The following is a 72,089-nucleotide window of genomic DNA, read 5'->3' as shown; positions in this document are numbered from 1 at the left end:
TCTGCGAGAAGTAGTTCCTCCTCATCTCAGTTTTAAATCTACCACCTCTCAACCTATATCTGTGACCTCTTGTTCTAGATTTCCCCACAAGGGGGAGCATTTGGTCGACATTTATTTTATTAATCCCTTTTAGCAATTTATATACCTCAATCAGATCCCTCTCCTTCTTCTAAACTCCAGCGAGTATAAGACCAATCTGTTTAAGCTCTCCTCATACGTCAATCCCTTTATCCCTGGAATCAATCTGGTGAACCGCCTCTGAACTGCTTCCAAAGTCACCACATCCTTCCTCAAATAAGGAGACCAAAACTGGACACAATACTCCAGAATTGTTCTCACCAACACCCTATAAAATTGCAACACTTCCCTACTTTTATACTCCAGTCTTTTGCAATAAACACAATGTAGCGCACAAAGACTCCATGAGACGAATATAGTGAAGTCGATGAGGCTTTATTAAGCGTGTCTGTTCCCCAGCAGCTCGATAGTAAACTGCCTGCGGGGGAAGACACCGGCTTCTTATACTTCGCCTTCAGGGCGGAGCTTGGGGTCAACAGCCAACCAGGACCCGGGATCTGTCAGCCAATGACATTAGGGCTTCCAGTCCCACATGACCCCCAATACATACTACCACATTCACCCCTTGTCAAAAATGAACCCGGCGGGGTGATGCTTCGTATGGTGGTAAGGGTTTCCAGGGCTGGTCCTGGGAGGATAGAACATTCACATGGTAGTACAGTATTGGACAGTTCCGTCCTGTTGCAACTATTTACAGAGAGTATAGGAAAAAACAAAATGTTCTTTGAACAGTCCATCTTTGTTTTACATCGACGCCACGAGTCGGTTGGGCGGTCTGGTCGTCCGTGTCGATCACCTCGGCCCCGGCAGTGGTGGTGCTTGTACCAGTGTTGTCGCCTCCAGGAGCCGTACGGTTTCAGCTGTCGGTGCAAAGGGGAGGGGGACTGATCCTCCTGGGAAGGGGGCGGTCGCGGGGTGCGGCGGTGGCAGGAAGGGGGGAGGTTGGGTTGATGGTGTCGGGGGGGGGGTGTGTGGTGCCGGCGGGCGCCAGATCCCGCAGGGAGACCGTGTCCTGTCGGCCGTCGGGGTACTCCACGTAGGCGTACTGGGGGTTTGCGTGGAGGAGGTGAACCCTTTCGACCAACGGGTCCACCTTATGTGCCCGCACATGCTTTCGGAGCAGGATGGGTCCTGGGGCCGCCAGCCAGGTCGGCAGCGACGTTCCAGAGGAGGACCTCCTAGGGAAGACAAGGAGACGCTCGTGCGGCGTTTGATTAGTGCTTGTACATAATAACGACCGGATGGAATGGAGAGCGTCCGGGAGGACCTCCTGCCACCGTGAAACTGGGAGATCCCTGGACCGTAGGGCCAGTAGGACGGCCTTCCAGACCGTGCCATTCTCCCTTTCTACTTGCCCGTTCCCCCGGGGGTTGTAGCTGGTCGTCCTGCTTGAGGCTATGCCCTTGCTGAGCAGGAACTGGCGCAGCTCGTCACTCATGAAAGAGGACCCCCTGTCGCTGTGGACGTATGCGGGGTAACCGAACAGTGTGAAGATGCTGTTCAGGGCTTTAATGACTGTGGCCGCGGTCATGTCGGAGCAGGGAATGGCAAAAGGGAAGCGGGAGTATTCGTCCACTACATTAAGAAAATATGCGTTGCGGTCGGTGGAGGGGAGGGGCCCTTTGAAATCGAGACTGAGGCGTTCAAAAGGGCGGGAAGCCTTAATCAGGTGCGCTCCATCTGGCCTGAAAAAATGCGGCTTGCATCTGCATTCCGCGCAGATGTGGCAGTCCCTTGTGACTGTACGGACCTCTTCTAAAGAGTATGGGAGATTGCGGGACTTGATGAAGTGGTAAAACCGAGTGACCCCCGGGTGGCAGAGGTCCTCGTGGAGGGTTTGGAGGCTGTCAATTTGTGCGTTAGCACATGTGCCGCGGGATAGGGCATCGGACGGCTCGTTCAGCTTTCCGGGCCGGTACAAGATCTCATAGTTGAAGGTGGAGAGTTCGATCCTCCGCCTTAAGATCTTGTCATTTTTAATTTTGCCCCGCTGTGCATTATCGAACATGAAAGCTACCGACCGTTGGTCAGTGAGGAGAGTGAATCTCCTGCCGGCCAGGTAATGCCTCCAATGTCGCACAGCTTCCACTATGGCTTGGGCTTCCTTTTCCACTGAGGAGTGGCGGATTTCTGAGGCGTGGAGGGTTCGGGAGAAAAAGGCCACGGGTCTGCCCGCTTGGTTAAGGGTGGCCGCTAGAGCTACATCGGAGGCGTCGCTCTCGACCTGGAAGGGGAGGGACTCGTCGATGGCGCGCATCGTGGCCTTTGCGATATCCGCTTTGATGCGGCTGAAGGCCTGGCAAGCCTCTGTCGACAGAGGGAAGGTCGTGGTCTGTATTAGGGGGCGGGCCTTGTCTGCGTACTGGGGGACCCACTGGGCGTAGTACGAAAAGAACCCCAGGCAGCGTTTCAGGGCTTTTGGGCAGTGCGGGAGGGGAAATTCCATGAGTGCGCGCATACGTTCGGGGTCGGGGCCTATTATCCCATTGCGTACTATGTAGCCCAGAATGGCTAGCCGGTCGGTGCTAAAAACGCACTTGTCCTCGTTGTACGTGAGGTTCAAGGCTTTGGCGGTCTGGAGGAATTTTTGGAGGTTGGCGTCGTGGTCCTGCTGATCGTGGCCGCAGATGGTTACATTGTCGAGATACGGGAACGTGGCCCGTAACCCATGTTGATCAACCATCCGGTCCATCTCCCGTTGGAAGACCGAGACCCCGTTTGTGACGCCAAAAGGGACCCGTAGGAAATGGTATAACCGCCCGTCTGCCTCGAAGGCTGTGTACTTGCGGTCACTTGGGCGGATGGGGAGCTGATGGTAGGCGGACTTGAGGTCCACGGTGGAGAAGACTTTATACTGGGCAATCCGATTGACCATGTCGGATATGCGGGGGAGAGGGTACGTGTCTAGTTGTGTGTACCTGTTGATGGTCTGGCTATAGTCAATGACCATCCTTTGTTTCTCCCCTGTCTTCACTACTACCACCTGCGCTCTCCAGGGACTATTGCTGGCCTGGATTATGCCCTCCTTTAGTAGCCGCTGGACTTCGGACCGAATGAAGGTCCGGTCCTGGGCGCTGTACCGTCTGCTCCTAGTGGCGACGGGTTTGCAATCCGGGGTGAGGTTCGCAAACAAGGACGGGGGTTGCACCTTGAGGGTAGCGAGGCCGCAGATAGTGAGTGGGGGTATGGGGCCGCCGAATTTAAACGTAAGGCTCTGTAGATTACATTGGAAATCTAATCCCAGCAAGGTGGGGGCACAGAGTTGGGGAAGGACGTTAAGTTTGTAGTTTTTTAACTCCCTCCCCTGCACCGTTAGGGTAACTATGCAGAATCCCTGGATCTGTACGGAGTGGGATCCTGCAGCTAGGCAAATCTTTTGTGCGCTGGGATAGGTGGTCAAGGAACAGCGTCTTACCGTGTCGGGGTGTATAAAGCTTTCCGTGCTCCCGGAGTCGACTAGGCATGGCGTCTCGTGGCCGTTAATTAGGACCGTTGTCGTCGCCGTCTGGAGTGTCCGGGGCCGAGCCTGATCGAGCGTAACCGAAGCGAGCCGTGGTTGTAGTAGTGGGGTGGGGTCCGTTGTTGCCGTCCAAGATGGCGTCGGGGATGGACAAAATGGCCGCCCCCATACATCGCACGTGGCTGGGGGTCACAAGATGGCGGCGGGGGTGGACAAAATGGCCGCCCCCATGCGTCGTACAGGTCTGGGGTGGTCCAAGATGGCGGCGCCCTTCCTCCCCTCGTGGTGGCCAGGACCCAAAATGGCAGCGTCTGCGGGTCGCACATGGTGTGCTGGGGGGTCTGGGAGGGCTAGGAACGCGAGCGCTAGGACCGCGCGGAGCTCCCTCACTGCGAGCGCTAGGACCACGAGCGCTAGGACCGCGCGGAGCTCCCTCACCGGGGACAGCGGTGGTCGGGGCCCAAGTCGGCGGCGGGTCAGGCGTGGGGCCGTGAGCGCTGGGACCGTGCAGAGCTCCCCTGCCGGGGACAGCGGTGGTCGGGGTCCAAGTAGGTGGCGCCGGCGGGTCAGGCGTGGGGCCGCGAGCGCTGGGACCGTGCAGAGCTCCCTTGCCGGGGACAGCAGTGGTCGGGACCCAAGTCGGCGGCGCCGGCGGGTCAGGCGTGGGGCGCGGGACGGGGGTTAGGGTGGCGTTAGGGACGCGAAAAACCCCCTCCTCTCCGTGGGGAGTGTTGGCCGGGACCCAAAGCGGTAGCGCCGGCGGCAGGTCATACGTGGGCTGCGGGAAGGGGGGTTGGGGAGCGTAGGCGGCGTGCAGGGCTCCCAGTTTTCCCGGGACCGCGGTGGTCGGGACCCAGAGCGGCTGCGCCTGCGGGTCGCACATGGCGTGCTGGGGGGGTTGGGGCGCATAGACTGCTTGTAGGGCTCCCTGTGGCCCCGGGACGGCCGCGACCTCGCGGGATCGGCACACCACCGCATAATGGCCCTTTTTCCCGCAGCTTTTGCAGATGGCTGCGCGGGCCGGACAGCCGGGGGTGTTTCGCCTGGCCGCAGAAATAACAGCGGGCGCCCCCGGTGCGACTCGGCGTTTGGACTGCGCAAGCCTGTGGGGCGTCCGGGAAGGGGGGTAGGGGGTTTGCCGCGACGGGTACGTACGGGGCCCAATGGCCTGCCGCGCGGTCGGGGCCGTAGGTGCGGGTATTACGCGCGGCCACGTCTAGGGAGGCTGCTAGGGCCCGTGCCTCTGAGAGTCCTAGCGACTCTTTTTCTAGAAGTCTTTGGCGGATTTGGGAGGATTGCATACCTGCCACAAAAGCGTCGCGCATTAACATGTCCGTGTGTTCGTTTGCGTTCACCGACGGGCAGCTGCAGGCTCGTCCCAAAATCAGCAGCGCGGCGTAGAACTCGTCCATCGATTCTCCGGGAGCTTGCCGTCTCGTCGCGAGCTGGTAGCGAGCGTAGACTTGGTTAACTGGGCGAACGTAGAGACTTCTCAGTGCTGTGAACGCCGCCTGGAAATCGTCGGTGTCTTCAATGAGGGTGAAAATCTCCGTGCTCACCCTCGAGTGCAGGACCTGCAGTTTTTGTTCGTCTGAGACTCGGCCGGTGGTCGTCCTGGTGTAGGCCTCGAAGCAAGTCTGCCAGTGTTTGAAGGCTGCTGCCGCATTCACTGCGTGGGGGCTGATCCTCAGGCATTCTGGAATGATCCTGAGCTCCATAGTCCTTTTTAGGCACGCTTAATAAATTGTAGCGCACAAAGACTCCATGAGACGAATATAGTGAAGTCGATGAGGCTTTATTAAGCGTGTCTGTTCCCCAGCAGCTCGATAGTAAACTGCCTGCGGGGGAAGACACCGGCTTCTTATACTTCGCCTTCAGGGCGGAGCTTGGGGTCAACGGCCAACCAGGACCCGGGATCTGTCAGCCAATGACATTAGTGCTTCCAGTCCCACATGACCCCCAATACATACTACCACACACAAACATTACATTTGCTTTTCTTATTACATTTTGTACCTGCGTACCGACTTTCTGTGATTCATGAACAAAGACATCCAGATCCCTCTCTGCCCAGATTCATTTTGAATCTGCTTTACATTTAGATAATAATTTGCCTGACTATTTTTCAGCCAAAATGGATAACTTCACACTTATCCACATTAAACTCCATCTGCCAAATTTTGGCCCAATCTCAACAAAGAACAAAGAAATGTGCAGCACAGGAACAGGCCCTCCAAGCCCGTGCCGACCATGCTGCCCGACTAAACTACAATCTTCTACACTTCCTGGGTCCGTATCCCTCTAATCCCATCCTATTCATGTATTTGTCAAGATGCCCCTTCCCTGCTTCCACCACCTCCTCCGGTGGCGAGTTCCAGGCACCCACTACCCTCTGTGTAAAAATCCCCTCGCCTATTTATATCTGTCTGCAAAATCTGTATCTCCTCTTCACTGCCTGCTTTCCCACCTATTGTAGTACCATCAGCAAATTTTACTATGTTGCACTCTGTCCCTGCTTGCAGATCATTTGTATAGATTGTAAACAGTTGAGGTCCGAGGACTAAATCCTGCGGCACCCGCTAGTTACAGTTCGCCAGCCAGAGAAGGACGCATTTAACCCGGCCCTCTGCTTTCTGTCAGTCAGCCATTCCTCAATCCAATCTAGTATTCTACCCCCAACTCCCTGCGATTTAACCTCCTAGGCTTTATAAATAGGGGCATAGAGTACATGAGCAAGGGTATTCTGTCAAACTTGTATAAGACACTAGTTTAGCCTCAGCTGCAGTACTGCATTCAATTCTGAGCACCGTACTTCAGGAAAGATGGGCAATGGAGAGTGAGCAGAAATGATTCACGAGGTAGATTCCAGCGATAAAGAACTTCAATTACAAAGTTAGATTGGAGAAGTTGGGACTTGTTCTCCTTGGAGAAGAGAAGGTTGAGAGGAGATTTGATGGAGCTGTTCAAAATCACGAGGGACCTGGGCAGAGTAGAAAGAGAGAAACTGTTCCCACTCATGAAAGGGTCGAGAACCAGAAGGCATGGATGTAAAATAACTGGCAAACAAAGAAAGAGTAATATGAGGAAAGATTTTACTTTTCACACAGTGAACGTTTGGGGCCTGGAGTGCAGGGTGGCAGAGTAGTTAGCACAGCGTCAGGGACCCGGGTTCAATTCCGGCCTTGGGTGACTGTGTGGAGTTTGTACGTTCTCCCTTTGTTTGTGTGGGTTTCCTCCAGGTGCTCCGGGTTCCTCCCACAGTCCAAACATGGGCAGGCTAGGTGGGTTGGCCATGTTAAAAATGCCCCTTTGTGTCATAAACATTAGTTGGGCTTACTGGATTATGGGGACAATTTGGGGGTGTGATCTGGGTGAGGTGCTCATTCGGAGGGTCAGTGCAGATGTGATGAGCCAAATGAACTTCTTCTGCACTGTAGCTATTCTGTGCCTGAGAGCGTAGTGTGGGCAGGTTCAATCGAGTCATTCAGAAAGCTCATTTGCAGATCTGGTGTAGGCCTATGGGCATTGTAACAGCTCTGCGAAGACTTACCATCCTGTCTCTTCACACATTTATGAATAAAATGAGGCTAAACCATTGAAATAAAAAACCTTTTCTCTGCCACATTTTTGTTCACCGTTGACACAAAAAGCTTTTGTTGAAATTCATTCATTATTATTGCAAGCAATATATCCAAGTTTATTGTTAAAAGTGTCTTGTATAGACACATTTCTTGTTATATTGAGTAATGCTTTATTTTATTACAAGTTATAGTGGAAACTGCTTAGTTAATTATTTATAATGACAGTGCTCTTCTTAAATAGTTATATGTTCCTGTGAACTGTACATCTTTCAATCCCATGACTAGACTGCCAAGGTTCCCACTCGCTTGGCACATTAACGCTAGTTGTTGACACACCGACAACATATGGCGGTGTGCATTGTGCACCAAGCATAAACAGTCCCAGATTTGCCACCCAGCAGCTTCTTTGACTCGACTCTTTAAATGTTTTCTGCCTCCCTACCCGCCGATGCATCCCAGCCCCAACTGTGCTCGTCTTTTTACAAATGGTAGATGAGTCCAAATAATTCAAACCTTTAGCCTGCTAACAAACATCACTCACAGGTTACCAGCCTCAACCCTGATTTCAATTTTAACCTGAATCCCCTGGTGTCATTCTATGCAACAACACAGAAAGAAGCCATCATGCACGATGACCTCTTTGTCCTCATCCTTTTTTCAGGATTATTGGCCACTTGCCAGATTATCCCATCATGAAGTTTCCAGTCCCAACAAAGGCCCATTTTGTAAATATATGTTATCCATACGGTGCATTCCAAACCTATCCCAGCAGGATTCTTGCTCCACTCAGCTTCTTCTCCGCGACCCTCGTACAGTTTAAATAAATGCCTTCAGCCACAGGCTCAAAGGTGCATGGCTGTCTCAATTTACTCCCACTAATTTGCAGCTCCTAATCTTAAAAGCTTTTTTTTTTACTTTGCTCACCTGTTTTCCAACTCTGGCCACCAAGTGACTGCATCCTTCAACTGTGTGCAACACTGGAGGAGATCTACCATTTGTGACCACTACAAACTCCAGCTAAATCATTGCAAAGTTCATCACTTACTGTCATTAAGATGGGCGTAATTATAACGTTACCTTGGGATTTATTGTGTCAATCGCAATTTAAAGTAAACTCCTCTGGGCCCATCTTTTGTCTCAATACTTATCTCACAGCAACGGATTGTTATGATCTGCAATGCATACCCAGAAAGTATGTTGGGAGAAGATTCAGCAGTAATTTTCACTAGGAATTTGGGGTCTGCACCGTCGTATTATGGAGTATGTTACACCAACTCCCATCAAGGGTTAACTGCAATAGTCTGTGATGTCATTAGAAGGCAGTGATATCTCCTCATGTGACCTAAGAGTCTAGGAGAAAGGCATGGAAATAAGTTTGTGTAAGAGTGTGTTCTCATAACTGCAAATATATTACAATAAAGTTTGAGTGTTTGCAACCAGCAATCTTCTGAAGTAATTGAAATCATTCCAACCCAACAAAGTCAGCAACAGAAATTATATGTATGGTCAGATTCACCTCAAAATGTTAATTCTGTTTCCCTACAGATGTTGCCAGAGCTGTTAAGTTTTTCCAGGATTTTTTGACTTTATTTCAGATTTGAGCAGCTGCAGTATTTTGCTTTTACAATGCGATATATGCCTAAGGAAATAATGCAGGGACCAGTTGGACAATCTTTCGTAAAGCCAGCGCAGTCATGCTGGGACGATTGGCCTCCTGTGCTGTATGATGCAGATCCATTGTCACTTTTATGCCTTGCACCATCTCACTTTTGTCATTTATTTAATCACTCCTGTGCTATTATGGGCGGCAATGTTGCTTCACAGCTCCAGGGTCCCAGGTTCGATTCCCGGCTTGGGTCACTGTCTGTGTGGAGTCTGCACGTTCTCCCTGTGTTTGTGTGCGTTTCCTCCGGGTGTCCCTGTTTCCCCCCACAAGTCCCGAAAGATGTGCTGTTAGGTGAATTGGACATTCTGAATTCTCCCTCGGTGTACCCGAACAGGCACTGGAATGTGGTGACTAGGAGCTTCATTGCGGTGTTAATGTAAGCCGACTGGTGACAATAAAGATTGCTATTATTATTAACTACTTTAATTATCTTAAACATCTCAATTAGTTCATCCCTTAATCTTCTAAATTCAAGGGAATACACGTTGTCTTAATTTATCCTTTTAATCTCGCATCATTCTGCTGGAACTGCTCTGCACCCGAACATCCTTCCTGAGGTACGGTAGCTGGAGCTGAATGCAATAATCTATAAGGTGTCTAACCAGAGCTCTGTGCAGCTATAACCTCTTCCAATTTATATTCCAGCCAATATTACATCAGTCTTTCTAAATTATTTACCACTTCTGATCGATGAGAGGTCTTTGACCTGAAGTATTAAGCCCAAGTTACGTAAGTTGAGTAAAAGCAAAATACTGTGGGTGCTGGCGATCTGAAACAAATACAGAAAATGTTGGAGAAGCTCAGCAAGTCTGAGATGTCCACACATGCTGCCAGGCCTGCTGAGATTTTCCAGCACTCTCTGTTTTTATTTAAATTGGGCCCACCATTATAGCATAGAATAGAATCAGAGGGCACGATCTTCCGGCCTCGTTACACTCGCGCTTTCAAAGCCAGCGATTTAGCCTACTGTGCTAAACCAGCCCATATTTGACATGGACCCAACTCAACAAGATGCCCAGGCAGCAGGCTTCTCCGCCATCGACGGGATGCCCCACATCCAGGGAGTCATAGATGCCACGCATGTTGCCCTACTCTCACCAGGCCATCTGGGGCTGCCCTATGTTAACCGAAAAGGTTTCCACTCCCGCAACATTTAACTCATCTGTGACCACCAGATGAAGACAGTGCAAGTGTGTGCCTGCTTCCTGGGGTGCGTCCACAACAGCTGCATCCTGGGGCAGAAAATCATCCCTGCCCTCTTCGAGGAGCACCCCAGAATGGACTGTTGGCTCGTAGGGGATAAGGGGTACCTGCTGAGGGCCTGGCTAATGACGCCTGTACGGAGGCCGCAGACCGAAGCAAAGACCAGGTACAACAAGCCCCATGCAGCCACACGGGCTGTGATTCAGCGGTGCATTGGACTCCTCAAGATACTGTTCCAATGCCTCGACCGCTCTGGAGATGCACTCCACTACACCGCCCGGAGGTTCAGCCGCTTTGCTTTGGTCTGCTATGTCCTCCACAACTTCCCACAGCAGTGGGGCGACGGGCTGGAGGTTGGTGACGAGGAACATGTGGCCACCTCGGGGAAGAGGAGGAGGAGGAGGAGGAGGGAGAGGCACCAGACCAACAGGGGCTGGAGAACAAGGCCGGGGAGGAATCTGAGGCCCAGCCGAGGCTGCAGGACAGGCGCCAGCGGTGAGGATCCTGCAAGCCCGGAGGACCAGGGAGGTCCTCATCCTGGCCTGATTCACAGTGGACCTGGCCTGGTCACCACTACCCACCACTGGCCTGGTCACCACTACCCACCACTGGCCTGGTCACCACTACCCACCACTGGCCTGGTCACCACTACCCACCACTGGCCTGGTCACCACTACCCACCACTGGCCTGGTCCTTACCCACCCACCCTCCCAGGGTATGTGTCACATCACTCCAGTGTGCTGGGACTGTCGGCACTGTCAGCAGGTCACTACCGAGGACAAGGGTGGGGTGATGATAACCCGCAGAAAGCTGAGCACTGGTGCTCCTCAATCTATGCCATAGTCAACCCCTGCCTGTCACTGAGTGCTCGCTCACACCCATCACCTGCACGCGGTGATGCAGTGCAGAAGAAAGTGACAGAATCTTCCTACTGGGTGTGCACAAGGGTGTTTATTGTTCAATACAAGTCTCCGCTCCCCGATGGTGCAATCTCCCCTCAACCCTCTACCCCCAACTCTCCACACCCCCCCCCCCACACACACCCTCACCCCCTACCCTGCCCGTACCCCCACCCCCGATGCCCTCAGTGATTTTCAATGTGCTTTACCCTCCCAGCTCTACCACTACATCTAGGTGTCTCCCCAGGATGCACATCTGAGGTGGAGGCAGTCAGCTACTTACCTCGACCCATGGTCTTCGATGCCCCTGGCGGCCGTCCTCTGGGGGCTCTGGGGCCGGAGGGCCCCGGCTCACCTGTCAACGGCACATGCACAGCGGTGCCACCCTGTCCCATGTGCTGACCCCGAGACGCCTCATCAGAGGGGTGGAACTCAGGAGAGCTGTTGGCCACTGCCACCGCACCCCCCCCTCCCCCCCCCCCCCATTGGGCGGGTCCGGGTTGGCAATGGGAGCCGCCTTTGGACAGATGGGCAGCTGGTTCGAGCCCCGGCTGCCCCTGCATCATCTGGCTTTGCTAGCCCTGGCGACACCCCGATGCCTGCATCATCGTGTCGACGCCCTCGGCGATGCTTCTCAGTGACTGGGACACATCCCCCACGCTCTGCAGTGCCTCGGCAATGCCCACCTGCGACTGGACAAGCTTCGGCCACAGGCCAGGAGAGTGGGCAAAGAAGTGGCAGATGGAATACAATGTGGAAAAGTGTGAGGTTATGCACTTTGGAAGGAGGAATTCAGGCATAGGCTATGTTCTAAATGGGGAAAGGCTGAGGAAATCAGAAGCACAAAGGGACTTGGGAGTCCTTGTTCAAGATTCTCTTAAGGTTATGTACAGGTTCAGTCAGCAGTTAGGAAGGCAAATGCAATGTTAGCATTCATGTCGAGGGGGCTAGAATACAAGGCCAGGGATGTACTTCTAAGGCAGCATAAGACTCTGGTCAGAGCCCATTTGGAGTATTGTGAGCAGTTTTGGGCTGGAAGGATGTACTGGCCTTGGAAAGGGTCCCGAGGAGGTTCACAAGAATGATCCCTGGAATGAAGAGCTTGTCATATGAGGAATGGTTGAGGACTATGGGTCTCTATTCGTTGGAGTTTAGAAGGATGAAGGGAGACCTTATTGAAACTTACAGGATACTGCGAGGCCTCGATAGAGTGGACGTGGAGAGGAAAACCTGTAGGAAAAACTAGAAACAGAGGGCAAAATCTCAGACTAAAGGGACGATCCTTTAAAACAGGGTAGAGGAGGAATTTCTTCAGACAGAGGTGAATCTGTGGAACTCACTACTGCAGAAGGCTGTGGAGGCCAAATCACTGAGTGTCTTTAAGACAGAGATAGATAGGTTTTTGAGTAATAAGGGGATCAGGGGTTATGTGGAGAAGGCAGGAGAATGGGGATGAGAAACATATCAGCCATGAATGGCGGAGCAGACTTGATGGGCCGAGTGGCCTAATTCTGTTCCAGTGTCTTATGGTTTGTTGTCCCGCAGAGCCTAATCAAAATTGGCATGGTACTGAGTGATATCCCTCAGTGAGGTAGACATATTGCCGAGACCCTCAGCCATGGCCGTCACTGACTGCATTACATCTTGGACACCTTCACTCATGGTGCCCATGTCATGCACCAGATTCTCCACTGCGGTCGCCACCCTAGCAGTGTTGGCCTTGGCACCATCTCCTGCGCCCGTAGCCTCTGGGACTCCTCCAAGCTGCTATGGATCTGCTGGAGTGATGCTGACATCTCCCTCTGAACGTTCTGGCCGCACCCTAATGTCTCCATCAGCTCCGGGTAACCCTGTTCCAGAGGCTCAGCATCAGGCTGGGACCCAGCTGGGTCCAGGGATCCAGCAGACCTCCGACTGCTCTCTTGCCTGGGGGTTCCTGCCTCCACCAGATGTGCATCATCAGCAGTGTGGTGCTCACCAGATTGTGCCCCAGAAGCCGAAGCACTAACATGTCCCACCGAGGTGTGTGTATCTGCACTGGTAGAGGGTGGGGATGACAGCTATGCCACAACTATAACAGTTACATCCTCGAAGGTCTCCTCTGAGGTGTTCTCCTCGGAATCAGGAGGGCTACCTCAAGCACAGGAAACCTACCTCATAGGAAGCCACTCTGGATGAACCTGTGCCTCGACCACCTTGTCTGCCATCCTACCAGGGACCTACCAGGGACGTACGCCTGAAATGAAATTAAATGAAAATTGCTTATTGTCACAAGTAGGCTTCAAATTAAGTTACTGTGAAAAGCCCCTAGTCACCACATTCCGGCGCCTGTTCGGGGAGGCTGGTCCAAGAATTGAACCGTGCTGCTGGCCTGCCTTGATCTGCTTTAAAACCCAGCTCTTTAGCCCTGTGCTAAACCAGCCCCTGGACTAGTAGGACGTGGATGACTTGGCCTTGGATATGGACACAAAACCCTCAGCACTCTCAGAATCGGATGTCGCAATCGGACATGGGCCGCTACATTGCCCCTTCATCGTTCTACATGAAAAAGGCGATCTCTGGCACGATAACCCCCCCCCCATCAATCTGGCTCCACAGCTGGTACAAGCACAGCAATGTACGAAACAGCAAAGGAGGCCCCCTCAACAATGGGGGGGGGGGGGGCGAGGGGGCAGAGTTGGGCTGGGGGGGGATGGGTCCGGTTAGTGTCAGGATGGGGGTGGGGGTTTGTGTCAGGCCAGGGGATGTGACGTTTCAGTTGAGCTGAGGGTAGGGGATTCGGGCTGGGCTGAGGGGGTGAGTTCGGGTTGGGCGGGGGTTCGTGTTGGGCCGGGGGTGTAGGGAACAGGGTGGGGTGGCGTGGTGGGTGCCCTGGAGGCTGGAGTGGTGGTATCTTGGAAGTTGGTGCGGTAAGTACCCTGGAGACTGGTGTCATGGCTGCCCTGGAGGCTGGTGGGGTGAGTACCCTGGAGGCTGGTGCAGTGGGTGCCCTGGAGGCTGGTGTGTGTGTGGCGAGGGGTGTTGCGCTGGGGTGTACTGTGCCAGGCTGGATATGGGTGTTTAAATAGTTCCTCTCAAGTTGGAAATGACATTTGTTCCCTTCTAAAGTAACTGCCCCGCCGCCGCTAGAGTGCATTATGGCGCCCTCGGCTGAGCTGCTGCCAGTGTAGCAAAGTGCTGGGGATTGGGGGCGGAGCCGGGGCAGACGCGCGTGCGCGCTGCGGGGCTCCCCCTGGTGTCCTGGGCCGCGTGCTCCGGGCTGGCGTTCCAGAGACAATGCAGAAGCCGGCGCCGCAGAACGTTCAGAATGTTACACTCAGCCTCACCCTGCCCATCTCGTGCCAGATCTGCCTGGGCAAGGTACTGTGCAACAACAGGGAGGGCTGCTCACTGCAGGCCGGGGGGGGGCATCTGTACCACTGCAACCGGGAAGATGCATCTGTCTGTCTGTCTCTCTCTCTTTGTAACTTCTCCATCAACTGAGTTTTTGTTTCTCCTCCGCTGAAAATCTCCATTCCCTCCTTGTAAATGCAATTTAGGAAATGATGGTGGTGAAATTTGGGACATTTCGTTTTTCGTTTTAGTTCATTATTTTCTTTTTTGTTTGTTTTAAAATCAGCACGAACTTTTGCGGCGCAGAGTCGAAGTTGGGAAAGGAAGGGAAACTCGTGAACACTCTCTCTCGGGGTTAGACTCTCACTTCCGCATCAGTTTGGCTGCACTCTCGGAATGAAGAGCTATTTAATGGCAGCAGTAACTCTGGGTAACTCTGCTCACGTTAGCGAGTGGTGTCAGGAAGTTTCAGGTTGTGCATTTTTCCCAGAACTTTTTAATGTGCCTTTGTACATTATTTCATTCGACTTGGTGGTTAATGCCATCACTTTGCCTGGTACCATTTTCAAACATTGTGGAATGAGGAGGATAAACATCCGTCTGCTAGTTTCAGTATGCATTGTGCCTTATTGTTTGCAATTACTGGAAACTGACCATTGGCAAGTGTGGCATGAAACAATAAGGTTGTTGGGTGTACTTGTGGATTATTGCTTTTTATGTTTTCTGTGCTTGTACAAGGCAAGTTTGTATGAATGCAACAGTTAAAAGTAGACTTTTATTTATGTGCTTGTGTTCACAACAACAGCTCAAAGTATTTTTGCAGCCAGTGTGTCAGTATTTCTGGAGTGTCGTCATTGTAATAATCTTTATTAGTGTCACACTGCAATGAAGTTACTGTGAAAAGCCCCCAGTCCCCACTCCGGCACCTGTTCGGCCGAACACTCACATCTTTCAGGCCTTTTGGGAGGAAATCCACACAGACATGGGGAGAGCGTGCAGACTCCGCACAGACACTGACTCAAGCCGGGAATCGGACCAGAGTCCCTGGTGCAGTGAAGCAACAGTGCAAACCACTGCACTATCGTGCTGTTGTGCAACAAAGGAAACCGTGCAACCAGTTTACATAAATAAGCTTCCACAATCAACAATGAAGAAAATGGTCAGATTTGGGTATTGACTTCGGGATGAATATTAGCCTGGGCCGGGATAACATTTCTACTCTTTGAAGACATTTATATTCATCTCCAGAGGGCTAATAGGACCTTGGCTTCATATCTTATTTGAAGTTTGGCACCACAACAGAGCAAAGCTCCCCCTGTGCTGTTCTGAAGCACTGGCCTGGATTATAGGCTCAAGGCTCTGGAGTGGACTTGAAACCAAGACCTTTGACTGCAGCAACAGACAAGGCAGCTCATTATTTTTTCATGAAATCAACCTTAACATCTATAATTGTCATTGCTGCCTTGCGGCGCTGAGGACCCGGGTTCGATCCCAGGTCACTGTCCGTGTGGAGTTTACACATTGTCCTACACGTGTCTACGTGGGTCTCGCCCCCACAACCCAAAGATGTGCAGGGTAGGTGGATTGGCCACACTAAAATTCCCCCTTAGTTGGAGAAAAAAGTAATTGGGTACTTTAAATTTATATTTCAAAAATCTATAATTGTGATTAAACATAAATTGTCTATAAAGAATGAGAGGGCACAGATTTTAAAGTGATTTGGAAAAGAAGCAGATGTGATGTGAGAAAGAAACCTCGCACGGAAAGCGGTTCTGATCTGGAATTTCACTACCTGAAGGTGAGTTGGAGGCAGGTTCAATCGAGGCATTTCTGGAGGGCATTAGATGATTGTCTTTATTCAAATGATGGTGCAGGGCTTTGGGGAAAAGGCAGGGGAATAGCACTATGTCACAATGCTCGTTTGGAGAGCTGGTGCAGATAATGGGCTAAATGGCAGACTCCTGTGCCTTATTCATTCTGAGAAGATACACATGCTGGGTTAGGCATGCAAATCACTGAAATTAAGTTATTGACAGTAATATATTTTGCAGAATGTTCAATTTGTAATATAGTTGCAGTTCACTTTCGGAGTCATGTCTCTAACCAGTGCATCGAGACACTATTGCTGCTGTTAAATATCTGATGTGATAAGACTCATTTAAAAAGAGTCAGTTATGTGAATGTGTTAATCTCAACTAAAACCCATTTTGCAAATGTTTTAGGTACGTCAGCCAGTTATCTGTTCAAACAACCATGTCTTCTGCTTCATGTGCCTGCAGTCTTGGCTGAAAAACAGCGCCCAATGCCCAACTTGCAGAATTCCAATAACATCTGAAAATCCTTTCAAGGAAGTACTGGGTAAGGCTCCTTTAGGATGAGCTAATTGCTTTTCACTTTTTCCCAGTTCATTATAAAAAGGCTTAATTTAGTTTGTTTTAAAAGAGAAGAAACTGTGTTTCTTTGTGAGGATAGAAACTGATAATCCGGTGCATCTCAACCTCCTTATTTGTTTAAATTTGGTTGTATGTGGAAATATATCAAGTTAGCACACATGGAGGAAAAACTTTAGGGATCCAAGCATGTGGACTAGTTTCACTATTAATGCACTGAATTATTGAGTGTCACATCACATCCAAACACAAATACGCTGACATTGCTTCCCTGACAAATTACTGGAGTTTTGGCATCAGGCATTTGAAGCATATCGAGCCTGATGTTGTATTGTGAACATGCAGGAGGCCAATTTTTTTTTAAAAATTCATTCATGGATGTGAACATTACTGGCTAAACCAGCATTTATTCCCCCATCCCTAATTGCCCTTGGGAAGGTGGGTGTTGAGCTGCCTTCCTGAACCTCTGCAGTCCATGTGGTGTATGTACACTCGCGGTGCTATTGTGTTTAAATGAGCTACCTTCTCTTGCATGGTGTGACTTGCTATCCAAGCTTGGAAATTATCATTTGTGTGGTATGTAGCAAAGGTTTCAGACTGAAGATTAGCAGAGTGTTTACAAAGTAGTAAACTTTTTCGTGCATTTTTTAAAAGAATAAGTAATCTTGTTCAGGGTGTTTATTTGCAAAGTTTTTGTTTAAGCCATCACAAACACGGATACCGTCTGTCTTTTATTTTCAGGCAGAATACAGTGTTTAATGACATTATTGAGATCCCGATGATACTTCTGCATGACAGTGCCCTCGTATTGATAGAATAGGTCCTGACTTTACCTGGTGGCATCCAATTACCGAGCGAGTAACCCAAAATGGTTTTCCACAGCAATATTTGCTGACCTTATGAGTATACCAGGCGTATATTTGTAAATTAATTCATCACATAGAGTAGTGAATACTCTATTCACATCAGCAGTACTGCCCTTGTATAACAAAAAGTATGTAGTTGTATTCGGCATTATCCATTTATACCTGCTTACTACCTTTGGGATATATTTTAGATTTGAAATAAGCTTTCTGGATACAGTGCAGCAAAGAGGTCACTATCGGTGAACTTTACCAGAAAGGGTGCGGTTGTAGCCTGCATCTGATGTGTATGTGAGAATCCCACTAGATCAGACTGACGCACGTTGTTGGTGAGTGAGATAGGTATTTTGTGCTTTCTAGAGTTAAGTATAAGCAACTTTTTGACTCCGCAAAAGAGAGGAAGACCTCTTGGGTTGTGTATTCTTCTTTACTTGCACATAGTTGAATTTAGTTTCCCTCTCTTCCCACACCACAAAACACAGGTTTCTTCAGCATTGTCTTTGATCCTTAAGCCTGTCATTTTATAGCTGAAAGAAATTTTTGAAAACGCCAGAATTAATTGGGACAAACCTACATTTGGGGAAAAAACAATGCTATCGAATAGAAATTTCTGACTAACCACAGGTGTAGCTACAGGGGTGGTGTTTTAAAACCAGATGCTCTAATTTTAGCAGCAAACGCCTCGCAAAATAAAAGTAAATGCACTTTACCAATGTAATTGCTGAACGAAAATCGACCATTTAGTGCAGATACTTTTGCAATTTTCCTCCTGCACCGAAGGTTTGGAATCCTGGCATGGATTTATCTGACATCTCTTGGTGCAGTATCTAGGATTTCATCCAACAGTTGCGAGCAATACTCTGACTCTTATCAGTAGTTGATTGAATCAACATTCTCAGTCATGAGATGCGCCAGACTTTCCCTCGCCCTCCCTCCAGAAAGTGATGGGAGACTGTTTGCCCTTATTCTGTTGGGGCTGCTTGCGTACGGGCTCAACTTGCTGTCTTTTGCTGGCCTGGAGCAGTTATTCCGATTGGTCAGGCTCACCATGGTGGCAGTTCCCATCTCCGTACAATGTTGCTGGTATTTCTGTGATGTTGAAATCTGGCGTTTTCACCCATGTCACACACCATTATAGATGACCAATAAACACCAAGGGTATTAAGCATACATGACGATCAAAAGAACACTTGCACACTTGTCGTGCCAACAAACACATAAATGGTTAATATACACATGACGTGTGTTTATGAATTTGGGATCACCCGCCCGACAATGGCATCTAATCATTTTTTATTTGCGAATCAAAATTTAAAATCTAGTTTCACGATCAAGCAGAGGCTAACATTTAATACAGACCAGTTTACTACCCATATAGTTTCATCACAACTTGATTATTACGGGCCAGGGTTGAGAGAACCCCAAAGTGTATCATGGAGTTCACCTGACCCAACACTTCTAATAGATTTTGGTTATGGGGAGCACAAGGGCCTACTTTACAGGTGTGATGCAACAGAAATCTAAAGTACTTTTAAAACAAAACAATGTTTATTATATGGATCCCGTTCACATTTTATAAACACACTGTAAGCATCTTAGCAACTATCAACTCAAATACTTCCCCAAAGAATACAGTACTCTATAAGTAACCCTTAATCTTTCCTAGCAATGACTTCTGGTGGCGGCCATGGAGTAAACGGTCGCTCATTAAGCAGCTCGCGCCTGAAGTGTTTTTTTAATGGTGTTTAAGCCGGATTTTTCAGAAAATCTCTCAACATTAGTTGATCGAAGGGAGAGGAAAAGGAGGTGACCCTCAATTTATGGAATCGTGTCCAAATCCGAGTCGAAATAGGAGAAACGAAAAGATGAGTGAAAGCAAAAATCAGAGGTCATCGAGCTCAACGGTAACGAGACAAAGCGTGACCACGCCAGCTCACTGGTCGATGGAACAATGGATGAGAAGTTCACCCGGCATCACAAGGAGTGCACAGAAGCTGTAACTCAGATGATAGCCTCGATTAAGGAGATGGTTGATCGGGTGGAGGAGAAAATTACGACCCAGGGACAGGACATTCTAAAGTTGCAGGAGCTGGCGACTGAACGAGAGGAGGAGTCCACTGCAATGGCTTTGTAAATTAGCATACTACAGGACAGCCAGAAACGACTGCTGGATAAAGTGAAAGACTTGGAGAACCGGTCTCGCAAGCAAAATATCCGAATAGTCGGGCTGCCAGAGGGGAAGGAGGGATCAGGTGCGGGAGCGTATGTGGGGAAGATGTTGCAGGAGATATTCGGGGCCGATGTGTTTGACAAGCCGCTGGAGGTGGACAGGGTGCTCGTACATAAGCCCAGGATCGTGAGCCCCCGAGGGCCATGGGGTGAGGCTACATCGATTCCTCGACAAGGAGCATATCATGACGTGGGCCAGGCAGACGAAACGGCACATGTGGGAAGAATCAGCGTTCCGGGTGTCCCAAGACTGGGGACCAGAACTCCCAAAGGGGAGAGCAAGTTTCAACAAAGTTAAGGTGGCCCTGTTTGAGAAAGACATTAAATTTGGACTGTTGTACCCGGCATGTCTTTGGGTGACCTGTGAGAACGGAGAGCTGTACTTTAATTCTCCGGAAGAGGTGTTACTTTCATGAAAGACAATAATCTGGCTTAAGGACTTTTAAATTCTAACTGTGGAGGGCTGAGTTTGAGGGACGGGATGGAGTGGCGAGGAGGAGAGGAAAATGGTTTGGTGTTCTGCTTTGTCTTGTTTAGAATTTCGGTCTTTTAATTCTGTGAGTTAAGTTGCGATGTTCGGGAAGAAAAGGGTTTTGGTGTGTTAATTTTTTTTTCTTTCCCCTCTTTTTGTGTAATTTGATTTTGATTTATTGTTTTATGTACTGGATGGAGGGAAGAACTTTTAAGATGTGATGGGATGTTTTAGTTTCTGCAAGAAGGATGGTTGATTCTTGCATGCATAATTTCACTTAAGCTGCTTGAAGCTTCTTTTGTGTTGGATTCTGTTTGAAGGTGATGTGACTGCTAAGAATCGGTTAAAGGGGGAGGGGTTTACTTCGTTGCCTGCGCGTTGGGGGAGGGTATGTTTGCTTTTTGGGATTGTTGTTACTGTGTTGAGTGCTTGTGTTATTGCTAGCTGTGATAGAATCTGGCAGTCGGCAGGCTTTTTGACGCCAGAGGGTCGGAGATGCTGAGATAGCTGGTTCACGGGAGCAAAGTGGGGGGAGAGCTGAGGAAAGATGAAGTGGGGGGGGAAGGGGTGCGGGAAAATGTTGACGGGTGGGGAAGGGGTGCGGGATACTGCTGATGGGTAAGGGACAGTTAGGAGACTGGAGATGGAGATCAGATGGCGGTCGCCGCCGCAGGGCGGATCACGTGATGTGCAGAACACGGGCCAGGAGCTGGCCGAGGAAAGGTCATGGTTGACCATCAGGGGAGGGGTGGCAAAAGCCCCCCCCCCCCCCACCAGACTGGTTACATTGAATGTTCGTGGACTGAACGGGCCGGTTAAGAGAGCTTGTGTGTTTACACGCCTGAGACAGTTAAAAGCGGACGTGGCTATGTTACAGGAGACACATTTGAAGCTGGGAGACCAAATTAGATTGAAGAAGGGATGGGTCGGGCAAGTGTTTCATTCAGGACTGGACTTTAAAACAAGGGGGGTGACTATCCTGATTAATAAAAGGGCGACATTCGAGGTGGAGAGGATAGAGGTAGACCCGGGAGGCAGATTTATTATGGTTAGTGGGAAGCTAGAGGGAATGGCAGTGGTGCTAGTGAATATATATGCCCCAAACTTAGATGATGTCACGTTTATCAGGAAGGTGCTGGGGAAGATCCCAGACCTTGACTCGCACCGGCTGATCATGGGGGGTGACTTTAATACGGTCCTGGACCTGAGGTTAGACCGGTCGAGTGCTAGGTTGGGGAAGCTATCAGCAATGGCAAAGGAACTGCGGGGGTTGATGGAGCGCATGGGAGGGTGGATCCGTGGAGACTTGAGAGACCAAGGAGCAGGGAATATTCATTCTACTCTCACATACATAAGGCGTGCTCCAAGATAGCTTTCTTCGTGCTAGAGACACTTGTTAGCAGTGGTTGAGGACACTGAGTATTCAGCAATTGTGGTCTCAGATCATGCACCACACTGGATAGACCTACGGGCAGATACGGGAATGTCCCAGCGCCCACAGTGCAGACTAGATACAGGGCTGTTAGCGGATGAGGAGATCTGTGAGCGAGTGAGAGAGGCCATTCGGGGGTACATAAAGATCAATGACATGGGAGAGACTGCAGCTGGGGTGGTCTGGGAGGCATTGAAAGCGGTCATTAGAGGGGAATGTATTTCGATTCGAGCCCAGAGGGATAAAACTGAGCGGTCGGAGCTGGACAGGTTGGTAGGAGAAATCTTACAGGTGGACAGGAGATATTCAGAGTCTCCAAATGAGGAGCTCCTGAAGGAGCATCAGAGACTTCAAATGGAGTTTGGGCTCCTTTCCACAGGAAAGGTGGAGGGTCAGCTGAGGAGGGTAAAAGGAGCAATCTATGAACATGGGGAGAAAGCCAGCAGGATGCTGGCACATCAGCTGAGGAAACAGGAGGCAGTGAGAGAAATAGGGAAAATAAAGGATTTGAGGGGGAAGACGGTGACGGACCCGAGGGCGGTGAATGAAGTGTTCCGGGAATTTTATAGCCAGCTATAAGAGTCGGAACCCCCGGTTGGGGAGGAGGGCATGAATCAATTCCTGGGGAGGCTAGAGTTCCCGAAGGTAAATGAGGAGGTGGTGGAGGCCCTGGGGGGCCCGATTGGGCTTGGGGAGGTGATAGAGGGATTGGGGGCGATGCAATCGGGTAAAGCCCCGGGGCCTGATGGGTTCCCAGTGGAATTTTATAAGAGGTTCTCTGGGTTACTGGGGCTGCTCCTGGTTCAGGCTTTCAACGTGTCCAAGGAGCTGGGAGTACTTCCCCCACATTATCACAGACATCAATTTCTCTCATCCTGAAGCGTGGCAAGGATCCGGAGAGCTGTGGGTCGTACAGGCCAATCTCCCTCTTGAATGTAGATGCCAAATTGTTGGCAAAGATCCTGGCCACTCGAATAGAGGATTGTGTCCCGGAGATAACTGGGGAGGATCAGACAGGATTTGTAAAGGGCGGGCACCTAACATCCAACATTAGACAGCTTCTTAATGTGAGGCTGAGGTTGTAATTGCCATGGACACGGAGAAAGATTTTGACTGAGTGGAGTGGATATATCTATGGGATATTTTAGGCAGCTTTGGGCAGGGATTTGTGGAGTGGGTCCGGCTACTGTACCAGGCCCCGGTGGCAAATGTAAGAACTAACCGAGTCCAGTCAGAATACTTCAGTCTTTGTCGGCGTACAAGGATGCCCGCTCTCCCCATTACTGTTTGCCATGGCCATAGAACCGTTAGAAATGGCTCTGAGAGCAGAAAATACCTGGAGGGGTACAGTGAGAGGGGGTGTGGAGCACAGGGTCTCTCTCTATGCTGACGATTTGCTGCTTTATATCACGGACCCGGTGGGGGGGGGATGACCAAAATCGTGGAGGTATTTGGAGAATTTAGGCGATTTTCAGGCTATAAGTTAAATATGGGAAAAAGCGAGATGTTCGTGATTCAGGCACAGGGGCAGGGAAGGAGGCTGAAGGAGTTACCTTTTAACTCTTGGGAAGAGTTTTAGGTATCTGGGGATTCAAGTGGCCAAGGATTGGGGGCAGCTTCACAAGCTAAATTTGGGCAAAGCAGTGGATCAAATGAGAAGGGATTTTTGTAGATGGGACATGCTCCCACTGACGCTGGCGGGGAGGGTTCAGACGGTGAAGATGACTGTCCTTCCGAGACTGCTTTTCTTTTTTCAGTGTCTCCCGATTTTTGTCCCAAAGGCTTTTTTCAGAAGTATTAATGTGGCGATATTGAGGTTTATATGGTCGGGTAAAACCCCAAGAGTAAAGAGGGCACTCCTGGAACGGGCCCGCGGGGAAGGGGGATTGGCTCTCCCGAGCTTTATTAACTATTACTGGGCTGCCAACATATCGATGATCGGGAAGTGGGTAGTGGGGGAGGGGTCGGTCTGGGAGGGGATGGAGGCAACATCCTGCAAAGGTACGAGTCTGGAGGCTTTACTGACGGCGCCACTGTCGTTCTCGCCGGCTCGGTACTCTACAAGTCCTGTGGTGGTGGCAGCCCTGAGGGTGTGGGGGCAATGGAGGCAGCGTATGAGACTGGAGGGGGCGTCAGTGTGGTCACCGATCTGTGACAATCACCGGTTTGTCCCGGGGGGGCTGGATGGGGGCTTTAAGATACGGCAGCGGGCAGGGATTGAGAGGTTTGATGATCTATTCATCCAGGAGGGCCTCCTGACCTTGGAGACATTAGAGGAGGAGTTTGCTTTGCCGGGTGGGAACGGGTTTCGGTACATTCAAGTGCGGGACTTTGTACGGAGACAGGTCCCAAGCTTTCCTCGCCTCCCACTGAGGGGACTACAGGATAAAGTGCTGCCAAAAACAGGGGTTGGAGGTGGGAAGGTTCCGGACATGTACAGGGAATTGTTAGAGTGAGAAGGGGCCCCTATCAGAGAGATGAAGTGGGAAGAGATAGGAGGGGAGCTGGAAACTGAACTGTGGGGGAAAAAAGCCTTGAAAATGGTAAATGCATCCTCGTCCTGTGCTAGACTTAGCTTGATTCCGTTCAAGGTAGTCCACAGGGCCCACATGACGGTAGCTCGGATGAGTAGGTTCTTCGTGGAGGTGGAGGACAGATGTGGGCAGTGGGGGGGTAGCCCAGCAAACCGTTCATATGTTTTGGGCATATCCGGAACTGAGTGAATTCTGGCAGGGATTTGCGAATGTTATGTCGGAAGACCTGGAAGGTAGGGGAACTCCAAGTCCGGAATAAGCAATATTTGGGGTGTCGGAAGATCCAGGGGCAAAGGGGGGAGAGGGAGGCTGATATTCTGGCCTTCTCTTCCCTGGTGGCCCGGAGACGGATCTTGCTGAGATGGAGGGACTCGGAGCCCCCAAAATCAGGAGTGTGGGTCAGCGATATGGTAGAGAGTCTCAGTCTGGGGAAAATCAAGTTCTTTCAGGGAGGCTCAATACAGCGATTAGCCCAGAGTTGTCGGCCGTTCAGCGACTTCTTTAACAAAAACTGAACGTCAGCAGTAAGGGGGGAGAGGGGGCGGAGGAAAACAGGGGGCATGGTAACGTTAAATAAGGACAGGGAATTTAGTATACGGGTAATTGGGGATAGGGCGGGAGAAGTGGGGTACGTGGTCTATTGTTTGTTGTTATTTTAGGGGGTATTTTGTGCGCCGACCCACACGGTTGCTTTAGAAATGTCAATATGTTAAATTGTGAAAATTGCAAATGCTTCAACAAAATATTTTCTAAAAAAAAAAAAAAAAAATCTTTCCGGGCAACATCCATAAGACAAATACCTTCTTTAACAAAGACATCAGGTTTAAATTCCCTACTGAGAGCAGTTATCACTTTTAAATTAGCAAGTGATCTGAAGACATTCTTTTCATGCAGAGAGAGATCAAAATTACACCTTTTTTGGCTGGATGCAGCTCCAACTCTGAAAACAAAACTGAACACACACTGTAGCTGCCAGCTCAAAAACAGAAGTGAAAGCAGACAGACAGCCCAGCTCCACCCACACATTGACATCACTACAGCTATTTGATGAACACCCATTTCTTAAAGGTACTCTCACGTGACAAGATATACCTTCTGGCCTCCTCAGCACAGTCGTTGCCACTAGAACTTCATTTGGTGCAATGTTTCCAGTTTTATTAGTGTGCTAAACAGTGTGCTAAACAGCTGGCTTGTAACGCAGAACAAAGCCAACAGCATGGGTTCAATTCCCGTACCGGCCTCCTTGAACAGGCGCAGGAATGTGGCGACTAGGGGCTTTTCACAGTAACTTAATTGAAGCCTACTTGTGACAATAAGCGATTATTATTATTATTATTTTATTTAACCACTGCAGTCCGGTTTCTGAAATGTTGTCATGCCAGCCGATGTCATTCAAGTGGATATGATGTTGGGCCTGCTGCGTTACGCAGTTACAGATGAGGTAAATGCAGCGATGAATACATACAAACTCAGCACAAACTTAGTGGGAGCAGGTTGTTAAAAAACAGAATTTGAAGTTCCTAAGTCTCTTTGGCCACATTGAAAGCAAAGGAAGATTACAAACTCTATACCTAATTAACAGTATTGCAGAGGCGCCATTACTAATTTTAGACCATTTCCAATCAGGCGGAACAGATGGAACAGAGAATTGCGACAGTCCATCAGTCAAGCGACACCTTCGAAAAACCAGGCTGGAGCTGTTGCATAAAGAATATGAGGTAATGTGTGTTTATTATTGAAAAAATACTTTTTTCATGTGGCCTTGAGTAGGGGTGGAATAAAAAAAGCAGCAAATGATAAACGATTGTGGTGATATAAAATGCATAACCCCTTGAATTGGCAAAATATTGCAAGCAATCAAGAGTTCTCCAAAACTTGGATTTGTGTGCGACATGGATTATATATCTGATAACCTTTGGCGGGGGGGGTTGCACTGAGGAATAGTACTGACTTTTCGAAATGTAGGGGATGGCCAAATCAAGGTTTGGCAGGATCTGAGGTGTTCCAGAGTCTAGAAGGAAAGGGCAACATAGTCTGAAGCATCTTTGGCTCTCTCAGAACTACCCAGTGCCTTGGCCCTTTTCCTTGGCTGCTTTCCGCCCTGTGTTGTCTGGAAGTGGAAGGCCTACTCTGAAGACTTTCCTGATGATTATTTCCGTCTGCTTAAAAATATCTTTTCATATTTAGGAGGAAATTGAGTCCTTACAGAAAGAAATTGAGGATCTTCGAGGCAAAAACCTGAGCTTGGAATCGCAGCTGAAAACTGTCTTCGATCCAGTGACGGTGTCACCTACGAGCAACGCTGAAAACGAGAAGCAAAGGCCAACTGAGCAAGACGACACCCCTGACCTAGTCAGCCAGCAGGAATGGAGGACCAAATTAAAAGCAGCTACGGAAATCTACGCCAAAGCAAAAGCCGATTTGGATAAACTGAAAGAAGTAGGTAATTTCGACATGTTGTTCATGAAGAAAGTACAGGAGCGAGAGAGACCCGTGAGGCTTAAAGATTCATCTTTGATGGGGGAACAAAATGGGTGGCACTGGATTGGCTGCATTGAAGTGGCTGCCCACCACACGCGGGGCCTTGTGTTTAATTCCATTGAGTGCAAGGAAACTGAATAACCGGCAGTGGATACGATACTACCTAAGATGACTTTCTACCCCATAGTGCCCAATAGAACTGATTTGTTGGAAGGAAAGAGCGTGCATTTTTATAGCTCCTCTCACAACCTCAGCACATCCCAAAGTGCTTTGTAACCAATTAAGTTAATTTTGAACTGGAGCTGCCATTGTGATGGAGGGTGATGGCCAATTTATGCACGTCAAGGCCCCACAAATAACACTAATCAGATGGCAAAAAACAGGCCGATTGGCCTAAGCAAATCATTTCGGCATTTGTGCTCCATCCAAGCCTCCTCCCATCATTCTACATCTATACCTCTATTTCTTTCTCAATCGTTCGTTTATCTAACTCCCCCTTAAAGGCATCGGTACTATTTGCTTTTTTTTAAAACTCCCTTTGGGAGTGTTTCACATTCCTACCATTTAGCAATCCAGAGACCCAGGGTAATGCTCTGGGGACCTGGGTTCGAATCCCACCATGGCAGATGGTGAAATTTGATTCAATGAACAAAATCTGGAATTAAAAGTCTAATGATGACCATATAACCATTGTTGATTATTGCAAAGACCCATCTGGTTCGCTAATGTCCTTTTAGGGAAGGAACCCGGCCGTCCTTACCTGGTCTGGCCCACATGTAACCAGATCCACAACACTGTGGTTGGCTCTTAAAATACCTTCTGAAATGAACACTAGCAAATAGGGATGGACAATAAATACTGATCCAGCCAGCAACACGCACATCTGTAAATGAATAGGAAAAACATTCTCACCGGCAGCAAGCTAGGAAGGCTAAATTCCTCCCCTTTAAATAAAATATGGTTACAGTTGGCAAAAGGGCTGATTAGGGCATAAAACATGGGCTTAAATTGAAAATGTCAACTGAGAGAAATAATTTTTTGCAAAATTTGACATTTAATAAATATAAAATTACTCTCTTGTTTAAACATCCAATTACACTTGTGGCCAGATATAATTTCTTTTGGGGTTTTTGCAGCGAGATTAAGTGTAAACATGAAGATCACATTCTGAGGATTCAGGGTAAACCATTTCGGACAGAGATGAGGAGACAGTGCTTCACCCAAAGAGTGGTAAGCCTGTGGAATTCATTAACACAGGAAGTAGTTGATGCGAAAACATAGAATATATTCAAGAGGCTGCTAGATAGAGCACTTGGGGACAATGGGATCAAAGGCTATGGAAGAAAAGCAGGAATAGGCTATTGAATTGGATGATCAGCCATGATCGTGATGAATGACGGAGCAGGCTTGAAGGTCCTGCTCCTATCTTCTCTGTATATATGTATGTATCTCGCAAGTTTAATTTCCCATTGGTTGTGATGTGGCGGGGGGCGGGGGGGGGGGCAAGAAACCTAAACCGCGTACTCTCTGGAGAAGTGCAGAATCACAGCATTGGATTTCCACATTCAACTGCCCATGTTCAGGTTCCGGAATTAGCTATAAATTTTGGAGGAGTAATGAAACAAATGATCACAGTGTCACCGATATTACTGGCGCAAGATTTAGCCATTATCATGAAATCGCACGACACAGTGGGAGGCTGTTCGGCCCATCATCATCACCCCCCCAGCTGGCTCTATGAATGAACTACCGTGACAGTCTAACTAGACACTATATTGGTTAGTTCCTTGCTTAATGCCTGCACAGGCCCTTTCTTATCGCTTTCTATTCCTGGCTATGCCTCAGCGCGAACTTAAATCCCAGAAGAATTTGTTAAAAACTGGAAAACTACTCGTTGAACATTGCATGCGCCAGGTGGCACTGTCTCTCATAACTCCGTAAATCCTGTGAGTGAATAGTTTACTTGAGTCATTTCAATTGTCCCATCGTTTATTATTTCCCCTGATTATCTTTGGTTTGCAGAGATTTTCCACATCCACTCTATATCGATTTCTCTTCATGACTTTAAAATCTCTCCTCTGACATTTCTCCTAATGTGAATAGTCTTGACCTCTCTTAGTCTTTTTATAGCATCATGGTTTTAAGATGTACAAAATCCTTGATGCCAAGGTTTGGCTTCCAGGAAAGCCAGGATTAATAGCGTTTCTCAAATGCAATCTACTCGGGCACAATCCTGCAAGCTTCTATTATGAAGTAAGCACGAGAGCTCCCTTTGAAAATAACTTGTGCTGTCCTCTCCTTTTCATCTCGTTCTGTTGACAGAAACGGAGCACTCCCATCAACGTTTAGTGGAAAACCTAGAGTATGTTACTGGATCAGGAGCACTAACCTCTTTCTCGAGTGGTGACTGTCTGAGTTTGTGCACTCGAAACATTCTTGATTTTCGATTTCTGTTTGACTTATTGCGAGATTCGATCAGTGGTTCACCCGGCTGTATGCTTTGGATCATTATTGTTTTTTGACCTCTTATTTTTCATCCAGATTTGTGTAAATGCCTGTGTGTGGCCTTTTCTTGTCCTTGCTTGAGGTTATTTAGGATTACCGTCGGAAATAAGTCACTTGTGCCAAATATTGATGCATTAAAATGCAAACAATTGAAAATATCTGGGTGCTGAACGGGTCACAATTGTTTTAGTCGCGTTCACTTGACCACCTGATCGCACCATCGAAGGTCAAAAGATGTATGAACTATTTTAATCATAGTTCCTTTCTAATGAAAGGTGCACATGGTATGAATCCATCAAGGATGTTGGCAATGCTGACAATCTAATGGGGACCATGGTATAGTAATGCTTTGTAGCTGACCCAGAAAAGAATTGCTGCCATTTTTGAAGCGGCCTTCGGAATAAGACTGAGAATGCGTATTTTATTTTGACAAATCCTTCCTGTATCCTCTGCTCTTTATGAAGGAAAGTGGTTGTTTGCCGTGTAACTTGTGTGTACACTCCAGGGATTGCCTTTTGGGTAAAAAGTTCAGTCCAATATGAGATGAAACATAAATTAATGCTTTTACCCCTTAACAGCTGCCGAGGTGCAATTCTGTTGATGGCATGCGTATTGACATTGCATACTACACACAGATTAGGTCACTGTGCAAGAAACATGATTTTGCCATTAGAGCAATGCCTTAATGCCTGTCCAATGGCTCTCAGCCATCAGTAGAGCATTAAAAATATATTCTGCATCTTGTTGTAAAATATTCATTTGTAAAATCTAATTAGTTCAAATTAAAATGGTGTTTTTTTTTGAGTCTCTCTCACTCACTCTCGCTCTCTCAAAAGTGGCCCTGTCCCTTGGTTACTGGCATAGTGAGTGTTGAAAATATTTAGAAACGTGTGCTGACACTGGCATTGAAATGGTATTTTCTTTTTTGATGTTGACCTGTTAGGACAAAACTTCCTTGTTAGAGCCCCTTCAGCATTCATAATTTCTTTGAAGCCTTCAAGCGTTTTTTTCCCCTCTCCTTCCTCAGGCAAACCGAAAGCTTCGTGTTCAAAATGGCGACCTTGTGAGAGAGAATTTGCATCTGAAGGCCGAGGTTGATAGCAGATCACCACAAAAGTATGTGCAGTTACTATGTTAAAAGAGAGAGACGAGTTACAAGGCCTCTAATCTACTTTTCTCTGGTCCCATGGGAACTTGGCGAAATAGACCACTGACAACTTGGAAAATATTTTAAACGCGCTGTTTTTGACAAGTTTTAAGTCTTCAAACAAGAAAGTTAGAAATGAGGGGATTTAAATTGTTAATTCACTATTTGCAGACTAATGACTTTGAATTCTCTTGAGGCTTGATGGGCTCTCATAACTAGGAGTTATTGTTCACTGGCACCAGGCACTCCTAAATCCATCAGAATATCCCTACGATATTGGGTATTGGCGTAAAACCTACAAATTGTCAGTCCAATTGGGACTCCTAGGTGGGTGTCAGGAAATTGTAGTGTAGACCAGCCACTGATGCCAAGTGCCCTTGGGTCCCACCAAAGAACCTTTGTAAATGAAAGAACTGTCTGTCTTTCAAGAAAGAACAAAGAACAAAGAAATGTACAGCACAGGAACAGGCCCTTCGGCCCTCCAAGCCCGTGCCGACCATGCTGCCCGACTAAACTACAATCTTCTACACTTCCTGGGTCCGTATCCTTCTATTCCCATCCTATTCATATATTTGTCAAGATGCCCCTTAAATGTCCCTATCGTCCTTGCTTCCACTACCTCCTCCGGTAGAGAGTTCTAGGCACCCACTACCCTCTGCGTAAAAAACTTGCCTCGTACATCTACTCTAAACCTTGCCCCTCTCACCTTAAACCTATGCCCCCTAGTAATTGACCCCTCTACCCTGGGGAAAAGCCTCTGACTATCCACTCTGTCTATGCCCCTCATAATTTTGTATACCTCTATCAGGTCGCCCCTCAACCTCCTTCGTTCCAGTGAGAACAAACCGAGTTTATTCAACCGCCCCTCATAGCTAATGCCTTCCACACCAGGCAACATTCTGGTAAATCTCTTCTGCACCCTCTCTAAAGCATCCACATCCTTCTGGTAGTGTGGCGACCAGAATTGAACACTATACTCCAAGTGTGGCCTAACTAAGGTTCTATACAGCTGCAACATGACTTGCCAATTCTTATACTCAATGCCCCGGCCATTGATTTCCTTACTGTATCATAGAATTTACAGTGCTGAAGGAGGCCATTCGGCCCATCAAATCTGCACTGGCCCTTGGAAAGAGCATCCTACCCAAGCCCACACCTCCACCCTATCCCCGTAACCCAGTAACCCCACTTAACCTTTTTGGACACTTAAGGGTAATTTAGCATGGACAATCCACCTAACCAGTTCATCTTTGGACTGTTAAATAACTCTTTTAAGTGACCCTGGGAAGTATAGCTCCAGATCTTCATTCTGAAGGGTGGATAATGTTTCCACACACTGATATGATCACTGTTTACATGCTATATTTACTTGTGTAAAAATTTTGAGGCCATCCGATTCCATTTAGGAAGGTTTGAGGAAAATGCAGTGAATCTGGCACCCTTCCTGAATGTATCCTTCCAGGGAATTGCAGAATAGAGCACACGGCCAACGTTATTTCCTGAGCAAGACCGAACCATGACGTGGCAGGGGCAATGAACGCCATGTAACTGTCCACAGTGCGGCAGAATGCTGCTGCATAATCAATGGGAACCAATTGGCTTGCTCTAGAATCTGCCCCTATCCCTGGGCGGTTGAAAACCAGATTCCCTCGAGAGGCACTCAGAAGATAATGAAGAATTACCCAAGGGAAAATTCGAGTGTGAAGCTCCAAGTACATAGGTGTTCCTGCCAGTGTTGCCCTCAGCCCCTCAAGGTAGTTTTTCTGGAGGTCCATGACCAAGTGTGGGTTCCTTTCAATAATCGGCATGTGGACCGTAAGTGGTATGTTTTATGTAACTTTTGTGACCACATTCTGTAATACTGTAATCAGAAAGGTCTAAGATGATGAGAAATTATGTATTGATTCGTAGACTAACAAAGCTGCATTCAGAATGACTTGCCAACTGTTGTTCATGTGAGGTAGAAATTAAACATCAAGGCAGTCTAAATAATTGGCTGGGCTATTGACGTATGAAAGCTTTTTAGACCAGGGTTCACTGTGTCTAGTTTATATGGGGTGCTTTACTGATGGAGTTTAAAACACAAAATGAAAATGGTTTGCGCTGGTATTCACCGTTAGATCTACTTCAAATAATATCCTACACTCCCCTTTATCCACCGAATTCATTTTAAAACCATTTTGGGTTTATGGTGCAGCTATTGCCGTCTTTTCATCGCCAGTTTATGTTTTGATCATTTAAGAGAGCGCTCATTAATATCTCATTATGCAGCAAGCTGCCAGTTACAACCAGTTGGGTCATAATTGGTTTCAATTGGAATCTTGTGTTTTTCACAAGCTAATATATTCACTATTCAAACATCTTTGATCATATGAACTTACTTGGAAAAACAGCACTTGTCATGTTGTTTTGTGGCTGGAAACGAGTAGGGTGCAAACACTTAATGCGGATAGGCCTGTGTTTTTTTGCTTGGGATTTTCCAACAAGCTGGTTTATCTGAAGTTTTTACTTCAATTCACTGCCAAGTTTCATTTGGGATTCCATAATTGCAGGCATTGTCCACCACCAGACATAGCAAAACTGGAAAAAATGGGCTTGATTTTATCGCAGGCTTTGGTTACCCTGATGCCGGCACCTGATGGGAGTCCCACGCCTGCACTTGCTGGAAACTTTCCTCTATGATGCAGACTCCTGATAAGACGACCAGTTACTCTGAAGCCGCGGCTGCCCTGACTCCAAAGACCACACCCCCCCCCCCCACCTCCTCACCTGCCAGCGGATAGCCAGCACCATTGAGCTGGCGGCCTCTGCATACAATGGGGAGTCACTCTGCCTGCACCAAAATTCCCGAGTAGCTGCAAAATTACCCCTAAATGGGCCCTTGGTGATCTCCATTTGTTGCCACCCTTACTGGTGCGGGGCAGTCGATCCAATTCACCATCCGCTCTCGGACACTTCCAGATTTACCGCCCCTGTATCCGCAGGGCCGGGAAAATCCAGCCCAGTAAGTGGTTAGCACTTCTGTCTTGCGGCGCTGAGGACCCGGGTTCGATCCCACCCCTGGGTCACTGTCTGTGTGGGGTTTGCACATTCTCCCTGTCTCTGCATGGGTCTCACCCCCACAAACCCAAAATATGCTGGATGGGTGGATTGGCCATGCCAAATTGCCCCTTAATTGGGGGGAAAAAAGAAGAATCGGGCACTCGCTTGTCCAGTCCCAAGTAACACGAAGCAATTGAGACAGTCTTGACCATTTTGTTTCTGTATTGCAGGGGTCAAAGTCAAATTGGTGATGAAGGAGCAGATAGCCAAATGTGATGAGGTTGTGTAACCTGCACTGGTAACACCCAGTACCAGTTCTGCTGCTACGTCTTTGCACCTCTTCAATGGGGTTAAATTTATAACAAGTATTGTAAGGCTGCTAAATCAAACAATTCTCACATATATATTAGCAATCTCACACTAGATTTAGCTGATTGCTCCAGGGAACTAATACAATGGTTTCTACCTCACGCACACACACCTACAGCTTTCGTACTTTGCCATGCTGCTTTAATTTCTAAACAATGCGGAAAGAAAATGAAAGGTCATTACCCGATTTGTAGAGTTGTCTTCATCTCCTCCACAGACCCAGCCATCAATCCCTGCAGGATTTAATTTGGGTGATTTAGTTGAAATGTTTCAGTTTGGCTTGGCTCAAAATGAATTGGCTGAATGACACTTTGTCTAACCACGCATGTTAGAAGCCAGAGCTGTGCAAGGCATTTATATCTGTATCAAGCCAGGCTATACTCCTATGGTGTGTGAAAGATGCCAAACCTTTTATCGAAATGTTTAGAGTGACGAGTGATTTGTTTTCAATGGGGAATTCTGATGTACATCCTAAAATGATTGTCTAAATTTAATGGCCATTTTAGTTTTTGTTTTAAACTGACCTCCTAGCAATTCCTACATTGTCGGCACAGTTGATTGGAAAGAAGCATTAATGCATTGAATAAGAAACTCATTTTGTGGGTGGTGTTCCCAGCCCTTCACTTAGGAAAGTAGGCTGTTATCAATTTACTGTGAAACAATCTGCCAATCATTTGCAATGCTCTTAGTAAAGGTTTTTGTGCCCTGCCTGAGGAGACGGCTAATAAGCGTGTCTTATAAACCACATTTTAAAGCAGCGATTGTTTGCTGATGGAACATGCAATTAATGACCATTAAGCAAAGCAAAAAGAATACTGCAACTAAAATGTGACCACATAAAGTGGCAAATTGAGATGCTGATTTAACTTCAGAAAATAATGTAATGATCTGTCCAATGGTTTGAATTTATGCCACGTGACCTTTTATAAATTTAGAGTGTCCAATTCATTTTTTTCCAATTAAGGGGCAATTTAACGTGACCAATCCACCTACCCTGCACATCTTTGAGTTGTGGGGTCGAAACCCACGTAAACACGGGGAGAATGTGCAACCTCCACACGGACAATGGCCCAGAGCCGGGATCGAACCTGGGACCTCAGCTCAACCTGGGACCTCAGCGCAGTGAGGCAGCAGTGCTAACCCACTGTGCCACAGTGCTGCCCCTTGCCACGTGATTTTTAATGCTTTACTTCTAGATCACTCAATACTGTAATTGGGAAAAAAGTGCTTAGTCTCATGGCTTGAATTTTAACCCCAAAATACCTCTTCCACCCAATTTTAAAGCAAAAAGATGCTCCTATTGAACTCTCCTAACTCATGACATAACTCTCTGGTGGGCCCAGAAACATAATCTTGTTGGATTCGAATGCGGGTGCTAGATTTTGCTGTTAACCCAATCCTCTGTAATGTTATTTATTTTTAAATCAAATATATGCCCTCCTTCTCAGTTAAATGGCCTGACCTCACATAGTTGACCACCGGTCCTATGTGTAGAACTTGTAATCACTAAAATGTGTGGGTGCCCTGTTCTGATGTATGTCACAAAAGGGTCGCAGGCATGGCTTTGATTTTTAAATAGACTGTGGACAATAGTACCCGATTAGACACTTTGCATTTACAGTGGTGGTCCTGGTCATTGAGATCAGCTCAGAACTAGATACTCACTCACAAGGTGAATCATTCTTGTTGCCAGTTCATGTTTCTATGCGTTCTGTATGATTTCAGATTTGGAAGGTTCACAGTGGCTGCTCTGCAGTCGAAGGTGGAACAGTATGAACGGGAGATGAGCCGTCTAAAAAGGGCGTTGGAGCGGAGTGACAAGTACATAGAAGATATGGAGCTCCAGATTCAACAACTGAAGGAAAAGAGTGAGAAAAAAGAGAGCAAAGGGGGGAAATTCAGCCCCGAATTGCCGTCTGCTTCTCTACTTGTTGGAGAAAATGGAAGCAGCAACCAACCATGGAAACATTGTGATGACGCCAAGGAGAACCGAATCGTAACCATGAGGAGGAGCCTCAGTAATATCGAGCAGCCACTAGTCAACCAGTTGGATGATGCAGTATCAACTGCTTTTGGCTTCTCTCATCAGCAATGTTTAGGTGGAACAGTGTCTGATTCGGCACAAGTAAGCCGGGTCCCTGCTGATGACGGGCTTCTGACTACAGCTACCCTTGAGAATGATGCTTTGTGTTTGTTCCGGAAGACTAAAGAGAAGGGAGAAGCATGCACTGCACCTGCAGATGAGAGTGAGATACAGTTTGAACTTCCTAGTCCTTGTACTCCATCCACATCACTTGGTGCTCTCCACCTCCAGAGTACAGACGATGAAACGAGTCCCCTGATGACAAAGAGAACTGGAAGTAAAAAGAAGTTGACCCACTTCAGAAAACTTTGTTTCGATGATGCTGGTTGGAGAGATGTGTGTCCTGAGGAGCAAACTTTGTCAGAGCAAAATGCTGATTGCGGCACCAGGCAGAATGCAGAGTTCACCTCCAGTAGCCTGACGTTTTGGGGTACTTGTCAATCTATTCCGACCGAAAGTACCCTTAAAAGCACCCGAAGGAAAAACGTGCAGACATCTCGAGTTGAAGATCCCCTGGCCAAATCTGTGGTGAAAATGCCAAATGTAATCCGTAGCCCAGTTACTGATGCTCCGTGTTTTCATGGATTCAGCAATATACGTTCAAGAACATCCAGTGAGACCTCCATGGATGCAGCCTACCGAGAAAAGATATCTGAGCTGGACTTCATGATGGACGAGACCGAGAACCTTAGGAATCCTCAGTGCTCTCTGCTATCCGAGGACCTGTCTGACCTTGACATGTCTTTGACATCTGATCTGGTGCAGTGCACTGAACTTTTGAACGAAGCTGAGAAAAGATTAGAACAGAAAATGCGACAGAATCAGCTGTGCATCCGTGCTTCGGGTACCAGGGATACGATTACAAATACTGATGAGCGAATTATGCTTGCGAAGCCTATAGGGACGCCTGTTGCATTAGATGTAAAAGAAGAATCGCCTTCAGAAGACAAAGCTTCCTTCCAGAATAGTTTTACTTCCCCTTTCCTTTCAGTGTCTTCTGAACTGTCTGGCCTGCAGCATAAAAAAATATCTTTGTGGCACAGCTGTTTAATACCTGAGAATGAAAAAGTGCCGGAAGCAACCAACAGGTGCCAGACTAGCAAACGAAAGCCGCAGTATTATGGTGAAGAGTTATCCAGTCCCTCGAAATCATCAAAGAAAGATTTCTAAATTGAAACCCTTTTATTGCAGTTAGAATTATTTTTCCCTCTGTGGAACTTTGAAACCATCCAATCATCTTCATGATTCCCCTCCTTCGTCCTATGAGGTATTATTTCGGACAGCACATTTACATATGCAGCAGAATAGAACCCAGTGGATACAGGCATCTGCTTCTGCGTTCAACAGTCCGTGATTTTTCTCATTAAATGGGCATGAAATCATTTTCCTGGGGAGTGCGGAAGCAAAATGCCTGGTCTAGTGTGTTGAACGCTACTTAACTGTTAAGCAACACCCGTTGCTGAGACGTGACTTTGTTTCTGATACCCTATTTATTCCGCAGTAGATATACCACCTTTTCCATTATAAGGGTGCACTAATGAGCAAGGAGACCAGTGCTTTTTTTTGTTGTTGTTTAGTTTAAAATCGGAGTTCAATTTGCTTACTAAAATGGGTAATGATACTGGAAAGTCATTGCAGTAAAGACAAGTCATGAAAACAAATGCAGCAGCTAAACCTTTGGTGTATTTTGAATATAGCTGAGAAAATGTAGATCAATATCCAACTTATACGGGTGGGTTATTTGTGTTTTTGCATTCTACAGCTGAAAATGGTGAGAAAATACTAAAGAACTGGGGGAGAATTGGGCACAGTAATAAGATTCTTGAGCTCATTCATTTCGTGTTTGGGTCACTAGTGGAGTTGGAAAACTGCCCAGTCTTTTTTCCAAGTTGGTAACTAAAAGTTGCAGTTTTAAATCTGGTAAACTCTTATTATATTGAAGAAAAAAACCCTCCTCTTGTGGCCAACCAACTCTTTCAAACGTACCACCCAACCGAGTTTCTTCTGATAGTGTCGAGAGCTTGATGTTGGTTAATTGGCACATCACATCTTACCAATGTGCTTCGGAGAATAGAATTCTTCAAAAACAGTAATGGTTTGGAATGTTTCGCTGAATGGGGAGGGGCCCACTGTCACGATAATGCTGTAGGCATTCTTTCTTTCCATGGAGTTTTGAGCTTAATAGTGAATGAACTTTGAATCAACAGATGTTAGCATTTTATCAACTCCTCAAAGGGCTTATTGGAAAGGATGAACTGCGGAACAAAGGACGTTACTTTGAGTAATGTGACATTGAGGTTACTTCACCCATGAGTCAGCTGAGCATGACGTGATATTGGCATCTGTAACCCACCTGCTGATGGTACATGTATGAATTGTATAGCCTAAATAAAGGAAGGGGAAAATATGATTTATAAATAACAAAACTACCTGGACTTAATAGAGATTCTGGAATACAAGGAGACTATTTAAATTTACTTTTACAAAGTAGACTCTTCCAGCAGAGAAATGAATAACAAAGTGATCTTTTGCTAAATTATATTTTCCCCAAAGAAATTAGAATGAACATGTTGCTGTGCAGTCTGGGTTTTATTTTTCGACCGATCATTTCAAGCATCATGTGGAATTATTTAAGGAAAAAACTTGGTATTTTTATGCTTGAGAAATATATATTCGCTGACTTGGTGTTTGTCATTTCCTGGTCACGTCATTTCCTGTTTGTCATTTTTCTGCATATGTTTGCACCAATAGATGAAGAGCGAGGGAAGGATTCCAATTTCAACTGTGATATGGTGTTCATACAATAAAGGTCTTTTCAAAAATGTCACTGCATGTTATGTTCCAGGCGAGGTTTTCTCTGCTCAGACATTTGAGATTATGTAAAAGAGGCAGTTCCTTTAAGCACGTCAAGACTCCCTTTGCTAACTCTTTCATGGATCTTTGCCCTGAATGATAAAACATGCCCTATGCAAACAGTTGGCCCGTAATCAGAGGACATCACACTGGGTGTTACGAGTACTCACCATGTTCTTGTATTTAAAAATATCCCAATATGGTTCATGCTAGTGTTATGGGCCAGGGTTTAGAGAACCCCAAAGTGTCTCATGGAGTTCACCTGACCCACAACTTTTACTAGATTGTGGTATGGGGAGCACACGGCTCACTCTACAGGTGTGGTAGAGCAGAAATGAAAAAGTATTTTTTAAAGCAAAATAATGTTTATTCTATGAACTCAAGTTAACCTTTTTAAAACATACAGTGAACATCTTAGCAACCATTAATTCAAATACAACCCCCAAAGAATACAACACTAAATAATCCTTTAAGCTTTCCTTTTTACATCCATAAAGCTTAAAACATCTTTTACCAGAAGCACATCAGGTTGAAGTCACTACTGTTATTAGTTTTAAATCCCCAGGATCAATTTACAGTCTTTAGATTACAGAGCGAGAGACTCTAATGCACCTTCTGGCTGTGACTGCAGCTATCCAGCTCTGAAAACGAAACTAAAACACATCCTGCAGCAAACAGTCTAAAACGAAAGTAAAAAGCTGACAGACAGCCCAGCTTCACCCACTCTCTGACATCACTGCAGTAATATACACCCATTTCTTTAAGGTACTCTCACTACAGATATTTATATACACACCCATTTATAAACACCCATTTCTTAAAGGTACTCTCACATGACACTTCCCCCCCCCCCCCCCCCCCCCCAAAAAAAAAAAAATAAACCATCAACTTCAAGATGGTTTCATCTTTCACCTTTTCAATATCCTTCAAGAAATGCACACAATAAATATACTTTTTCGTTTCAAAAAACAACACCCGCAAACAGGTATAATAATATAGTCCATTTTTTTGTTTGTTTTTTCTTCCTCCAACTGAAATCCTTCTCAACAAACAAAGAACAAAGAAATGTGCAGCACAGGAACAGGCCCTTCGGCCCTCCAAGCCCGTGCCGACCATGCAGCCCGACTAAACTACAATCTTCTACACTTCCTGGGTCCGTATCCTTCTATTCCCATCCTATTCATATATTTGTCAAGATGCCCCTTAAATGTCCCTATCGTCCCTGCTTCCACTACCTCCTCCGGTAGCGAGTTCCAGGCACCCACTACCCTCTGCGTAAAAAAACTTGCCTCGTACATCTACTCTAAACCTTGCCCCTCTCACCTTAAACCTATGCCCCCTAGTAATTGACCCCTCTACCCTGGGGAAAAGCCTCTGACTATCCACTCTGTCTATGCCCCTCATAATTTTGTAGACCTCTATCAGGTCTCCCCTCAACCTCCTTCGTTCCAGTGAGAACAAACCGAGTTTATTCAATCGCTCCTCCTAGCTAATGCCCTCCATACCAGGCAACATTCTGGTAAATCTCTTCTGCACCCTCTCTAAAGCCTCCACATCCTTCTGGTAGTGTGGCGACCAGAATTGAACACTATACTCCAAGTGTGGCCTAACTAAGGTTCTATACAGCTGCAACATGACTTGCCAATTCTTATACTCAATGCCCGGCCAATGAAGGCAAGCATGCCGTATGCCTTCTTGACTACCTTCTTCACCTGTGTTGCCCCTTTCAATGACCTGTGGACCTGTACTCCTAGATCTCTTTGACTTTCAATACTCTTGAGGGTTCTACCATTCACTGTATATTCCCTACCTGCATTAGACCTTCCAAAATGCATTACCTCACATTTGTCCGGATTAAACTCCATCTGCCATCTCTCCGCCCAAGTCTCCAGACAATCTAAATCCTGCTGTATCCTCCGACAGTCCTCATCGCTATCCGCAATTCCACCAACCTTTGTGTCGTCTGCAAACTTACTAATCAGACCAGTTACGTTTTCCTCCAAATCATTTATATATACTACAAAGAGCAAAGGTCCCAGCACTGATCCCTGTGGAACACCACTGGTCACAGCCCTCCAATTAGAAAAGCATCCCTCCATTGCTACTCTCTGCCTTCTATGGCCTAGCCAGTTCTGTATCCACCTTGCCAGCTCACCCCTGATCCCGTGTGATTTCACCTTTTGTACTAGTCTACCATGAGAGACCTTGTCAAAGGCCTTACTGAAGTCCATACAGACAACATCTACTGCCCTACCTGCATCAATCATCTTAGTGACCTCCTCGAAAAACTCTATCAAGTTAGTGAGACACGACCTCCCCTTCACAAAACCGTGCTGCCTCTCACTAATACGTCCATTTGCTTCCAAATGGGAGTAGATCCTGTCTCGAAGAATTCTCTCCAGTAATTTCCCTACCACTGAAGTAAGGCTCACCGGCCTGTAGTTCCCGGGATTATCCTTGCTACCCTTCTTAAACAGAGGAACAACATTGGCTATTCTCCAGTCCTCCGGGACATCCCCTGAAGACAGCGAGGATCCAAAGATTTCTGTCAAGGCCTCAGCAATTTCCTCTCCAGCCTCCTTCAGTATTCTGGGGTAGATCCCATCAGGCCCTGGGGACTTATCTACCTTAATATTTTTTAAGACACCCAACACCTCGCCTTTTTGGATCACAATGTGACCAATTCTCGATTGACAGTCTCTTTGAACAAGAAGGTCTCTGCACGATCCATCCATTTCTCTACGCCTCGGCATTTCTCTTTAAAGTCAGATACTTTAGTTCAATCTGATCACAGAGTCCCTTGCAATTCTCCAACATAGGAGCATTGGTTATCACAGCTTTCAGGCAGTCAAATGCCTGTTGACACTCCGCTGTCCACTGGAATTTGTTACGCTTCTTCAGCAAGTCGATCAGTGGAACAATCACGCTACAAAACATTTGCATAAATGTTTGATCAAATCCACTCATGCCAAGAACTCGCATTATTTCCCTTCGTCTTGAGGGTATCGCAAACTCCTCAGTAACTGTTGGTTTCACAGGCCGTGTGACCATTCAACCCTGTCCAATTGTATGGCCAAGGAAAGTGACTTGGGCTTTTCCAAATTCACTTTTGGCTAGGTTTATTGCCAAACCCGCCTCCTAAAGTCGATCGAATAACTCCATCAGATGTTTAAATATTCTTCCTATGCCTGGCTGAAAATTACCAGATCGTCGATGTATACCGAACAATTGGGTAATCCTGAAACGACTTTGTTAGTTAACGGTTGAAATGTGGCTGGGGCGTTTTTCATGCCAAATGGCATAACGTTGAATTGGTATATACCATCTGGAGTCACAAAAGCTGAAATCTTCGCCCTTTCGGATAAATGTACCTGCCAGTAACCTTTAAGTAAATCCAGTTTGGAATCAAAAGCTGATTGTCCCACTTTCTAAATACAATCCTCCAAAAGTGGGATAGGATAAGAGTCCATTCTTGTAACTGCATTAACCTTTCTATAGTCCACACAACCATTGGGTACGGTCTGGTTTAGGTACCATCACTATGGGTGAGCTCCATTGTCTGCAACCCACATCAATTATGCCATTTTTAAGCATACTCTCAATCTCTGTTAACCTGTGCCAATTTTAAAGGGTTAAGTCTATATCGATGTTGTTTGATTGGAACAGCATTTCCCACATGTAAATCATGTATAGCCATTTTAGTACTTCCCAATTTATCTCTACAAACTTGCCCATGTGATATCAATAACACTTTCAGGTCAGTCCGTTTTTACTCTGGAATAAACTCAACAATTTACCTCAATTTTTAAGAACATCCTCGTTTTCCAATTTAATTTGAGGTATATCAAATTCACAGTCATCTGGATTTGGTTCGTCACTTTGAGTTAGAATCATTAAAACCTCCTTTTGCTCTCCTTCCCTTTCAAAGTACCTTTTAAGCATATTCACATGACACAGTGAGTCTTCCTTCTATCTGGTGTTTTCACCACATAATTCACCTCACTTAATTTCCTTTCAATCTGATAAGGTCCACAAAACCTTGCTTTTAAAGGTTCACCTACCACTGGTAACAACACTAAAACTTTATTTCCACTGGCAAAACTACAGATTTTGGATTTCTTGTCCGCTACCCGTTTCATCACATTTTGTGCAACCTTTAAATGTTGTCTAGCCAACTCACCTGCTCTATTTAATCATTCCCTAAAATTTGACACTTAATCCAATATGTAATTTCCGATTTCTCACCCACCAATTTTTCCTTAATCAATTTAAGTGGTCCTCTTACCTCATGACCAAAAATTTGTTCAAAACGACTAAATTTGGTTGACTCATTTGATGTATCCTCAATTGCAAACAGTACGAATGGAATTCCTTTATCCCAATTCTCTGTATAATCTTGACAATAAGCCCTCAACATTGTCTGATGTCACCTTTCTAACGCTCCCTGCAATTCTGGAAGGTACGCAGTTGATTTAAATTGTTTTATTCCTAACCTATCCAGAATTTCTTTGAATAACCTTGAGGTAAAATTTGATCCTTGATCCGATTGTATATCTATGGGTAGTCCATATCTAATAAAGAATTTAAGTAACTCCTCCACAATCTTTTTAGCTGTAATATTACGTATTGTGATGGCCTCTGGAAACCTAGTAGTCACATCCATTATAGTCAAAAGATATTGATTTCCACTTTTTGTTTTAGGAAGCGGCCCTATGCAATCAATTAGGACCCTTGTAAAAGGTTCCTCAAATGCTGGAATGGGTATTAAGGTTGTTGGTTTTATCACTGCTTGAGGTTTCCCTATCACTTGACATTTGTGACATGATTGACAAAATTTAGCTAAATCTTTACGAATAAAAATGTTTTTGGATTTAAGCTTCTCTTTTCCTTACTCCCAAATGACCTCCCACTGGTACCTCACGTGCAACTCTCAACACCTCCTTTCTATACCCTACCGGCAACACTACTTGATGAACTTCTGCCCACTTTTCGTCCGCCTGCATATGTAAAGGTCTCCATTTTCTCATCAAGACATCACTTTTACGGTAATAACACTCTGGTATACACTCAGATTCCTCTTCTGTGTATGATTTCTGATACATCCGTTTTATTTTATATCTTTTTGTTGTAACGCCGCCAATTTTCCTGAACTAAAAATATCTGCTTCATCCTCCACCTGTTCTTGTTCTTTTTCAACCATCTGATCAAAAATCATTTCTGATAATTGCACTTCAACTTCATCTTCACTCTTTGATTTCTCCTCTTGTCTTAACCTGTGACTTTGCGACCTTGTTACTACACAATCCGGAAAAATCCCAGGATATTCGTCTTTCAACACTTCAGTTGACTGATTTTCCACTGGCTTATAAACCACAGTGGGCATCACTCCCACCTGCAATCCAGCTATATCATTACCCAAGATAAACTGTATTCCTGGACAAGATAGCACGGTAGTCTTGTGGCAGCACGGTAGCCTTGTGGATAGCAAAATTGCTTCAAGCTCCAGGGTCCCAGGTTCGATTCCAGCTTGGGTCACTGTCTGTGCGGAGTCTGCACATCCTCCCCGTGTGTGCGTGGGTTTCCTCCGGGTGCTCCGGTTTCCTCCCACAGTCCAAAGATGTGCAGGTTAGGTGAATTGGCCATGATAGATTGCCCTTAGTGTTCCAAATTGCCCTTAATGTTGGGTGGGGTTACTGGGTTATGGGGATAGGGTGGCGGTGTTGACCTTGGGTAGGGTGCTCTTTCCAAGAGCCGGTGCAGACTCGATGGGCCGAATGGCCTCCTTCTGCACTGTAAATTCTGTAAATTCTATGATAGTTTCTCTATTACTCCTACTACCACTTCACTCTTCACTGGACTTTCCAACCTTACCTTATATAATGGAACACTACTCTCACCCTGAATTGCACATATTATCACCTTTTCTGGCAACATTCTTCCCAAACTACATAACTCCTCATCTCTTACCATTAAAGATTGACTAGCTCCCGTATCTCTTAAAATTGTGATTTCTTTACCTGCTCCTCCTGATACACATGAGTAAACTTTACCCACACAAGTAAATTCTTTAAAGAGATCTGGCACCTTCTTATCAATCATCTCTTGATCAGGCTGTGCAATCTTTTGCACGTCCTTCACTTCACTTGGGCTTTCCTTTACCACTTTAACAAACCCCACTCCCATCCTGTTTTACCACATCAGCCTTCCCAGTGCTTTTCTTCAACCACCAACACTGTCACTTGACATGGCCTAGTTTATTACAGTGAAAACATTTGAAACTTTTCATTTCTCTTCCACCCTCCTGGATTTCTTATTTAACCTGAGGTACACTCTCTCCTAGTTATCTCCCATCAGATCACCTTTACCTTTACCACTTGAGTATTTCTCACCTTCCCAGTTTCTATCCCTCACCAGCTGAAACTGATGTCGGAAACCAATCTTTGATTTATGAACTAATTCATATTCATCTGCCATTTCTGCTGCTAATCTCGCAGTTTTAACCCTCTGCTCTTCCACATGAGCTCTCACTGCATCAGGAATTGAATTTTTAAACTCCTCGAAAAGTATAATTTCTCTGAGAGCTTCATACATTTGGTCTATTTTCAAAGCCCTTATCCACCTATCAAAATTACTCTGTTTGATCCTTTCAAACTCCATGTATGTTTGACCAAATTCTTGCCTTAAATTTCTAAACTTCTGTCTGTAGGCTTCAGGCACTAGCTCATATGCACCTAAGATGGATTTTTTCACCTCCTCATACGCCCCAGATACCTCCTCCGGTAGTGATGCAAACACTTTACTAGCCCTACCGACCAGCTTTGTTTGAATCAGTAACACCCACATGTCCTGTGGCCATTTAATTTGTTTAGCTACCTTTTCAAATGAAATGAAAAAGGCTTCTACCTCCTTCTCATCAAACCTTGGCAATGCTTGGACATATTTAAATAGATTCCCACCAAGCCTTCGACTATGACACTCATTCTCACTATCATCCAACTGTACGTTTCCCTTTACATCTGCCAAATTTAACTGTCATGTTTCATGGCCATTTTCTGAAGTTTAAACTCTCTTTATCTTTTTCCCTGATCTGTATCTCCCTTTCTCATTTCTTTTGTTCTGTTCCTATTCTTTCTGTTTTCCTTCTCTTTTTCCTCTCTCTCTCTCTTTTGTATTCAAGCTGCTTTAATTCTTTCTCATGTTCCATTTGTTTAATTTGTAACTGAATTTTGCAAGTTCCAATGAGTCAAACTGTATCTCAGGCAACTTTAAATGCAATGTTAACAGCAATGTTTTTGCCAAATCTAACAGTCTGCTTTTAGTCTCTGTCCGTAAGGTACTGCGTGCGACCGTCTCCACCACCAAAAACATCAGAACCTCTGAAAGAGCCATTGTCCACAACACACTCCCTACTGAAACTGAAATACCACACCTGAAAAGCAACCACAATATGCTCACCCCTCACTGTCTTTAAGTTCACTAAGCCAATACAATTGATAGATTTTTATCCCGGACAAGCCCCCAATTTGTTATGGGCCAGGATTTACAGAAGCCCAAAGTGTATCATAGAGTTCACCTGACCCACAACTTTTACTAGATTGTGGTATGGGGAGCACACGGCCCACTCTACAGGTATGGTAGAGCAGAAATGGAAAAGTGTTTTGCTTTAAAAAATAATGTATTCTATGAACTCAAGTTAACCTTTTTAAAACATGCAGTGAACATTTTAGCAACAATTAATTCAAATACAACCCCCAAAGAATACAACACTAAGTAATCCTTTAAGCTTTCCTTTTAACAGCCATAAGACTGAAAACACCTTTTACCAGAAGCACATCAGGTTAAAGTCACGACTGTTATTAGTTTTAAATGACCAGGATCGATTTACTGTCTTTAGATTACAGAGAGAGACTCTAATGCACCTTCTGGCTGTGACTGCATCTACCCAGCTCTGAAAACGAAACTAAACACACCCTGCAGCAAACCGCCTAAAACGAAAGTAAAAAGCTGACAGACAGCCCAGCTCCACCCACTCTCTGACACTCTCTGTTAAAACAAGTCTTGCAAGTCACACGTGTGCAATGCACCTCTTCTTAAAGCATTTCACTTGATGATTAATAAACCTTTCACTATTTTGCACCGATTTGCAATGTTTCACAAGAAAGACTCTGTGAAGCAAACTTTGTTTGAAGTTAGCTGTTTGTGTATGGGGTGGTACCAAATGCAAGATCTAGTTGCTGCTCATTAAAACTGTACATGTGCACAGTTTTGTATGTATTCATGTTACCTGACGTGTTTACCTTGTGTAAGCTCCTGTACAAAAAAAATACATTTTCCCCGTTTGGCACAGAACAAAATAAGTGTTTTAATCATGGTGATTAACTTTTTTTTTGTTCCATCGAACGCCATTTTGGTCCCGAGATATGCAGATTAGGCTGTTTGTTGGGAAAATATAGAACTTTGAAATGGCCACCTTCTAGATATGGAAGTACAATTATTTTTAGATTGATTTGAAATGTGTGCTGTACCACAGAGCCATTATCCCAAAGCATAAAGACTTTTGTCTGGTATATACTGTTAGTCTGCTGACAACGTGTTTTATCAAAACTTAGCATGTTTCCGATTTTTATCAGATCATTTGAAACATACTTGAATTCATTTCAAAATTTCACATTGCAGTTTGTCAATAACCCTTTGGAAGCTCTAGAAACTGCCACTTAAATAAATTCCCATGTATCAGGCAATGGGCATGATTTGCCCACCTTGTTGCACCCGACTTGGTGATGTGGCGAGATTGTTGAAACTCGTGAGAGGCTTGTCGTGAGATTCGCGACGCTTGAGACGTCTTGTGAGGTTAAACCACACCTCGCCAGACGCCGTGATCTACATCCTGCCCACACGGGGCGAGATCAAGAGCAGCATATTAAATATGCATGTGTCTGATTCTCCCGGCACTCGCGAGTTAACTGCTTCCCCAATAAAGCCTCGACCAGGTGCCGTTTAGTGTTGGTCCGTGGACCACGCATAATGGCACCTGTGGGGTTTCCTAGGCCAATGGGGACACCTGGGTGGTCGGGGACAGGGAAGGGTGGCACCCTGGCACTGCCAGGGTACCCGAATGGCACTGCCAAGGGTCTGGGCCATGCCTATGAATGGTGGGGTGGGGATGAAGGGCAGCTATAGAGGGGTCTCATAAACTTTGGGGGTCAAGGTGGGAATCCTGAAAAGGGGGTGTGGAGAGGCCTGAAAAGGGGGACCCCCATAGAAGGGCCAAGCGGCCGCACCAATAAGACAGAGTCGCGCCGGCGCTGTTCAGCACTGGTCACTGCCGGCGGGAACTCTGTGGGAACGGTCGGGGGGCAGCCTGTGGGGGGGGGGCAAGGGGGCTTCCTTCACCGGGGGGTGGCCTCCGGTGGGGTCTGGCCCACGATCGGGGCCCACCGATCGGCAGGCCAGCCTCTCTTCCTCCTCTTTCCCCCACCCCCCCCGGGCCTACTTTCTGACGCGGCCGGCCCCTGAACACCGACCCCATGTTGGGTCGGGGCCGGCACGCGTAAGATGTCCCCCGCGCATGCGCGGGTTGGCGCTGTTGCTGACTTTTGGTTGGCTCTTAAATGTTGCCTGTTGTACCTTTACTTAATTTGCTCTATTTCTATGACCTTTGCTCTAGAGTGGCCAGGTATCTTTATGATACCGCCACAAGGTTCAAGTTGAAGTACTGATCAATAACTCAACACACCAATTAGTAAGATTCAAATAAAATACATTTATTATACACAGTAAATCACTACTCATGCATAAACTCTACTTGCTAGACTATTCTCTATCAATAAAAGGCCTATACTTAGCTTCGGAAATGGCCCACCAGGTCAGGGGAACAAATGGCCTTTTGTTCGATTGGAGTCTGCAGGATTCAAAAGCTGGTATGGACTGGTAGCTAGGAGCGCCTATCTCGTAGCGTGCGGTGACTGGAGACTTACTTGGTTGATGCGGCAGCTTAGGCAGTTCACTCTCTAGGGTTGATTTGAGTTGCTGAGTGACCCTGCCAAGAAGGACGAATTGAACTTGGGGACTTCTAGTCCCTAGGGGCTTCCCGCCCTTCGGGACAGACCCCGTACCTGGTTCCAAGTTGATTGGACTACGTTCCGATCACTTGGATCGATTTCTCCAATACTGGAGTTGTTCCCTGATCGCTGGGCGGTCTCGGAGTGTCCATTGGCCTTCCTTTGTCTTGGCTCCTGCTGGCGCCGAGGAGTCTGGCTTGGCCTTATTCACGTTAAATGTTTCGATTGTTCCCGGGGATTGCTCATTAGTATGCAGATGGCTGTGAGTTTCAGTGCTGTCTGGGCTTTTGCAAGTTCTAATACACAGGATTTCTGCACTTGCTAGTTTTTGCCTGTGTTGGCTGAATTTCCCTGTAGTCTTTGCGGACCTCCATTTTAAGTCGGGAAGTGGCCAACCCAGGTGGCTACAGCGCGATGCCCATCTGGCGTCGCGTAAGGAGGCTGGAGTGGCGTGAACAGCTCCAGCGCCGTGCTGGCCCCCTATGGGGGCCAGAATCTGTTGTGCCCGGGACCGGTTCGCGCCGTCGTGCAAGGCGACGGCGTTTATGACGGAGCGAACACTTGGGCTCAATATTGGAGAATCACCCCCGCTGTCTTCACTAGCAAAGTAATGCAGTTCAGAGAAATGTTTTAGGGGTTCGAGCTAAATTGGTATAAAAACATTCAATGAACTTATAGCGATGGATGAAGCTTAGGAAGGTTCTCTGGCTTCAATTTATTTACACTCACCTGATGAAAGAGCTGTGCTCCGAAAGCTAGTGATTGCAAGTAAACCTGTTGGACTTTAATCTGGTGTTGTAAGACTTTTACTGTGTCCAATTTATTAGTGTTCTGCAACAAGGGAAGGGATCTCTCCTGAAAAGGTGTTGCTGTTAAGCTTCAGGCAGTTAGGACTCCTAGACCTTAGGGGCCATTTATAGCTTAGTGCAGCCAGGAGACTGGAATTTTGAGAAACCCAGGAGCAGTGCTCGCTTTGTGAAGCTAGTGCCCTGCAAAATAGTTGGAGGTGTGCCAGTATTTGAAGGCAGGAGTGCAGCTTTGCTAATCCTAGGGAATGCAATTTTTGGAGGCGTGTTCAAACCATCGGGGGCAGCGAATGAGGCAGTCTGAGTTGGAGCAGCCTTTGAGGGAATTTGGAGGCTAGATCTTTAAAGTGAAGAGTTGAAATGGCTCATGAGGGCAACAAGAGTTTTGATTAAATTTGGTGGCTCTCAGTGGTCACTGACGTCTGGGGAGGTTGCTGAGAAATCTTGAGAGTTCTGTCTTCGTCGCATTGCCATTGACAATGCAGTGTGTTTTCAACCACAGTTTACCTGTTCAGACTTACACTCTAACGTCCACAATTAACAAGGTACGGTAAATATTGTAAACTGTTTTACTTTTTGACTTTGTGTAGTAAAGTTTATTTTGCTTAAACCTGTGGAATCTAGTGCCTATATTCTCAAGGTAGGTGACTGGGATTTCACACTTTGCCTACTTTAAAGAAAACGTTCCTGCTCACTAACCAGATTATAATACCGCATATTTTATAATATTTACATTTGTTTATTTTGTTGAACTTAAGCTCTGACAAAAATACATCTGTATATTGGTGTAACATTTTTGGGTTTCCCAGCAATACTTGAGCAGAATTGTTAATTTATAATATTTCTTCACTAATATGTCCATCATTTTTATTGTAGCACACTGGAAACTGGAGAGATTTGAAGCACTAATCTAAATAGGTGGATTAGCGATTTAAAATGCTTATCTGCAAGTTTCTGAGGTAACATTGAAACATTGGGTATAATTTTATGCATCTCTTGGCATAGAGATGAAAGTTGTCCAAACTAGACTGGGGAAAATGGGTTATATGTAAGATGGCAGATAGGCAGATAACATTTAAACAAATATTTCAAAACACTCAACTAAATATATACTCCATTGAGAAATAAAGCTTCTGTAAGAAGAATGAACCAGTTAAGGAGGGCATCAAATTGAATAAAAAACACACAATGCTGCAAAGATTAGTGGTGAAGGTCAGAAGATTGGACACATTTTCGAAAACCAGCAAAGGATGGCCGAAAAGAAAAGAGGGATAAATTAGCCTATAAATCAACTAGCAAGAAATATAACAGACAGTAAGAGCTTATGGTAAGATAAGTAGCACAGTCTACGAGAGATGATAGCCACTTCTTGGGGAGAAAGAGAGAGCATGAGGGGCACCTCTCCATCTCAAGTATGTGGGAAGGAGGCAAACCTCCATGAGCTACCACAGTTCGTACAGGAATTGAACACATCATATGTCACCTTTTAGCCAACTGAACTAACCAACGCCCTAGAGCTTCTACTCGTATATAAAAAGAAAGCGAGTAGCTAAAATAAACATTGGTTCCTTAGAGGATTAGACTGCGGGATTAATAATGGGAAACTGGGAAATGTGACTTTGAACAAGTTTTTTTTTTTAATCTGTCTTCACATGGACGACAAAACAAACATCCCAAGAGCAATAGAAAATCAACGGAAGGAGGAACTTGAAATGCTTTGGAGGTAATCTACCAAAATTCCCTGGATTCTGGAAAGGCCCCAGCAGATTGGAAAACTGGAAGTATAACCCTTTTATATTGAAGGTGGGAGACAAAAAGCAGGAATCTATAGGCCAGTTAGCCTAATATCTTTCATTGGGAAAATGCTAGATTCCATTGTAAAGGACGTAATAGGACATTTGGAAAACCCCAATACAGCAGGCAGAGTCAGCATAGTTTTATTAAAGGGAAATCATATTTCACAAATTTATTAAGCTCTTTGAGAATGTGACCAGAAGCTCAGATAAAGGGGAACCGGTAGATGTAGTGTATTTAGATTTCCAAATAAGGTGAGTTGCCACATAAAATACCTCATAGTATTGTGGTGGTGGGGGGGGGGGGATATTTAGCATGAACAGAGGATTGGCTAACTAACAGGAGACAGAGTTGGGATAAATGGGTTATTTATCATGTTGGCAAACTGCAACGTGTGGAGTGCCGCAGGGATTGGTGTTCGGGCATCAATTATTTACAATCTGCATTAAGGACATTAGATCCGAGTTTATTGGAGCAGGTTTTCTGACAATGCGCAGGTAGGAATGCAAGTTGTGAAGTGGACATGGAGTCTGCAAAGGAATTTAGATAGCTAAAGTGAGTCAACTAAGATTTGGCAGATGTAATATAATGTGGGAAAATGTGAGATTGTCAACTTTGATAGGAAGAATGGAAAAGCAGAGTTGTAAATTAGAGACAACAGAATGTGATGGTACAGAGGGATCTGGGGTCCTCATAAATGAATCACAAGTTAGCATGCAGGCACAGCATGAAGTAGGAAGGCAAATGGAATTTTGGCCTATGTTGCGAGAGATGGAGTATGAATGTAGGGACATCTAACGATAGTCATGGACAGGGTATTGGTGAGCCCACATCTAGAGTACGGCATACAGTTCTAGTCTCCTTATATAAGGACGGATATACTTTGAATGTTGCATTTATTTGCAGTTCAGAGAAGATTTGCTAAGGTGATTCCAGGGATGGAGGAGGTGTCTTTATTCATTGGAGTTTCAAAGAATGATCTTATTGAAATATATAAGATACTTGAAGGGTTTGACAGGGTGGTGGCTGCCAAGATGAATGTTCCCCTAACTCTAATCTAGAACTGGGGGCACAGTTTCAGAATGAGTCTCCTATTTCAGATAGATGAGGAGGAGTTTCTTCCCTGAGTGTCGTTAATCTTTGGAATTCTCCCCTGCTGCTGGGTCATTGAATATATTCAAGGCTGGGTTGGGCAGATTTTTCATTTGCAAGGGAGTCGAAGGTTATGAGAGGCAGGCCAGGAAGTGATGTTGAGGCTGCTATCAGATCAGTCATTACCTCATTGAATGGCAGAGCAGGCTTGATGGACTGAATGGCCCACGTCCACTCATATTACTTATGTTCTAAGTTCTCTCATCAATAAGTTGATATTGGACAGTCAGCTTTTCACAGCAGGGTTGGGATATCAAGTGTGTTGATGAAGAGGTAAAGTATTAGCAGAGCACATATGGAAGTTGAGGAATTTTTACCCAGGAGCAATATGTAAACAAGGAGGGAACCAAGGCTGGAATCTTGGAAGTATTCCATCAAAAACTGGAGAATTAGGTATGGAAGCTATTCGTAAAAATGTGAGATAATAGCTTACTGGTTAAGAGCTGGGCAGGACTTTAATCAATGGAGCTGGAAGTGCATCTAAAAGGAGAGAAGAGTAACACTTGAGGGAAGAAATAAGAGAAGCTAAAGGGCAATTATGGTATTCAGTCTCCTGAAGGAGTTTTTGTGGATCAGCAAGTAGGGTAAGGATGTGGCACCTGAAATAGCTGCATGAAAAGTCTCAAGATTGTTATGGACAGGGGAGGAACAATACACTGAAACCACTGATTCACCTCCTTATTTTCCACAATCAGTGTGGTTGCTTCGGAGAGGCAGATATGTCTGCTTCCAAAACCCGTGCGCTTGAGGTCTATTTATAGAACCAGCAGCAGGCTTTCACGAGTTTAAAAATAAAGAGGATTATTGGTTCACACATTCACCCAACTCTAGACGTTACGTTAGTCACACAGCACACACTCGAGAGAGCCATTTAAAGAAGATAGTGCACACTTCTGCAGCCTTTATACCAAAAAGAATAGTTACCAGTTCACACATTTAACTTGTAGGAAATCAATCATTGCTGGCTCAGTAGAGAAATTATTCCTACTCTTGGGTCGTAGTTCAGATGGATTCACATAAATGTCAGATACTCAGGTTGCTGCAGACGAATGTTCAGCAGATAGCAAAGCCAGGGACTTGAGTTTTTTTAACAAGAGGTGAAATTGCTTTACGTTTGGAAAGAAGTTCAGAGGCTTCTTTAAAAATACATTTAGGGTATTCTATTTTTTTTTTCCAATTAAGGGGCAATTTAGCGTAGCCAATCCAGCTAACCTGCACATCTTTGGGTTGTGGGGGTGAAACCCACACAGAAATGGGGAGAATGTGCGAATTCCACACAGACAGTGACCCGGTGCTGAGATCGAACCACCGTGCCGCCCGCTTTAAAGGCAAAGATTACACAGCTTGTGGTGTTATTCTGCAGACTGCCCTGATCTTGTCCAGGTCTTTCGATTAATAGCTCATTTTCCCCAGCCGGTTTCGGTCCAATGAGCAATACTAATATTGTTTAATTTCCAAGTTTGGAAGTCCAAAGTCATTATATAAAAGGAGATAGATAGTGGTATTTCACTCTTATTTTGTGGTTAACTGGTCTGTTCAGCTCTCTTATGAATCACTGATCTTGGCGATGAGAAATCTTTGAGGTCTGTTGGTTCAGTGTTTGGACTGAGCGTCAAACAATGGATTTGATTGGATTTGTTTTGTTCATTGTCACGTGTACCGAGGTACAGTGAAAGGTATTTTTCTGCGTGCAGCTCAACAGATCATTAAATACATGAAAAGGAAATAAAAAGAAAATACATAATAGGGCAACACAACATATACAATGTAACTACATAGGCACTGGCATCGGATGAAGCATACAGGGTGTAATGTTAATGAGGTCAGTCCATAAGAGGGTCATTTAGGAGTCTGGTGTCAGTGGGGAAGAAGCTGTTTTTGAGTATGCTCGTGCGTGTTCTCAGACTTCTGTATCTCCTGCCCGATGGATGAAGTTGGAAGAGTGAGTAAGCCGGGTGGGAGGGATCTTTGATTATGCTGGCCGCTTTCCCCAGGCAGCGGGAGGTGTAGATGGAGTCAATGGATGGGCTGCAGGTTTGTGTGATGGACTGGGCAGTGTTCACGACTCTCTGAAGTTTCTCGCGGTCCTGGGCCGAGCAGTTGCCATACCAGGCTGTGATGCAGCCCGATAGGATGCTTTCTATGGTGCATCTGTAAAAGTTGGCAAGGGTTAATGTGGACATGCCGAATTTCCTTAGTTTCCTGAGGAAGTATAGGCGCTGTTGTGCTTTCTTGGTGGTAGCGTCGACGTGGGTGGACCAGGACAGATTTTTGGAGATGTGCACCCCTAGGAATTTGAAACTGCTAACCATCTCCACCTTGGGCCCGTTGATGCTGACAGGGGTGTGTACAGTACTTTGCTTCCTGAAGTCAATGACCAGCTCTTTAGTTTTGCTGGCATTTAGGGAGAGATTGTTGTCGCTCCACCACTCCACTAGGTTCTCTATCTCCCGCAGGTGTGAATTCCTCAAAGGGGGTACTGGGCAGTACAATATTCTAGACCAAGAAATCAATAAATTCCTCTGTTTTGTCATTAGTGGTAAGGGTGGCGGTGTGAAAGGAAGAGGGTTGTACAAAGACTGTTACTCACTGATAAGATAGAAGAGGCGATTTTAACTTTCATTAATGGTGTGGTGGCGTAGTGGTTAGCAGTGCTGCCTCACGGCGCCAAGTCCCAGGTTCGATCCCGGCTCTAGGTCACTGTCCAGGTGGAGTTTGCACATTCTCCCCGTGTCTGCGTGGGTTTCGCCCCCACAACCCAAAGATGTGCAGGGTAGGTGGATTGGCCAGGCTAAATTGCCCCTTAATTGGAAAAAATGAATTGGGTACTCTAAATTTAAAAAAAAAAAAATTAATGGTGGAAAGGATGTGGAAGCTTTGGAAAAGGTGCAAAGAAGATTTACCAGGATGTTGCCTGGAATGGAGAGTAGGCCTTACGAGGAAAGGTTGAGGGTGCTAGGCCTTTTCTCATTAGAACGGAGAAGGATAAGGGGCGACTTGATAGAGGTTTATAAGATGATCAGGGGAATAGATAGAGTAGACAGTCAGAGACTTTTTCCCCGGGTGGAACAAACCACTACAAGGGGACATAAATTTAAGGTGAAAGGTGGAAGATATAGGAGGGATATCAGAGGTAGGTTCTTTACCCAGAGAGTAGTGGGGGCATGGAATGCACTGCCTGTGGAAGTAGTTGAGTCGGAAACATTAGGGACCTTCAAGCAGCTATTGGATAGGTACATGGATTACGGTAACATGATATAGTGTAGATTTATTTGTTCTTAAGGGCAGCACGGTAGCATTGTGGATAGCACAATTGCTTCACAGCTCCAGGGTCCCAGGTTCGATTCCGGCTTGGGTCGCTGTCTGTGCGGAGTCTGCACGTCCTCCCTGTGTCTGCGTGGGTTTCCTCCGGGTGCTCCGGTTCCCTCCCACAGTCCAAAGATGTGCGGGTTAGGTGAATTGGCCAATGATAAATTGCCCTGAATGTCCAAATTGCCCTTGGTGTTGGGTGGAGGTGTTGAGTTTGGATAGGGTGCTCTTTCCAAGAGCCGGTGCAGACTCAAAGGGCCGAATGGCCTCCTTCTGCACTGTAAATTCAATAATAATCTATGATTAATCTAGGACAAAGGTTCGGCACATCGTGGGCTGAAGGGCCTGTTCTGTGCTGTATTTTCTATGTTCTATGTTCTATGAAAACAAGTGGTAACAAATTGGTCGTGCATTATGCAGTCGACTTGATTTTTTTGGTGGGCTATTGTCCATCCTGTACCCCTCATACCCACACCAATTCTAATTAGAATATCAGTACTACACCTCCAAGATGATATGGAAGTAGTGATATGATTTTCTTTTTGTCGAGGGAGTGAAGTTGCATGAGTTTGTTAAGTTGCATTTGGTAATGGATGACCAACTCAGTCACGTACAATGCCCTCAAGTCTCTGGCTCTCGATCTCAAGGGTGTGTGGAAAGGAACTGTGCACGAGGTGTGAGATCGTAAGTGCCTTGCTGGGTGCGAATCATCAAATAAAAATTAAGGGAACATGCCAGGAGAGATAATGGCTTAATGGTAAAATATTGATGGTAAGTGGATGTACTTGTGACTGGGTTGGTGATATTTCTCTTCTCGGGTGTCGGTTAAGTGTGATGGGCAGAGACGCTTGGGTGTTGACAGAGACAGGGAGGTTATTCAAGATGGCATTATTGATGAAACCTCAGATGGAAAAACTTGCTTTTATGGCAATGTTACTACTGGTTCTGTCGGGAATGAGGTTGAGCGATGAGAGGGGGAAAAGGAGTGCTCACGTAGTGTAATGGGAGAATAGTGAAGGGGTATCTTGGAAAAAATCATGCTGCAGCTTGGAAACGCCGTACACAATTAATGAACAACTATTTGGATCCAGAAGAAGAACCATGGCACCAGTAAGGGCAGAACAGATTTGTGTGATTCCCTAATAATTGGTCATTCTTAACTTAACGTGGTGTTATTTCTAGTATTGTATCCTTTTTTCACAAAAACCACAATGGTATGTGTTACTGATGTCTTTTGGAAGGTAACCCTGGCAGGGATAGATTATTCACCATTTAATCCCACTCTGTAATAATAATAATAATTTAATAATCTTTATTGTCACAAGTAGGCTTACATTAACACCACAATGGAATTACTGTGAAAATCCCCGAGTCGCCACACAAGGAGAATTCAGAATGTCCAATTCACCAAACAGCACGTCTTTTCGGGACTTGAGGGACGAGCACCCAGAGGAAGCCCACGCAGACACAGCGAGAATGTGCAGACTCCGCACAGACAATGACCCAAGCGGGAATCAAACCCAGAACCTTGGCGTTGTCAAGCAACAGTGCTAACCACAGTGCTACCGTGCCGCCTTTTCCCTCTGAAATAGTAGAAGGATTCCCGAGCTGATTATCAGCCCATCGAACCACGTTATGAACATTCCTTCGATGGCCAACAAGTCCTTCAGTTGGACTTGATCCCGCAGCTTCTGGTCCAGAGGCTACCAGAAGCTGCGGGATCACTACCACTGCACCACAAGACTTCTTTTCTTCACCCTTCAGGCGACCTGTTATCAATCTTCAAATAATCTTTATTAGTGTCACAAGTAGGCTTACATTAACACTGCAATGAAGTTACTGTGAAAATCCTCTAGCCACTACACTCCAGCGCCTGTTCGGGGACACAGAAAGAGAATTCATAATGTCCAATTCACCGAACAAGCACGTCTTTTGGGACTTGTGGGAGGAAACCGGAGCACCCGGAGGAAACCCACGCAGACACGGGGAGAACGTGCAGACTCTGCCCGCACACCTGATGAAGGAGCTGTGCTCTAAAAGCTAGTGATTCCAAATAAACTTTAACCTTGTGTTGTAAGACTTCTTACTGTCTCAAGACCAATTATGGACGGGTAATAAATGCTAGTCTTTCCATCACTGCTCACATTCCATGCAAGAAAAAAGGTACTTCTTTTTAAATTTAGAGTACCCAATTAATTTTTTCCAATTAAGGGGCCATTTAGCATGGTGAATTTAGCATGGTGAATCTACCTGGGACCTCAGCACGGTGAGGCAGCAGTGCTAACCACTGCGCCATCGTGCTGCCCATCAAGAAAAAAGGTACTTGAGGCACTGACAGACCTGTCAAAGACTCACCAAAGTGGCAGAGGACATCATGCAGAGCTTGGGCCCCATCCCTTTCAGTGTTGAAGGGTTGACCACCTCCATGGCAGCAGTAGCGGACCAACCCAGAATGAAGCATATGGTGGCCACTGTCTCAGCTTCCAATGTAACACAGACCGGATCCTCATTACATCTCAGTGCTGCAGTGAAAACGCAGACAGAGGTCAAGAAATTCATGTCTGCTGCCATGCTGGCTCAGCCTACTGCTATTGTATGGGTGTCTCAACTCAAAGGCGAATGCAGTCTCTCTCGGCAAGTCTGGCAACTTTCCCTTCAACCGATCACCAGATTTGCTGTGGTATTGCCCTTTGAGAGTAACAGTGGACCCATGAAGGATGGATCTGCTGACCCCTCCCTACCAGATGACAGCACTCACCCTCCCACCATTTCAGCTCCACTACAAACCTGCTGGTGCCTCGCGAGGCTTCGGAGGTGCCGCGCTCTTGAGGCACAGAGCTGATCAAGACCATCTGCAGTCATTCCCAGTGAAAGTCAGCAGCCTTCCACCAGCCATTGGGTGGTACTGTGCAGGTGTACTCAACCAGGCATTGGGCATCCACAAGACAGATACTACTGGAATGCAAATAGGTTTTTTGGAAATTTAGCTGAGTTGCACCATAATTTTTTGTGAATATTTTTGTTGGTGTTTTTTTATTGTTGGTTTCTGGATGTTGTAATGGGGAGTGTGAATTGGATGCGGCAATGGATGAATGGTAGCTCCATGTTGGGGTGGGGAAGTTATTGAAGTCAAAGCAGAACCCCTCTATTTTCTCTCTCTCGTTCTCTTTCTCGCTCGCGCACTCTCTCACTCTCTATCCATTCACTTAACAGAATCCAGAATGTCACTCTCCATCTCTTGCTGCACCTCTTCATCCCTTCTTCCCTCCTCACAGTGCTTCCCCTTCCAGCCTCCTCAGTTTCAGTTCCTGATCATGCTGTAGGCCAAAAGGGCACTGCAAGAATTGCCCCCATAGCTGGCTCTCGTCCCTGACAGAGACTAGCAAAAGAAAACCTCCAGCACAGTGATTCTACCCAATCTTGCCCATGCAAACCTAACTGAAAAAGATCTCTTCTGTAACGTTGTGGAGTGGCGCTTTATTTAGCATAGGTTCAAGACCTAGCTTGCAGCTACGCTGTGATGTTTGCTGGGTGATCCACAAAGCCAAGTGCTGGAGTGGGAGATGGTGGTGTCATGTTAAAATCACAGGGTTAGCAACCAGAAGCCAAGGCTATAATGCTCTGAGGACACAGGTTTGAATCCCACCATGGTGGCTGGTGGAATTTTAATCAATGTGTTCATTAATCTGGAATTGAAAACTAGTTTCTGTAATGGTGACTATGAGCCTATCGTACATTATTCTAACAATCCAGCTGGTTCATTAATGCCCTTCGGGGAATTAAGGTTCTTACCTGATCCGACCTACATGAGATGAAGGAATAAAGGTGTGGTGGCAGGACACCAACTTCTGGACCAGAAACAAGCATGTTGGCCATGGAAGGAATGTTTATGGTGCTGTTCAACAGGCTGATAATCAACCTCTCACTGTTCCCAAAGGAGTAAAAGAGTGTGTCTGAAGATTTGTACCAGTGGCGGGCAACCTGCGGCCTGAGTTCTACATGGGCCCATCCGTGTTCTGAGTGCGGCCCACAAGTCGTTTTGTTGACTTTTATCCACACTTAGGGTTGCCACATTCTGCTGATTTCCATCCGTATAGTTTATTTCCTACCGGTATAACTGAAGAGATATGCACATGAAGCAAGAGCAAATGAATTAAGGTGCGTGCTGATTGCTCACAACATTGACTGTGCGAACCGTGCGCTCCCTCTGTGTCCAAAGTGAAAATATTTGTTTTGTTTTTACCCCGTGAAGTTGATGACAGTTCTCTTAATATATAAACAATTAAGCATTTCTAGAACTCGTTATGAAATATTCAGCATTTATTAAATGTATTTAATCTTATTCATGGGGTCATGGTTAATGAACTAGCCTGATTTCAAGATGAAGGAGGGACACTCATACAGCCCACTCACTAGCCCAGGCTGCCCATCACTGGTTTATATTAAAAGAACTCGAGGGCTGGATTTGTGTGCTCCAGGTTTCCAGTTCCAGCATCGCATCAGTCGGTTCGGGTGTGTGACCTCAGGATATTGTTGGATCGAGGTCTTCTGTGAATGCAGGGGATTAACCTTCCTGCACCCATCGCATTCAGCAACCCTGGGTTGGCTATTTAGGAAGGGCCCAGTGGCATAAAATGAAATGCGGGTAGGAAATGGCACCAAGGCAACAAATTTCTTGCCCAAATTCTTTTTGGAATATTCCCTGCTGTTATCCTTAATCGTTTGTGATTTTAGCAAAACAATAATACACACTTTAAACTTATCATTTGAACTCAAATTTGCCTCTTTTTTAAAAAGCCATATGATGGTAGTTTTAAAAGGATACGTAATGAACAGTCAACCTATTTTTAACATTTGATTGGAATAACTTGATTCTCTAGATTTTAAATTGGGGATTCTGCTGAATTGCCAGATTATTGAATTATTTTTCCCAACTCTTTTTTTTTTACCTGACTGAAGGTGTGAGGGATTGGGGAGGTGAATAACATTTGTAAATAAGAACAATAAGTATGTATGCAATAGAAATGTCTACATTTGGATTCCAAGGTGTGTACAATATTTTAAGAGATGCATTGCACATCCAAGCTATTGAGTCTCCCTGCAGTTTCCACAAATTATTATCAGACATTGTGTTTTCTTTTGTGCTTCCACTAATATTACTCTTGTTCATTGCTACACACTTATTCATTGATATAAGAGTGTATTTATCATTTTATTTTTCTGAGAAGTTTTATGGAAATCTAAAGTATATATTAGGAAGAGTACTATTTGGTTCGGTAATTGCAGATATGAAACTGGTGCGGCCCAATAACTCTAAGCTTAAAAAGGTCTGCACACACATTTACAATTCTCCCAGTCCACTGTTGTCCTATTTAAATTTACAGGAAAATGCTAACTTTCATGTGCGTTTCACTGCACTTAATGAATAATTAGACTGTCCTGATTAAAATCTGTACTGAACACATCTTCTCTGTAATCATCACTGTAACCCCGAAGATTGTTTCTCCAATTTTCTCCACTCTTCCCATAAAGGCTTTGACATTGGATGCACCATGGCTCTAAGGGTATCATCAAACTTTGTTACTTTGACTAAATGCCTACTCTTCAGGTGTGCTGGACATGATGATCAACTTCAAGGCAGAGGCTAATAATGTCCTTGCCTAGTATCCACTTTCTAGATGGGATCATTGCATTGCAACCAGCCTTGCAAGAGCCTTGGTGGATTTGTCCCCACCACCACAGGGGTACTTAAACCAATTGCAGTGTACCTACAGCTGCCCTTGAATGTGAACACAGGCGTGAAAGTAAATCTTGAATTTCCCAGTGTATAAAAGTTCATTTGCACCCTGCCTCTGCTACCTGAGCCAGAGTGGGTGGGGGAGGACTGTAAAGCTTCTTTAGTGCCCGTGAGGTTTTTATTCAGCAGCAATAATAATCTTTATTAGTGTCACAAGTAGGCTTACAAAACTGCAATGAAGTTACTGTGAAAATACCCCAGTTGCCACACTCCAGCGCCTGTTCTGGTATACTGAGGAGAATTCAGGATGCCCAATTCACCCAACAAGCGCATTTTGGGGGAATTGTGGAAGGAAACCGGAGCACCCGGAGGAAATCCACGCAGACACAGGGAGAACATGCAGACTCCGCACAGTGGCCCAAGCCGGGAATCAAACCCAAGTCCCTGTGAAGCAACAGTGCGAACCACTGTGCTACCACGTCACCCATGTTTTAGTTGTAGTTTGTTTGAAAGGGTGTCCTTATTTCATACAGCTCCCTGTGACAAAATGCAAAACAAATTGATACGTAGTACAAACTACCGTGGATAAAAAATCGCATCTACATATTAATGAAATCGTCAACATGTTTGCAGGAGATTACAGGATTGGTATTGCTCTATAATTTGTTATTCTAGAATAGATATTCCTGGCATATTGCTGAATTTATTTCACCACTGCAAAAGCTCCATAATTTTCAACAGCACAAGATTGAGATTTTATGGCAAGTAAAATGATACACTGTTGCTTCTTTTAGTATTCATCATCGGTGACTCTGAGGAAGAATAATTTTTCAAACAATTTCAACCCCTTTCATGTTTTAAATAGTAACATGTATTGAATTAAAATTGGTGGTATGCTTGTTATGCTTTTTTATTGTTGTGACGTCAGTGTGTGAAGGGTAGCCCCTTGTCTGGGGTGATTTATTCACCTAGTGCTTCTAGCGGTTGCAGTGCAATTCCTGGTGTACTTTGAACATTCCTCTTCTTCAGTTACCTGCCTGAAGGCAGCTCTTTGGTGGTTTTTGGCAGAACCATGGTGAAATGTCACGATTTTTTTTTAATTACAGGTAGGGCACCAAGGTAAGTCCTGAGCCAACTTCAGCTGGGAGGGGAATTGAGCCCCATGTGAATCTGATCCACACACTAGCCATCTAGCTAGCTGAGCTAACCAGCTCCACATTTTGAACGTTATCTGGTAAATAAAATAGAAGTCTTAAGCATATTTAAGTAGCATCTTTCACAATATCGGCATATCTCAAATGTGATTCATGGCTGTTGAGGTACTTCAGGAAGGAAGCTACTGTTATTATGTAACCAGTCTTCAATTTGTAAATGACTATCTAATCTGCTGCTTGGAGTTGAGATTCTGTTTTTTATGGTTCTGTTTTTTGTCAAGTTTTAGATGGGATGTGGCTGTCGCTGGCTAGGCCAACATTTATTGTCCATCCCTATATGCCCTTGGGAAGGTGGTGGTGAGGTGCCTACTTGAACCACTGCAGTTTCTGTGGAATAGGAGCATTCATATTAGGAATGATGTTCTAGGATTTTCGTCCAGTGACAGTGAAAGAACAGTGATGTGGTCTGTCGTCAGTATGGTATGTGCTTTGGAGGGAAATTTGCAGGTGGTGCTGTTTCACCAAGCACAAGCTTGCGCTGTATAAAATGATGCAGCCTTTATAGTGGTGTAATACATTCAGTACTAGTTAGCACTGCTGCCTCACAGCGCCAGGGACCCAATTCCGGCCTCTGGTGGCTGCCTGTGCGGAGTTTGCACTTTCTCCCAGTATCTCCGTAAGTTTCCTCTAGGTGTTTTAGTTGCTTCCCACAATCCAAAGATGTGCAGGTTAGATGGATTGGCCATGCTGGGTTGTCCCTTGGTGTCCGGAATGTGCAAGTTAGGTGAGGTTACAGGGATTGGGGGCTGCGGTAGGGTTCTCTTTCAGAAGATCGGTGCAGACTCAATGGGATGACTGGCCTCCTTCTGCACTGTAGGAATTCAATGGCTCTGGATTTTGATTGCTCTGTGAAGGGGAAGAATGTGTATGTTGCAGGGATAAGGTAGGGGAGTAGCACTATGTGGAAATCACTTTCAGAAAGTCCGTGCAGACTCAATGGGCCAATTGGTCTTCTTCTGCACTGTAAAGATTCTGTAATATTGCTAAAATTGTTCACTTTGATAGAAATTTCTACACTTTTCCAATTTTAGCTTCAATGTGCACCCCGATTTTCTGTACTTCATGTCTCTTTATGTGGTAAAAGGTTAATGTGATAACACTCTCAAGAAGCACTGTTTTACTCTGTTTTCTCCTGAGTGAGCAATCAATAGAGTGTGCAACTCTATTGGGCAACCAGATAAAGAGGAGAGCTCTGCATTTACAAAGGACCTTTTGCGAGCACCAGGCATCCTAATGCACTTTATAGCCAAGGAAGTGCTTTTGAAGTGTAGTCACTGGTGCAGTGTGAGGAAACGTGGCAGTCAATTTTTTGCATAGTAAGATCCCACAGACAGCAGTCTGATAACGACCAGATAATCTGTTTTTTGTGATGGTGATTTGAGGGATAAATATTGTCCAGGGCACCGGGGATAACTCTCCTGCTCGTCTTCAAAATGGTGTCGTGGAATCTTTGACACGTATGTTTCATCTGAGAAACAGCAGCTCTGACGGGTCAGTAACTCCCTCGGCACTGCACTGACGCGTCAGCCGAGATTTTGTGCTCAATTCTGAAGTGCGACCTGAACCCACTATCTTCTGAATCAGAGACAAGAGTGTTACTAACTGAGGCATGGCTGACATGACTGTTAACAAAGAACTTGTACTTACATTTCACAATCTCAGAACATTCCAAGGCAATTCACAGCTGATGATGTACTCTTGGAAGTGTAGTCACTGCTGTAATATTAATGTGCAGTCATTTAGAACATGGTGAGAACCCACAATCGACATTTTAATTATGTTGGTTGAGAGATAAACGCTGGCCAGGAGCACGCTCCCACTCTGTTCCCAGTGGCCTGGATTTCGTGGCAGTGATGGTGAAGCTATTAGTGTTCTCCGTCATTATTCCATTGGAACTGACAACAAATTCAGCAGTCCCCACATGCACAGTATAATGAAGAAATCCAGGAGTTGGTGTCAGTGATTCTATGATTCTCCAAAGTGCTTTATGAAACATCCTCCCTCCCCTCCGCAGAATGAAATCTGTGGGAACTCAACTGAACTGGCAAGAAGTTATGCCATAAAACCCATACGACATAGGAGCAGAATTAGGCCATTCGGCCCATCTGGTCTGCTCCACCATTCAACCATGGCTGATATGTTTCTCATCCTCATTCTCCTGTCTCCTCCCCATCATCCCTGCAGCAAAGAATTCCACAGAGTCACCACCCTCTGGCTGAAAAAATTCCTCCTCATCTCAGTTTTAAAGAATGGTCCCTTCAGTCTGAGGCTGAGGCCTCGGCCTCGGGTTCTAGTTTCTTCTACCAGTGGAAATATCCAACCGCCTCCACTCTATCGAGGCCTCTCAGTATCCTGTACATTTCAATATGATCCGCCCTCATCCTTCTAAACTCCAACGAGGACCGACGCAGAGTCCTCAACCGTTCCTCATATGGCAAGCTCTTGATTCCAGGGATCATTCTTGTGAACCTCCTCTGGGCCATTTCCAAGGACAGCACATTCTTCCTCTGAAGGATGCTCCACCATCACTGGGGAGGTAGTGGTATTGTCACTGGACTAGTAATTCAGAGACCCAGAGTCATGCTTTGGGGACCTGGGTTAAAATCCCACCATGGCCGATGGCAAAATTTGAATTCTATAAAAAAACATGGAATTAAAAAGTCTAAAGGTGATCATGAAACCATTGTTGATTGTCGTATAAACCCATCTAGTTCACTAATGTCCTTTAGGGGAGGAAATCTGTTGCCTTTACCTGGCCTGGCTTCATGTGACTCCAGATCCACAGCATGTGGTTGACTCTTAGGCAATAAATGTTGGCGCAGCCAGCCCCACATCACATGGATGAATTAAGATATGGAGCCCAAAACTGCTCACAGTACTCCAAATGGGGTCTGACCAAAGCCTTATACAGCCTCAGAAGTACATCCCTGCTCTTGTATTCTAGCCCTCTCGATATGAATGCTAACATTGCATTTGCCTTTCTAACTGCTGACTGAACCGGCATGTTAACCTTAAGAGAATTTTGAACAAGGACTCCTAAGTCCCTTTGTGCTTCTGATTTCCTAAGCCTATTTCCATTTATAAAATAGCCTCTGCCTTCATTCTTCCTATGAAAGTGCCTAACCTCACACTTTTCCACATTGTATTCCATCTGCCACTTCTTTGCCCACTTTCCTAGCCTGCCCAAGTCCTCCTACAGCCCCCCTGCTACCTCAATACTACCTGTCCCTCTACCGATCTTTGTATCATCTGCAAACTTAGCAAAAGTGCCCTCAGTTCTTTCTTCCAGATCGTTAATGTATATTGTGAAAAGTTGTGATCCCAACACCGACCCCTGAGGCACACCACTAGTCACCGGCTGCCATCCTGAAAAAGACCCCTTTATCCCCACCCTCTGCCTTCTGCCAGTCAGCCAATCCTCTATCCATGCCAGAATCTTACCCTTCTACTCATATGCTACTAGTCTCACTGTTAAAAGTTGCACTTTCTTGAATGAGATGAAACGCGGCTTCTGACTGTGCTTTAAGTTCATAATTACTGCGAAACACTCTGACCTGCTCTGAAAAACTTCACTTAAATCTCTGAGATGCCAAATTTCTCCAAATTAAAGCTTTCACAGAATTTACAGTGCAGAAGGAGGCCAGTCGGCCCATCGAGTCTGCACCGGCTCTTTGAAAGAGCACCCTACCCAAGCCCACATCTCCACCCTATCACCATAACCCAGTACCCCCACCCAACACCGAGGGCAATTTTGAACACTAAGGGCAATTTAGCATGGTCAATCCACCTAACCTGCACATCTTTTGGACAGTGGGAGGAAACCGGAGCACCCAGAGGAAACCCACGCACACACGGGGAGAACGTGCAGTCTCTGCACAGACAGTGAACCAAGCCAGGAATCGAACCTGGGACCCTGGAGCTGTGAAGCAATAGTGCTGACCACCGTGCTACCGTGCTGTCTGAACTTTGAACTTAGGAACATAGGAATTAGTGCAGAAGTAGGCAATTCATCCCTTCGAGTCTGCTCTGCCATTCAATCAGATCATGGTTGATCTCTTCCTGGTCTCAAAGCCACCACCCCCCCCCCCTCCCCCGCCTGTTCACCATATCCCTTTAACCCATTTTTTTCCCCAGAAATATTTCTGTCTGCCTCTTGAAATCATTTAATGATTCGGACTCCACCACAGTATGGGGCAGCGAGTTCCACAAATTCACCACCCCTTGCGAGAAGTAGTGCCTCCTCATCTCAGTTTTAAATCTACCATCTCTCAACCTATATCTGTGACCTCATGTTCGTGATTGTCCCACAAGGGGGAGCATTTGGTCCACGTTTACTTTTTCTATCCCTTTTAATATTTTATACACCTCGAACAGATCCCCTCTCATCCTTCTAAACTCCAGCGAGTATAAGCCCAAACTGTTTAATCTCACCTCGTACGTCAACTCCTTCATCCCCGGAATCAATCTGGTGGACCTCCTCTGAACTGCCTCCAAAGCCACCACATCCTTCCTCAAATAAGGAGACCAAAACTGGACACAATACTCCAGATGTGGTCTCACCAACACCCTATACAATTGCAACAATACTTCTCTACTTTTTTACTCCAGTCCTTTTGCAATAAACGATAAGATTCCATTTGCCTTTCTTATTATATTTTGTACCTGCATGCATACTTTCTACGATTCATGAACAAAGACACCCAGATCCCTCTGCCCAGATGCATTTTGAATCTGCTTTCCATTTAGATAATAATTTGCCTGACTATTTTTCCAGCCAAAATGGATAACCTCACACTTAAAAAGTAATTGAACTTTGTCTACCTTGTATTTAGCTCACACAATAGATGGTTATGATTAATTTTAGCTTTTTGGAACTTTAAATTCCAATGGATGATAATGGCATAGTGTAGGTTGGATGGCTTTTGTTTCGGTGCAACATCGTGGGCCGAAGGGCCTGTACTGCGCTGTATTGTTCTATGTTCTATGAACCAACTGAACTTTGCTGCGTGTGAATACTTCAGTGTGATTGGTTGTTTATCAGTTTGAAGACCTTCTCACTGTTGCTGCGCCTCAACTTGGTGCCAGATTTAAACTGTCCTCAGGAAAATCACGCCCCAGAGATACCTAGATCATTTTAGGCATCTTGCTTTGAGATCACCGCTGACTGCACCCATAATACCTTGGAATATGTTGTGTCCACCTGAATGTGGCACTCTGTTGGACCTTTCACGTGAAAGACAGCAAATGCAGCACTCACTCAGAACTACACCACGACACCAGTGTTCCGCCTGCTGCACTTTCGGAGGGATGGGAAGAAAAAATTCACCAGCATGGTTCCCGAGATGAGGGAATGTCTCTGATGAAGATAGGTTGGGGAATTTGACTGTTTTCCTTGGAGTGGAGAAGGCTGGCAAGAGGGTTGATGGAGGTACTTCCAAAGCATGAGGGGTCTGGGCAGAGTGCATAAGGAGATAATGTTTCCACTGCCAAAAGGACGGAGAGTGAGAGGGCACAGATGTAAGGTGATTGGCAAAAGAGGCAAAAGGCCATGTGGAGGTGGAGATTCGCTCATGGGGAGTAGCTATTGTCTGGGATGCACTGCCTGAGACTATGGTGGCGGCAGGTTCACTCAAAGCATTCAAAGAGGGAATTGGGTCGTTGTGTGGAAAAGGACGAAGGTGCAAGAGTAACGGGGAGAAGGCGGGAGAATAGCTCACTCCCGTAGAAATTCTGAGATCAACCCAAATAAGTCTCCTGAATGGGACTTGAGCGTGACCCAGGGAAAGTGTTGGTGCCAGGAACGAGATGGAGGGAGGGCTGCCCGCAGCAGTGAACACTCCCAATCCCACTCCCAATATTATATGTCTGCCATAACTAAAGCTCATTGGTGCCACCTATTCATCCAGGGCCACTAGCTAAGGGATACACAATTTAGCCAGGAGTACTGGGCAGGGCAGCTTCTGCAGCGCTGTCGAGCTCTCTTCGGCATTGCCAGAGCTGAAAGGCATGCAGACCGTGGTTAAAATGCTTGTGATACAGGAATACTTGTGATCCAGGGTGTTGGGGGGGGGGGGGGGGGGGTCAGCACAGGGGGTTTCGTTCTGTATTTGCCGCACGGGGCACACACCATGTATGTGTGTGTGTGTGGGGGGGGGGGTCCATTTCATTCCTTGCCTTGATATTCCCCATGTTATGCAAAAAGCATGACATAAGGTGTCGATTCAAAGGTCTGCCCGCCCAGGTGATGCTGAGGTCGAAAGGGGTCTTTGGGGAATTGAACTGGGAATACAAGATTGGCTGGAACCACCTGGATAGAAGCTGGCGGCTCCCAATCTCCCCAGAGTTAGTCCCCACTCCTTGACAAAATAGCCATTTCCCCCACGTTGAGCTGCGCCGGTTTCATCTGTGGTAAGAGGGCGGGCGGGAGGGCTTTTTTTCTTTTTGTTTTGCTTGTCTTTTAAACTCAGATCGCATGCGGGTCGGCGATTGCACCGGGAAGCTTAAAAAAATCAATCACCTGAATGAGAGAGTGTAGTGGACACTTAAAAAAGGAATACAATATTTCGATTTTCGGACGAGCTTCGCTGTTTATCTATTGTGTCACTTTAGATTAAGTCATAAACTTTTTGACAACAAACATTTGATATGTTGGCTGAGAATTGTTTTCGATGTCAATTTCCTTTGAAAGTTAACAGGTCAATGCAGTTTCACCCCTGTACATAACTTTTCTTTTAAACACGTTGATTAATCTTAATGAATGAACATCTCGTTGATTTGAACGCACCGCAGTTAAAATTCCATGGCGCGATTAACGCCTTGTAAAAGCTGCACGATTTCGTTAAAAGGAAAATTCTAATAAATCAGATCAGATCAGAGCCTTCTCGGGAAGCCCGCGCTCTCCACATGAAATTGGTCTTCCCCGGGTGGCTCCGTATTTCAAAGGGAGGGTGGGCGCTCGCTCTTCGTTTTGATTTTGGCCAGGTCGGGTCTTCAGTTTTGCAAGCCGGAAATCAGATTAACAGTGGGTATCTCGGGGATGGATGTCCCTCTACAATCAGGACACTGGTATCCAGGTCAAAGCAGGCTCGCTCTTATCTTCTCCCCGAAGTGGTTCACCAGCAAGCACCCCCGGGGGGGGGGGGGGGTGCACAATTAAAGCTTTCAATATTTAACGTTACAGCATTGTACACTTCTGGATGCAGTCCCAGTGATGCTGGCCGTGTACAGGCAGGTCATCTCAGGATACGACTTAGTCAAATGCGATTGAAGCCACCATTTCGCTGTTACTTTCCCTATTTTGAGCTTGCTAATATTCCTACCTCTGTCTGGGGCGCAGAACAGATTGTACAATCCACCCCCATTTTTACATATGTTTCAATCATGACGACATGTTCGCTAATGTTAAGTGACAGTAACTTCCAACCTGGGTGCCTTGACTTGAACTGAAATGAAGAAAGGGTGGGTATCCCTGTGTGTGTGTGTGTGTGGTTTTGTAAGTCATGCTATGAGGTTTAAATGTTGGGACACATTTAAAAGCGCACTGTCTGGCTCTTCGACCTTCTCCGCTGTTTAACACGTGGGTTTATTCATTGTTGAGTCAGAAACCGATCTGCCAACTTGAAAACAGACCCTGACTGGCTGGCTCCTGGGTTCGTGAAACTGACCTGAAATTGAAGATTGTAGTTGAAAATATAGTTGGAATTTTAAAACTGTTTCCCCTATATCCATAGGTGTAAGGTTTCCTTTCGCTCAAGGTGAATTTCATCAGTGTACCTCGTTTTTGTCAATTTTGGTGATATTCATCGTGTGCTGTTGTTAACACATGTGTCATACTGTGAATTACAAGGCGTTTAAACCGGTATGATAGTATAAGCATAACATATCATGACGACATGTTACCTGTTATCATGTTATCATGATACCTGGATAGCACAATTGCTTCACAGCTCCAGGGTCCCAGGTTCGATTCCGGCTTGGGTCACCGCCTGTGCGGAGTCTGCACATCCTCCCCGTGTGTGCGTGGGTTTCCTCCGGGTGCTCCGGTTTCCTCCCACAGTCCAAAGATGTGCAGGTTAGGTGGATTGGCCATGATAAATTGCCCTTAGTGTCCAAAATTGCCCTTGGTGTTGGGCGGGGTTACTGGGTTGTGGGGATAGGGTGGAGGTGCTGACCTTGGTAGGGTGCTCTTTCCAAGAGCTGGTGCAGACTCGATGGGCCGAATGGCCTCCTTCTGCACTGTAAATTCTATGATACTTAGTGTGCAATGTAACAAAAAACGCACGATATTTTATTTGAGTCAATATTACAAGTCCAATCAGAAGTTGTTGAAATCGCAGCATAAATTGTTTGTGATCGGGGAAATACGTTGTTTGCACCCGGGCGAGCTTCTATGATGGGATGCACAGGCGTTAACAGGTATCTTGGCACTGCCTCAGCATCAGAGACATTTCACCTGTACACACAGTTTTACATCGCCATCTCATCCAAGTGCCCCTGCCAGCTATTTGTGGGGAATCTTCATTGAAGGATTGTTCAGAACAAGCTGTACCCTATTAAAAGTAATTCCCAAATAATATCGACCGGGGGAGCGCCCCCACTACATTCCTGCACACAATTCTCAACAGAATTGCGATCCACTGGCAGGAGCTGAGCGTTGGCAACGAAGCAAAGCGCCGCTTGGGAGGAAATCATATTCTACATCTCAATGGGCGTCTCAAAAAACACAACACGCCCCAGTGAAGAAGCAAGTCAATTAAATAGCACGTGCATTCCATGTCTGAGAAACTTTTAAAAATTGAAATCATTGACTGTGTTTTCCATACTTTTAGAGCAATACAGGGATGGTGGTGGTGGTAGTTGAGGGGCGGGGGGGGGGGGGACAAATCTATTCCTGTTGTTTTTTTAACCACTGGAATGATCTCTATAAATTGAAATGGTGGGCCACATTTGCGGATTACAATTTATTTAAAAAACGTGCTGGTCTGACCTGTATTTGGTTTGAGGGTCCATTCATTACCTTAGTTACTTGAAGAAGGTTGCAGAAATGGCAACTTGTAGTCCTGGGGGAACACACCAACTTCTATACGGAAGTGTACTTTGCAGGCAAAAATTACACCTCAAGTGTTTCACCATTGAGTACCTCTGACCCTTTGAAATACCAGTTTATCTGGCCTAACTTGTGCACCTCTATAACAAAAAATAACCTGTTTATACAGCGCTTTTCAAAACACTAAGACCTCCCAAGGCATCTCACAGGAACATTATGAAACATAGATTATCATCGAATTTACAGTGCAGAAGGAGGCCACTCGGCCCATCGAGTCTGCACCGGCTCTTGGAAAGAGCACCCTACCCAAGGTCAACACCTCCACCCAACACTAAGGGCAATTATGGAC

At 45.8% G+C, this 72,089-nt stretch overlaps 1 protein-coding gene across 1 annotated transcript; it reads left to right on the top strand.

The window, feature by feature from the left end:
* The first annotated feature begins 14,100 nt into the window (after window positions 1-14,100).
* Window positions 14,101-38,595, top strand: obi1 (ORC ubiquitin ligase 1). The gene is made up of 6 exons (XM_072476207.1): window positions 14,101-14,248; window positions 16,444-16,579; window positions 25,768-25,859; window positions 26,329-26,580; window positions 30,155-30,243; window positions 35,411-38,595. The coding sequence occupies exons 1-6, from the start codon at window positions 14,165-14,167 to the stop codon at window positions 36,936-36,938; spliced, it is 2,181 nt and encodes a 726-aa protein (XP_072332308.1). The 5' UTR covers window positions 14,101-14,164; the 3' UTR covers window positions 36,939-38,595.
* The last annotated feature ends 33,494 nt before the right edge of the window (window positions 38,596-72,089 follow it).

This window comes from Scyliorhinus torazame, chromosome 15, assembly GCF_047496885.1.
Source record: "Scyliorhinus torazame isolate Kashiwa2021f chromosome 15, sScyTor2.1, whole genome shotgun sequence".
Classification (NCBI taxonomy): Eukaryota; Metazoa; Chordata; class Chondrichthyes; order Carcharhiniformes; family Scyliorhinidae; genus Scyliorhinus; species Scyliorhinus torazame.
The sequence above is the reverse complement of the archived record's forward strand: the minus strand, read 5'-3'. Positions and strand labels throughout refer to the sequence as shown.

Coding starts and splice junctions, on each gene's coding strand:
- obi1 (XM_072476207.1), top strand. CDS start 14,165: ATGCAGAAGCCGGCGCCGCAGAACGTTCAGAATGTTACACTCAGCCTC. Junction 16,580..25,767: donor TCCTTTCAAGGAAGTACTGG/GTAAGGCTCCTT, acceptor ATTTCCAATCAG/GCGGAACAGATGGAACAGAG. Junction 25,860..26,328: donor TGTTGCATAAAGAATATGAG/GTAATGTGTGTT, acceptor TTTCATATTTAG/GAGGAAATTGAGTCCTTACA.